The sequence below is a fragment of the Numida meleagris genome, chromosome 1 (assembly GCF_002078875.1).
Source record: "Numida meleagris isolate 19003 breed g44 Domestic line chromosome 1, NumMel1.0, whole genome shotgun sequence".
NCBI lineage: Eukaryota > Metazoa > Chordata > Aves > Galliformes > Numididae > Numida > Numida meleagris.
In genome coordinates, this window is record NC_034409.1 from 157,658,838 (window position 1) to 157,730,926 (window position 72,089).

General features: G+C 35.6%; 1 long non-coding RNA gene across 1 annotated transcript; it reads right to left on the minus strand.

The window, feature by feature from the left end:
• On the minus strand, nt 26,670-39,963 carry LOC110395958. Its single transcript, XR_002436717.1, has 5 exons — nt 39,805-39,963; nt 37,403-37,554; nt 36,727-36,857; nt 30,334-30,386; nt 26,670-26,933 (listed from the first exon to the last, which is right to left on the minus strand). It is a non-coding gene; the product is annotated as an uncharacterized LOC110395958 (long non-coding RNA).

The window sequence follows — 72,089 nt, forward strand, 5'->3', positions numbered from 1 at the left end:
CAGTATAAAAACTTGCAGATCACGAGACCTCGTTCCCTTTTTCCGCCGTCTCTCGTCTTGGCAGCACCTCGCTCTCCAGCCGTCTTATCGTCGGTAGTAGAGTAAGGCCTACCTTGATTTTGGGACATTCTCTCTCTCTGTATTGCATTTATCAGCTTAAATTGTAATTATATTGTATTATAGTGTGTTGTTTTGCATTCCGATATTTTATTTAGTAAATTAGTTTGTTTCTCCTCAGATTGTTGCCGCTGTTCTTTGCTCTCAGGGCCATCTCCCTACCCTTTTCCCCTTTCCCCTTTTCCCGGGATGTGGGCCCTTGGGTCCCCCGTCCCCTTTGTCACAGAATCGGGCCTAACACCCGTAAACCGTTGACAATAGCAGAGGAGATCTTGACTTTTGATTTTAAGAAGCTGCACTGGAATTCTATCTGACATTGCACTTGCAAGTTGCTACAAGCTTAATGTGTTGTAATCCTGCTGTGAAAAAATCAGACTGGGAGGTTTTTTTATTTAAGTGCAAAATAGAATGTGTAGTCTACACTGAAAGACTTCAGAACTGAGCAGTTATAATTAGAGTAATGCAATGGATGAATGACTGGGTATGTACAACTTCAGCTGATGTAGAAAAACATATTGTGCTGACATGCTCTCCATTCAGAAACTGATGGGTTTTTTTTGTTTGTTTTTTATGCAGTAGAAAATTCTTTGTGCATGAAAATTGATCCATGAAGAAAATTGTCACTATATACTGTACTGTACATGTATGGAAAACATGAACAGGCTACAATTTAAGTATCTGTGTATCAGTATTTTATTAGAATAGTTTTGATGACTATATGAGGAGAAGGTGACAAATTGTCTATGCCTCAGTGGAGGACTTTGAATCATTTGATATACTTTACAGGTGAGGAGCTGTACCTTTACTTAGGTTTTACTGAGCTTGTTAAATTTCAGAGAATGCTCTGAATCTCGTGGTAGGGAAATCAGTGAATAGAATATGAAAAGAATATATGATATGTGACATATGAATATGTGCATTTGTCAGCGTTTGCAGAGCTCCCAAAGTTCATATGTTTTAATCTTCTTCTGTATCCTAGCCCTAAAATTCTTTGGCAAAAGTTTGCCCTCAAGAAAATAGTTTTCTTACTTAGCTTCATATCCTAGAAAGGATTTTTATATCAAGTGAGTTCCATGACACCTGAAAGACTTGTTCTAAAGGATATTTTAAGGACAAGCATACCAGGAAAACTGAGCGTTTTACAACATATAGCTATATCTTTTCCTTGAAGTGTTTTGAAGTGTTCGTTTTCCAGTTTACTCAACAATTTGAATCCTCATAGCCCTGCTCAGAGCAATAGCCTATTCTATTCTGCATAACCACATTTTCCTTTTGTAAAACTTTATTTTTTGGTTGAAATTGTTTAGAACAGAATCGGGTCTTTTCTGCATGTTTCTGGAATGAGACAACATTTTTCTCCTGTTCGGAGATGGTGATTATTCTGTCAGTGCAAATACAGTATGATATTATTACTGTGTATCTAAATCCATTAATCTAAATACTTCAAATAATTACGTGATGTTGGGGGAACTTGTCGTTAAGTTAAATTCAGGAGTATTTGTCTTCTTTATGAATGTAGTGATTACATCTACAGTCCTATCTTTATGTATCTGTCAGACTTGTAATTTCTGTCTTCATCTGACAATTAAGATTTAAGTAAATTTCTGACACAATACTAATTTAGTTGTAGCTTAAAGACATTTGTTTATTTTTCCTAGTTCATTTTTTCCTTCTTTCTATTTCTTTAAACTCAAAGGAATGAAACAGGAACTGAGTGCTTTGTATGAATTTTGTTTGAGTTAAACTGCTTTGCTGAACACTTCATCCTTAGGCAGTGTTTGTAACAATGATCAAAGGAATAGAAATTGCTCATTTTTGTTGAAGCAGTTTCGTTTCAAGAAAATACTTAAATGTTCAATATTGAACTGATTGGAACCCAAGCGCCACTTTTTCCAGGGAGTAGAGTTGAGAGTCACTTATATTCTTACTCTCTGATCCCTTCTCATAGGATCGTATGATAACTCAGGTTGAAAGGGACCTCAGTAGATCTCTAGGCCAACCTATGAAATAAGGGGCAGCAATGGGTCAGGTCAGGCTGCTGAGGGGTTTTTCCAGTTGGGTTTTGGAAAACTCCACTAACTCTCTAGAAAAACTACTCCACTGTTCGACTACTTTCCTTATTGTGAAAAAGTTTTCTTTATAGCAAATCAGATCCTCTTTTATTTTTACTTATATCTCTTGCATTTCATATTGTACTTGTATGATGTATTAGTATGTGCATGTTTAGAACTATTTTCTTTTGATTTCATAGGTTATGCTTTGAGCACTATCAGACATCAAATTATCAGACCTGAAAGGTAGTACCAGTCTCTTGATCATGGCACATAAGTAAGGAATTTCTTATGCTGGCCCTGTCACAAATTAAGCTACGGCCTTTTTATGATTGCAGCCATACACATGCATCTCAAAGTGCCTCTATGCTAGTCACTCTTAATGGCATTCCCTAGACATCACTTCACCTTTCTGTCTCCCTCTCATTTTTCAAGGTAGTGCTAGAGACTCTTCTTTTTCTTTATTTAAATAAACCCTTGTTTTACGTTCTCAGGCCATGCAGTTCTTATCCTATGCTCTTCCCTTCTTTAGGAGTTTAAAGTACAAGAGAAAATTTATTTAAGCTTTTTCATTCACAGTGGAATATGCAGACTAGAAAACATAGATTATGAATTGCCCTGGAAATTAAAATACATTCCTGGTTTTCACACTTCCTCTAAACTTTGTGTGTCAAATGTGAACAGATTTTACTAAAGTTCTCCACTTTCACAGATGTGGTCGTGCTGCTGCTTACTTGAGAGTTTTTCTGTTTGTTTCCTTGTTGGATCGTTAGCAGAATGGTTTGAGTATTTTTTGTTTGCTCATCTGTGTTTTTTTTTTCTTCTTTTTTCAAAATCTATTCCTCTTATATGTTTTCTCATAAAAGTGCTTGCAATTTACTGGGTCTTCTAATTGAAGTGAAGGACACTTGTTTCCACTTAAAAATAACTTTCAGTGAATCTGTCCCGTACTGTTATTAGAAGAACTATCATTTAGTTATTAGCACTCCAGAATAAATCTGTAGTTTGTACCTTATTTACACAAACTGAAGACTATTGTATCCATGTTTGGTGACCTTGAAGCTGCATTGTGTCTAGTGCCCTTTTTATAACCTTAATTACCAGGGAATACAGAGCTTTAAAGAAATACTAACATTTCACTTTAACATCCACAATAATCTATTATAAAGCCAGCTAAGCCAGTCCCCAAATACAGAGAAATGTTATTACATGCTCAGCTAGCTGTCAAGGGGCCATGAGTCAGTAGCTTTCAGTTATCAAAAGTAACAAGGTTGTTCTGAATTTTCTTCCAACAAAGCCAGCCAGCTTATGAAGGGATTAAGCTCTCTTTGATTAAAACAACCAGAACACATCTTTCCCTTCTAATTAGCATTCCCTTTCGCTTGGTTTAGGCTGGTGGTTTGACACTCATACTAGCCAATGCAAGAAAAGACTTGCATTTTTGGCCTAGCCTGGAGTATGATAGCAATAAAATATTAGTGTGCACCAGCTAAAATGTGAACGATCTTACAGATCACATTTGAAGGCCTAAGAAAATGTCAATAGATACAATGTAATAATATATGAATACTGTGTGTGACTGAAGATTCTGTGAGCCTTTAGGCACAGTATATCGCCCCAAGGCTATAATCTTTTACCTTCTATCCTAGAAAACAAAAAAAGGTATTATGTCAGCTTTATTGCTATTTGTCTGAGCCCTTCTTTTCTTTTGGCTCAAAGCTTGCTTTCTGAGGTATGTTTTGTGATAAGACTCTGACTTACCAAGGAGGCAAATGGTGGGTGTCGCCGTGTGGCAATCAACATCACCGTGTGAACAATCGAAAGCATTTCCTTCAGGGCTGTTTGCCCCAGGAAGAGAGTGCTCAGGAGTGTTTACTGGCGGAAGATCTGGCCTGTGACCAAGTAGCGCCAGCTTGGTATGGGAGACTGGGGGATGATACCATAGTATCTTGTGAAAAACAGGATGCAGGTGGGCACCTTCCTGCTCCCTCTTATCTGCTGGCAAGGCCCAGAAGTTGGGAACAAAGGAGTTTTCTGCTGAGATCCCAAAGCCGGAAGCTGCCACTCCAGGGAGAGCTGACTCAACCAATTTGGACTTATAAATAAGTTCGTACTGCTGTTGGAGGTGGTCATCAACCAAAGCGGTCGTCAGCCAAAGCGGTCATCAACCGAAGCGGTTGGCAACCGAACAACAAGGCCTGATGACCCATCACCCAAGAAGATCAACGTCTGCGCTACAAACAACGCTGGACCCCTGGTGGTGACTCTCTCTCTTGCTTTCTACAAAGACTCCTTGCTTTTTTATCTCTTTTCTATCACCCACCTTCCCTTCCCCATCTCCCTAAGCTACTAGGATTTGTAATAAACTGCTCGGGCTAACATTTGACCCGTTGTGTCTTAATCTCGCCGTCTGGTATACATATATTAAAAGAACCCCTTCTCCCTCCTGTAAATTGGAGCGAGACAATATTTTAGAAGTTTACATTTTAATTTCTATCTTAAGTTGAGGCAGACTGCAGTAGTGGAAAAATGAGTGGAAAAAATATGTCCAAAAAATGGCGTTCTGATATCAAGGCAGGTTGGTGTGGAAATATCCTTGCCATGTTGAAAAGAATGAGAAAAAATAATTTTATTGGAACACAAGTAATGGCGTCTTGACTGTGGACTGCCTGTCCTCACCTTTCCCTGATCCTCCCTCCTTCTACCTTGAAATCTCAGTGTTGATTGGCATTTGATGAAGATCAAAGAAAGAAATCATAGAGTCAATTGAGTTGAAAGGTACCTTTAAAGATCATCTTCCACTTCCCCTGCCAAGCCTCATCCAATCTCAAGTTTAACGTTTCTCATGACTGGACATCCACAACTTATCTGATCAACATGTTCTAGTGTATTACCACCCTCAATAATGAAAATGTCTTCCTTATGTCCAGTCTGAATCTACACTTTTTCAGTTTAAAATCACTGGGCTTTGTTCTGTCACAAAATGAATTTGTAAAGAGTCTCTATCTTTCTTCTAGGCCATTTTACATACTGGAAGGCTGCAATAACATCTCCTTAGAGCCTTCTATTTTATTCCACCATCTGATCATTTTTATGGCCCTCATCTGGCCCTGCTGTAGCAGGTCCATATCTTCCTTGTGCAGGGAGCCCCAGAGCTGAACTCGGTAGTCTAGGTGTAGTATCACAAGAGTGGAGTAGGAGGGGAGAATCACCTCCCTTGATATGCTGGCCTCTCTTCTTTGATGCAGTTCAGATTACAATTGGCTTTCTGGGTTTCAAGAGCACATTCCTGACTCATGCCATGCTTTTCATTTACCATGACTCCTAAGTACTTCCCTGCAGGACTGCTCTCAATCCATTTATCCCTCTGTTTGAACTGATATTTGGGATTGCCCTGACCCAGGTGCAGTACCTTGTGCTTGGCCTTGATGAATTTCATGAGGTTCAAATGGGACCACTCTTCAAGCCTATCCAAGTCCCTCTGGATGGTTTTTCTTCCCTCTAGCATGTTAACTGCACCACTCAGCCTGGTGTCATTTGCTAGCTTGTTAAGCATGTAGTCAATTCCACTGTCTGTACCATTAATGAGGACACTAAGTAGTATTAGTCCCTTCAGAGACACCACTTGTTACTGACCAATGTCCTTCAGAAGTCACTTTGATTAGTTATACAAAACTCTGAGTGTTATACCGAATAACTACCACAGTAAATGTTTGCCTGAGATTTGCAAGTTACCTGCTTTCTCTGGTACATTTAATTGTTATAGATTTTAAATAAGCCACCCTGTCTCCTGCTCAAATGTAGCATCTGAGAGTATCCTCTTAAACTCCCTCATTTCCTGTCTTTTTCTCCTTTCTTCTCTCCTTGGTGCTGTACATCACGTACAAAAAATCAATTTTGTTTAGCACAAACAATGGTGGCAGTCTTGCAAAGCTGTCTAATATATTTAATGAACAACTGTTCATCTTCTACTCTCCACTTACCCAGAATTACTCCACACTCAGTTTTACCCTGCAATCTGCTTGTGTAATCACTCCCAAGCTCAGTTCAATCAAAATTGTATTATGCTTCCTTTAAAAAAGAATAAAATGTCTGAAACATTTGTCTTTTTTAAGATCAATTGAAATTAGAGATCTTAAAGATAATACTCTGTCTTCTGTCACCTCTTCTCTGTACTGGAGTGGAAGATTAAACTGGCAAATATAGCCCATATATTTTTTAGGTATTTAGACCTTCATTTTCAGTTCCTGCTGGGATTTGTGGCTTTCTAAAAAGATCAAAGGAATCTTATTTACCACTCCTATCGAATTTTACAGACCAGCATTGTTTTCTAAGAGCAGCAGAACTGATTATTTGATGTCTCATGGCAGTATTAGATTTAAGAAAGAATGCTAGGGATTACATAGAGTAACTTGGGTTTTGTCCATTGGCTTTTTATTTTAATTGTTTTGTTTCTTATTGGATTATTCAGCTGCCATCAGGCAGGAAGAAGTATAAACTACTGTAAAAACTCAATAGCTGAAACTGCTCCTCCCATAGCTCTTACCCTTTGACACAGTCTGTGTTTTTATTTGATCCAATCCATTCTGCCTGACAGAAACGTTCAAAGGGTGCTGTTGCTGTTGGGTTTTCATGCCTCTGCATGGGCCTAAGCCATTATAACAGCTAAATTGTGTATGCTTAAAAAGGTTGCTTTCTAAGAGAAGACTAGTATTTTGAAAAAGAAAAGTTCCATTTGGAGAATATTTTTTAGTGATAGAAAAAAAATATTTGCATTTGAGAATGTATAAACTTCAGAGAAGTGGTTAATGTAGTTTTTTTAATTTAAGAATTGCTGTGTTTATGAATGAAAGAATTTTGTTTCAGATCGCTGTCAAAAATAAGATTCTGTATAATGATATATTAAGTAGCAACACAATGATTATTTCTTCTTAACTAATATTTTCAGAAGATAGTCAGCGTGCCTTGGTTTGGGCATAGTAATTTAAGTCACCTGCCTCACTGCAGTCTCTTTATAACTTGATTTCCTGACTCTTGTTTTCTGTTTTGTTGTTGTTGTTTTGTTGGCTTTTTTTTTTTTGTCCTTTTTCAATGTATCTGATGGAAAAATCATTTGAAACTCACTTCATAATGTGTGATATAAATTTTCAGAGGGAATTTTTCTTGAAGGATAAGGTATAATTAAAGCATTTTTTTTCTATTTTTTTTAATAGCAATTACTGAGACACTTAATGGCCCATGAAATAACATTTTTATATCATGATTGTCTAATATCTGAATAACATAGAGTTAAGGTAGTTTAATGGAACTTGTAAAATAGCCATCTTCCCTCAAGAATGTGAGTATAGATACAAAGTGAATAAGATGTAACATTAAAGATAATAATAGATGACAGTTTGGAAACTGGAAGAAGAAGCAAACAAAAAAAATTATCATGGAAAATTCCAGTATGTGAGGAGAGGTTTTAAAGACAGGATGTCAGTGTGTTTTACGCAGTTTCTTAGAAGTTTGAATTTCTTTCATACATCGGGATTATACACAGAGAAATAACATGAAAAATGATTGTTTCCTCTTTTATGTGGGCCCTGAACATCTAATGAGGAATTTATTGCATGAAAAGGACGAGGACATTTCTTGTTTATTGATGTGACTACTTAACACTTCAATTCATAAATCTGCAAAATTCAGTTTAAAAGAAGTTAGAGAACTACCTAGCAAAAAAATTACTAGGGAACAATTAAATCACTAGAATACATTAATTCTGTAACCTTACTCTGCTCTAACATGTAGATGCTGAGGTAATGCACACACACGCATATTTGTGTGCGTGTATGCAAGTCATCTGCACTCACACATATACATAGGTCACTCCAAAAATAATGCCTCCTCTTTATTTTTATGGAAATTACAACAGATACAAAGAGCACAGTAACATTATTTGATAGAATAAATTCTCAGTTATAAAATACCATTTTTCAAAACAGTCACTACCATTAGCTATGCATTTTTTGCCAGTGATGAACAAGAGCCTGCATGCTGTGGTTGTAAAAATCTGCACCAGTGGAGGTGACCCAGTGTTTCACAGCTGCTATGGCAGTATTGTTGCTAGGAAAATATTGCCTAGCAGTCCACTTTTCATTGATTCAAACAGATTGAAGTCAGGAAGAGTCAAATCCAGACTATATGGTAGATCAGTCCAGTCAAGACTGGCAATGTGCTCCATGGTCTTCAAAATTGAATAGGGCCTCATGTTATTGTGTTGCAAGAGAAAGGTTGTCTTCTTTGGCCTGACTCTGGAAGTTCAATCCCTCAGCTTAGTCAGTATCATGACATAGCAGTTAGAGTTGATGGTTGGTCTGGATTCCAGAAAATCCAGAAGAATCATCCCTTTCCTATCTCAAAGGATAGTGTACATCATTTTACCCATGGAGGGCTGTGTCTTGAAGTTTTTCTTTGATGGAGAATTCACATGTGCCCACTTCATGGACTGGCCTTTTGATTCCAGTTCATAGTGGTGACATCATATATAGTTACTAGCAATGATGCAAGCAAGGAAACTGTCACCATCAGCCTTGTATTGGTTCAATAGGTGCTGATAAACTTGCATTCAGTGTTCTTTCTATTCCTGTGCGAGAATTTCTGGGACTCACCTGGCACAAACTTTGTGATATTCCAACATTGCCATCACTGTTTTCAGTTTCCTCCATAGAACTGGTTGACTCTGTTGAAGTAGAATGGGAACAAACACTTTATCAATTCTGCTTGCTTGCGTTAGCTCTCAGGAATGTCTGAGTTTTGTACTCAAAGCATTATTTGACCTACTTAGCTATGCTAACAACTGAACAGTCAAATACATCAGCATTTTAAATAACAGCGTAGTTGACTTTTCTCCGGTCCATACATACATCTGCTGTACAATGAAAGAAATGGGCAAGATTTCTTTAAAAAAAAAAAATTATCTTCCATCCATCTGGCAATGCTTTTCATGGTTCTGAACGATTCTACTCTTCACAACCAAAAAAAAGAAAAAAAGTTTTTACTTCTGCACGGGTAGTGCTGTTTTGCTTTTCTTGAGTAGACCTATCTGACCAGTAAAGATATCAGCTAAGTGAGGTAGCTTCAGTTTGCATATTTCTTCAATGAAATAATACGATTGTGAAATATTTACATCCTAATTCTATCAGTCCTGCTTTCTTCTCTATTAAAAGCATTAATTTGTCTTTTGTGACTATGGGAAGAGAATAACTGTTTTTATTGTTTCAGTCATTTGTGAAGCTCTAAGAAAATTCTAATGTTAAGAAAGAATTATATTTATCTGCTGGTAAACAATGCATCAGATGAAGTCCACATTGGCTCCCTTAAGTTATTCCAGCACAGCAGTATTGGGAGGATGTGAAGCGGGGCCATTGATAGTCAGTGACTCTATTCTTTACCATATCATGAACAATTAGTGTTATCAAGTATAGCTCTGGTATTTTCAAGAAGCATTTTCATTCTTCAGTTGTCGGAAGTATAATTAATAAACATAGAGCCTCTCTTATTCCTGGCAGCTTTTCAGCATCAGAAGGCTAATTCCTTCCTCAGCTAAGTGTCAAATACATGTCTCATTTAGTATTATTTATTTATCTTCGTACACCAAATATATTATAAAATTGAAGCAATAACATTTAAAGAGACTGTCCCCAAAAATTCCTGAAATCTGTAGCTGCTTCAACTTTCCAGTATTTCATATTTCTGAGGTACTTTAACAGTAAAAGAGAAACCGATATTTTTGAAGCAGTAAAATTAATTTTTGAAGCAGTAAAATTAACTGAAAACATTTGTTTTATGTGGTTGTGAATTCCAAATTTTACATGCATCTTAATAATTTCATTCTTTCATAAACTGAGAAATTTACTTATGTTCTTTTTGTTCTTCAGTGAAATATTATAAATTTTAAATATTTTGGGATTATATCTCTCCAAAGAACTTCACTTTGAAAGTAACCTGAATGTACTAAACATTCATTAAATGACTGGGTAGGAGACACAAGACATAAATGTTAATTGTAGGAGAAAAAAAAAAGAAAAAGGCTTTTTACTTCTGGGTACAGATAGGTAAATTCCCTTCATTGTGACACTGATATTCACTATAATATCGACATTCATTGTGGGGCATTGACTCAAAAAATAACGTAGTAAAGGAAGCACTGAAAAAACAAGGGAGTAAAGATGCACATTCTTTACAGCTGTAGAAATCAGATTATTTGGAAATTGGATTTAGGGAAACCTCGATATACTCTAGACATGGGGTTCATTCTCTGAGTGAAGTTATGGCAAAACAGTCTCAAAGAAGGAAGCTTCTAGTTATCCGGTAACTTTTCTGCTATGACCTTTCACCTCTGATTAGGAGTGAGTTCGTAAGCCAAGCAGCTCACTACGCTGAATCTATTTTGACCATGACAGTAATTGGTGACTGATCTCCCTGTCCTTATCTCAACCCATTAGTTTTTTTATTGTATTTTCTCCACCTGTACTGAGGAGGAAGAGAGTGAGAGCGACATGGTGGTTCTTAGATGCCTACCTCTGTTGAACTACCCCATCAATAAAGAAAAATGTGGCTTCTTTGCAAACTTAGAGGGAAAATGCTGTTCACTTAAAACTGAATTTAGGAAGCCAGTATCTCTCTCTGGGAGTCATTAAAAACATCTTGCCTTTTTTCACTAATTTCAAAAACTTTCACACTTAGTTTAGAAGACAAATTCACTGGGAATCTAAAGTTTAGGTAAGGGGGATACGAAGTAATGCTGCACAGAAGTTTAGTGGTAAAAAGTGACACACTTTGGTGTAGCATCACTGGTCAGGAGAGAAAGACATGGGAGTTATTCAGTAATTCTTTCTTAGAAAACTTTCCTTCTTTGCACTTAGAGACTAGTAATGTACTGAGAGAATAATGACTCTTTCAAAAATGTTTATGCTTTTGTACATCTTATACACAGTCATTCTTGTCATCTATCTTGTTGTCTTAGATCCTATTCTAAATCTGGTTAAATTTTACCCTCAATTTACAGATTTAATTGTTTTACACATAAATTTTTGTACTGATTTTATCCTTTAACTACAAGTTATATTTGTTTTGTAATTATATATATATAACGTCTCCTCTTACCTCTGCACACAGTTTTACTTTTACAATCTATGTAGATCTGAACACTCAAATGCAATGATAGTGGGAAAATTTATTAATATGAAATTTCCAGTCCCGTTCTCATTTACAAGGCCAGCCTCAGATCTTCTCAGGTTGGCTGCTGGACTCAAAGATTGATATATTTTTAGTTCAGTAGGCCAGAATCTCTGCCTTGATTGTCTGACAGGATGACACAGAATTTAGTAAATGTGTTCCCAGAACCACTTAACTCCTTTACACACAGGGCCAGTGTTACAAAAAGGCTTCCTATTTATTTATTTATTTATTTTGTAATTCAAATTTCTGTTGCATTGCATTTTGGAAAAAAGATCCTCAGCCTGAAAAAGCTGTGTAAAAATCGTTATGCATTAAAATAGACCTATGGAAGACATTTTGGAAAGGCAGCTGAAACCAGACAAGATGAGATAAGAAACCTCAGATGGTCATACATGTCTATATTCTGTACTGAATTTCTGCCCAAGATAATTTTAGCTTGCTGGTGATGCGTACTTGAAGCTCAGAAAGCCAGCGGGGCTGCATGAAAACAAACATGATTATCAGGTCAAGGGAAATTATTCTCCCTCTCTACTCCACTCTCATGAGCCCTGGAGTACTGCATTCAGCTGCGTGAGTAGGACATGGACCTATTGCAGTGATTCCAGAGGAGAGCCATGAAGATGATCAGAGGGCTGAAGCACTGCTGCTATGAAGACAGGCTGAGAGAGCTGAACTTGCTCAGCTTGGAAGAGGCTCCAGGGAGACCTCATTGTGGCCATTTAAGTATCTCCAGTACTTAAAAGGAGTTTATACAAAAGACGGAGAGCAACTTTTCACATGTTCTGTAAGTGATAAGACAAGGGGGAATGTTTTTCAACTAACAGGAGACTTACGTTAGATGCTAGGGGAAATTTTTTATTCAGAGTGTGCTGAGGTACTGGAACAGGTTGACTAGAGAAATGGTGGATGTGCCCTGCCTGGAGGTGTTCAAGTTCAGGTTGGATGGTAGTTGTCAACTCTGCCCACAAGAGTTAGGGTGGAATTAGATGGTCTTTCAAGCTTCTTCTAACCCAAGCCATTCTATGATTCTGTGATTTATTATGTCTGTAAGTGATCTCACGTCCTTGTGCCAAATGCACTAGAGACATAGCATTTTCTTTGTGTATCTACTGTGCAATCCCAAAAGGTTTGGGAAACTGAATGAATTACACCATTTATCTTTAAATTTAACAGAAGGTTCTCTAAATCTACACGAAAAAAGATGTTTTTAGTTATGAATAGAGTACTATCCAGTATGAAAGTTTGGTTAAACCCAAACCTAGTCAAAATAATAACTCTTTCTCAAGTATTAATGAATGAGAGAAACTTAATGGAAGAACTGCTGTGACTACTATGTTTAATGATTTAGAATAACTGTCAAGGTCTCAAAATGTTTTTGTGGGTGATTATTACTGACCATGAAGTTCAGAAAAAATGCACTGAATGCAAAGGAATAGATGACAATACACAGAGGTCTTCTGCTTAGAGAAAATAAATGAAATTTGAACAAATGCCTCTACTAGCCTGAAAAGAGATGGACTGTGTTTGCAAAATTGAATAGTTCTTTATTTGTTGTACATAAATATTCTATTGGTGATTTCTCTATCTGGAATTCGTGTTGAAATATTGTATTCTGAGCGAGTGTTAGAGAATACACCTTGACAGTGAAATGTGAGCTTGTAAATGTCAGCAGTTCTATTTAAAACTATTCCTTATTCTCCTAAGCTATGTTCATGCTTTGAACACTGATAGATAATGTTACTATTCATAATAAAATACTCAATATCACTTCACTACTCTTCCTGCCCTAATAATTACTTGCTCCACAGATCAAATATCAAATTGTAATGACATAGTTACAGCAATGTGAATGTTAAGGTATTCCGGCTCTAGTTCAAATAGGAAAGTAAATTTCAAAGTCAGCAGGGACAATAGCTGCCCAGTGTTTTCTTCTAATTTAAACTGTGGAAACTCCATTGTAAAAACCTCAGTGGATGCTATCTACCATAGTGCAAAATGGAAGAGAGATTCAAAATTCCAACCCAAGATTAATTTTAACAATATGGGTTAATGTTACATGCTATAGTTCTGGCTAAAACTCCGAGGCATCAATCGCTCCTATATGCACACATCTTGATGTTGGACTTCCCTATGTATCTGAAAAATATTCAGCTACAGCTCCACATTACTGAACACACAATCATAGAACCATAGAATGTCTTACTGCTCTTACAGCTCCTTACAGAGGACAAGCTTAGACTGAGTCAAAATAAGATCTCCAGCAGTATTTGCCTTCATTAATTCAACAGAAAGGACTGTTGTTCTTCCACTTGGGGTCCTGTACCAAAAAAAAAACCAAACCAAAACAAAAAAAATCAATGTATAAGGATCTAGTGTGCTTCCTTCAAGATGACTTACAACTTTAGGAAGAACAGAATCAAACGGAACAGAATAGAATAGAATTGCTCATTCGGAAGAAACCTACGAAGATCATCAAGCACAACTGCCTGACCAGTTTTTTTGTTTTTTTTTTTTATTGTGGAGCCCAGAAATGCACGGAATATTCAGGATGAGGCTGCACCACTGGGAGATGTGCCAGGTAAATCACCTTTCCTTACTGGCTATGATGTGCTTAATCAAAAATGAGGTTTGTCCTCTTGACTGCTAGGACACACTGCTAACTCCTGCTGATCCTATGGCTGACCAGTACCCCCAGATCCCTTCCTGCAGAGCTGCTCTTTAGCCACTCATCTCACAATCTGTATCTGTGTTTGCATTACTCTGTCCCACATACAGAATCCAGCATTTACTTTTCTTGAGTTTCAGGCCACTGCAGATTTTTCAGTGCCCCAGTGTATCTAGATCCCTCTGCAAGGCCTCTCCTAACAGAAAGGCAACAGCAGTTTCGTATCATCAGTAAATTCGCTAAGAATGCATTCTACACCTGCATCCAGATCACTGATGAAAATGTTGACCAGAACAAGCCCTAGTATTAATTGAGCCCTGGGAACACTGCTAGTGGCTGGCTTCCAGCCAGATGTAGCCCCATTTACTACAGTGTTTTGAGCTCTAGCATTCAACAAATTCATCATGAGCATAGCATATGCCTACTCAACTCACAGTTGAACAATTTGTCCAGAACAATACTGTGAAGGACAATATTCAGTGATTTACTGAAACTCGGAAAGATTACATCTACTTCATCTAACAAGTCTGTGATCTTATTGTAGAGGAATATAAAAATACTAGGTCAGAGTTCTCCTACTTACAGAATAGCTGGTCTATGCCATCAGCCTGAGTGAGTGGTTGATAGTAGACACCCACAGTGATATCTACTTTACTGTCTATCCTCTTAATCCTCATCCAGAGGCTCTCTACCACATCATCCTTAATGTGGCTGTATAGTCTAATCCCTCTCCTACATACAGTGCAACATCTCCACCTCCCTTGCCTTGCCTATCCTTCCTGAACAGCTCATAGCCCTGTATCCCAGCACCCCAGACTCATTCCACCAACTCTCACTAATACATGATACCATAACTTTGGGAAAGGACTGAAAGAGCTGAAGTTCCCAGTTCATTTGATTTGTTCCTCATAGTGTGTGCATTGGTATGCAAGAATTTCATTTGTGTTTCTCAAATCTAAGTGCTCCTCGGTGTAGTGTAGATGCTCCCATAAGGTTTGCTGCTGTCAAACAGTGCTGCATCATCTCTTGGGTTGACCTCAGCATTCCTAACAGTATTCCTTGGATGTCTGAGGAAAACCCTATCTGTGCTTCTCAATCCTTTAGTCACCTTCCCAGAGCCTGAAACCTATTTTGATAGATCTCAGGCTTCTTCTTGTGGCATTGTTTGTGCCTACATGGAACAGCAGGAGTGGATAATAATCTGAAAGCTGTACTAAGTTTAAAAGGTTCCCATTGACATCACTAACCATAGCCCTGAGGAGGCAGCAAACTTTATAGAGTGAGTCTTTATGGTAAGGGTGACAGAGCACTGGAGCAGGTTATGGAGTCTCCTTCTACGGAGATATTCAGGAAGAAACCTGTCTGGACACCTACCTTTGTGACCTATTGTAGGCTACTTTCTTTCGCAGGAGATTGCACTCGATGATTTTTTGAGGTCTCTTCCAATCCCTGCAATTCTGTGATGCTGTGAGTCTGGTCTGCAGATGAGAGCCTCTGCTCCCTTCAAGAGGGAGTCAATTACAACTCACAACTGTTTCTTCACAGCACTGGTCTTGAAGCTGCGCTTTTATTCTGTGATGAAAGCTGAGTAAGCAGACATGGGTTCCTCTTACAGATCCATGTAGTAACTTTCTTCCTCTCCTCAGCGTCCCTTAAGTTGCTACCTTCATCCTCATGAGATCTAATACCAGGACTGCCTCATTAGTGGCCATACTAGACTGATTTGTGCATATCAGAAAGAGTAGAGCACAGCTCCATGGATCTGTCACCTTCTTGGACTCCTAGATGCTTCAATGATTCTATCCCAATGAGTAGTAACCAATATACAGTTTACTATATATAATTAACTTCTTGAACTCGTGAGGATGATAACGTGATAAACCAAGAGGAATCAAAAGGCCTATTTTAGGTAATCTAACTATCATAATCAAGGGAGAGTATTACTGCTGTGAATGGAATGTAAAAGATGACTATACAACTATTCTCCTTTTCTCTCTGTAACATTTCTATGAGAAGAGGAGAAAGAAGAATTTGATCAATTGTATTCCAGCAGAATGGCTTACGGGAATGAGGTGACAAACTTTGAAAAGCTGTGTGCATGACTGGATTTACATTATGAGACTCAGGAATTATAGAGTAACTCAATAATTTCAATCATGAGGGACTTGAAGGTCATCTGGTTTAAATTCCTTCTTACCTAGATTTGAATTTCAAATTAGAGCATGTTGCTCAACATCTTGTTGAGTTCTGAATATCTTCAAGAATGGAGATTTCTCTGACTTTCTCAGTAACCTGTTCCAGATGCCTGGATGTTTTTGATGCCTCTTGTATTTTTTTTTTCCTGATATATAACTCTTTGCAGATTTGTCCACTGCTTCTTGTCATTTTGCTGTATACCTCTGAAGACAGATTCTGTTTTCTCTGTAACTGGTTTTCAATCATCGAAGACATTAGTTGGATCCTCCATTAGCCATTTCTTCTTCTCCTCATATGTCATATGCTTAACAACCCTAGTTGTCTTAGCGTCTCCTTGTTCAATTCACTACTCTAGATGTATTGTCAGAAGTGCCAAACAGGGAAAAATGATCACTTCTTTGATGTACTGGCAAATGTCTTACTAAAGCATTCCAGTTTGTTCTTGACCTTTTTTACTACAACACACTGTTTCCTCATGTCCAACTTATTGTCTGTCACGACCTGTAAAGCTGTTTTCTAGGGATGTGGTGCCCAGCCTATACTCACGCATTCACATTCTTTATCAAAGGACTTAGCACTTACCTTTTATAGTATCATAGAATCTTTCAATTTGGAAGGACAATAGGAAACCATTTTTTTCACTCATGTTAACATGCTTAGAAATGATAAAAGCTCCAAGACTTTCGTGTCATTCCAAACAGTGATGTCAGTGAGGTTTACAAGATCATAAATCTGCCATCTGCTGAATATACAAGTGTTGCAGCCTTATAATTTTGCTAAAAATGATCCCAAATATTTTTACAAGAATAGATAAAATAGGTGGATTGAGTATGCTAGAAGAAGAACAAAAATATTATTTTTACAGATAAATACTGCTAAAAGTTAAAAACTTGAATATATGTTCCTTCAGGTGGATCACTGCTGGAAATCAGGGAACATTTTATAAGAACTTATAAAATATCTGGTTCTTAATTTATACATTACATTATTGAGTTTAGAAATAGACTGTACCTAGACCACTTCATTTATAGACAACATGCATAAAATATCAGTAATCTTCTATCACGAATGTTGCTTAGGAATTAAACCTAAGAATTTCACTGGTCTTTTGATGATTAAAGTCTGAGGAGTTTTACATATTGAAGGCCAGCTATGGTAAGACGAGCACTCACATAAAGCCTTGTTGGCATTTAAAAGAACACACATGTACAAATACATATATAATTCCAGCCTAAAGTTAAATGTAGATATCTATGAGAAATATCGCTTTAAGAAAGCAATATATATTGGTGATCCACCGATTAGATGAGAGTTCTTTATATAAATGTATCTGAAGTTTTCGAGCAGGCTGTCTCCCTAGTATATTGGATCAATAGTTAATATTTCAGGAGTTAGCAAAAGGACAGTTAGTTTGGAAGTTAAAATTGTAAACATTATAAATAATCTGTTTTTCAGAGATTTTCATAAACTGTTTAATTTTGAGCCTCAGTATCTCCTATAAATTCGGAATATCCTAGATAATTTACTGCCATCAAGAAATATTAATACTGTGCATTTATATCACCTATCTATGGAACCTGAAAGAAGAAAAAAATACTTAGCAGTACTGAATATATTGAAACATGTATTACCTGAAGTCAATAGGATGTTCTTTAGTGTGCTGGAAAAAGAGTGAGGTGGTTTATCAAACCTTTCTAATTTACAGAAGTCCTCTCTATCTTGTACACAAGCATATAAAGGTCTCTATGAGAATCACGATTTATTCCTGATTAATTTCAATGGATAATTCTCTTCATATTTAGAAATGGTAAGATTGACTGACTTTAACTCAAAAATAGGTCTTTCAGTATCTATACTTTCAGCATGTCAATGATGTCCTGCAACAATAACCACGTCTTTCTAAACTCCTGTTTAACACAGGACACTGTGACAGATTTGTCCAATAATATAGGACCTTTTATGTGTAATCTAGGAAAATGTCATGTTGTGCTTTCAAACTCAGAGTAATAATCTGATCTCTGGGTTCAGGGACTGCATTTTCAAACCTATATTTTCGTGTGAGCTGCTGACAAGCTGAAATATGAAAAATATGAGAAAGTCTATCAGTAAAAAGTGAATCCAAAATATATAAGTAAGCTTAAACTGAGTAACTGATTGATCGAAACTGCTCAGTTATCCCATATTTTATAATGGCCTGAGTAAAGTTGGCTAACCCAATTTTTTCAGACTTACCAAAACATACAGATGATCTGTGCAATCATATAGATTTTATGATCCAAGAAAAGTAGAAATTCTATAGGGAGAAAATAATAAAGAGAGAAGCACCAAAAGAAATACCAGTTTCACACAGATAATAGGAATCAGCTTGTGGTAAGTACTTTTAGCTCAGATATCTTCATATTCTCAGAACTATCTCTTTATAGTGAACATTTTATTAGGCTTCATATAGTAATAGATGCTGTTTTCCCATTAGACCAGAAACTCAACCTAATGAAAGAACAGGGTTCATTTTTACTCCTGTGATATTACTGACTTAAGGATATTATAGCATTTTGCTTCAGTTCACTATGCAGTGTAAAGTCACTGGCTAAGCACCAGATCAAAGAATTACAGTACTCTTCAAAGTGCTGGGGGTTATAGCTTGACTTCCAGAGGTATGAAAGGAAAAGAAAGGGAAAGACTAAGAAGTGTCTGATGGAATGAGTTGGTTAAGGTTGTGGCATAGTAGCAACATCTATTAATACACTGAAAAAAGCAACCAACCAACACACTCTGTAACTTCCTGTAGTAGTAGCAGTAGTAGTAGTTTTTTCTTGTTTGTTTGTTTCATTTCTACAGAAAAAAAATAATACTAACCAAAGATTGATGCAAGTATTTTACACAACAGTGGATTCTTAACTTCAGGAAAAAAAAAAGAAAAAACATTTTATTTATTTATTTATTTATTGTTCACTTCAAGCCAGTTTCATTTTATTAATTTTCACAGTTACAATGCAAAATCATATGGATTTCAAGACACTGGTCAATTGCTAGAAGGCTAGAATAAATGACCTCGTAATTATGATTTCAGTACTAACAGTAGTCTTTCTTCTCCAAAGTCTTTCAAATTCTTTAATCTATAATAATCTGTTGCTAGACAGTGCCTACTCAAGGACAGTGAATCAGCTGGCAACTTGTAGCTTTTTCATAGTCTGATGAAAACTTCTCTTTCTCTGTAGTTTTACTATAGTGCTTTAGCTATACCAGCAACTTGGAGTCTGAATATTCTGGCACTGTTTGCCCAGATGGGTGTCTCTTGAAACATTGTGTTCAGGCGAAAGAAGAAAAGCATGCTATCTTGTAGGTATATTGAGACAGGAACTTAGTAACTTCAACTGAAATATAAAACAGTTTGTATGAATTACTAGTAAAAGAGATATGTAATTGAGTTGTTTTCCACAGGGAAAAAAAATCACGTGAGGATTTGAACAAATGAAATTGCTCTGAAATTGTGGTGATACTGTATACACCTGTAATTCTTATGTGTTGCAGGATTATTAAAATAATGATAAAAATTAAATATATGTAAAAAGTTTCCAACTCACCTGAAAAGAGAAGAATAAATCTCTCACTTTATTTATCTAATTATTTATTTATTTTACCTCAGGATATCCAGTCTCTGGATCAATTTAGATAAATGTTTTGGTTTAGATTTTTTTTTTCTTATGCAGATACAGGGAAGCACTTTTCAATACAGTTCATTTTTTTACAAGTCAACCTGCTTATTGAGACTTCCCCGCTTTCAACAGATTTCTGACACACAAGCACAGCACTATTACTTAATTTTGGTTTCAGGCAATGATCTAGTACTTCAACATGAAAGGAGGCATGAAAGGAGGCATTTTCTTCTTATGCTAGGCAATCCATCCCAGTTCTTTATTTCCATTTAAGACGTAGTTCATTTAAATGCAAGGATGGTATATAACAACCACAGAATGCATGCTACTAATCTGTATCACTTCCAGTTATTTCTCGTAATAACAAAATGGAATAAGTGCCACCGGAAGAGTAATTTATGGCATCTCTGAAAAAAAAAAAAAAAAAGGACTAAATCATAGTGTTTCTTTTTGGAGTCCTAATGACATTTTCAGTCTCATCTTACAGTAGAATCAGGTCATTCTAGAACAAATTTATCTGGAACATTCAAATACAGTCAGGGAAGATTGTTTTGGGTGTAACTCTTTATTAGAGGCAGGGGCTGCAAGTATGGACTCTGTTAAGAGAAGACAGGCGTTTCTAGTGGGAAACTGAGGCTGCATTTACACCAGCAAAGTAAAGATGGCTAGTAAAGTTTCCTGGCACTGATGTTAACTCACACTATGTATTTTATAGCTTGCAAATTCTCTGCTGGGCATGGCCCCAAAGAAATTACAACTCCAAAACTGTGATCAGGAAGTGCCAGGGGCTAATGCTAGCTGGACTGTGCCAAAACCCTGCTCAGAAGTGATATGTGAGCACAGAGAATTGTTTTCCAGTGCTTGAGACTGTTCCTAAACATAATTGAATTTACTTGCATAGACACAATCTGAAGATATGGGCAGTGTAAAGCTTACTGTAGTGGTACTGGAGGACTGTAGAGGGCCTAGGAAAACAAACTGAATTGTGCCTGCATATTACCTCATGCAGTATTAGATGTAGTGAACCAAAACAATGGCAAATGCTGTGTAAACAAATATCAACGTTACCAATAGGTGATCCATTCCTTATTTTATTTAGAACCAGAGAAAAGACTGCAATATTGTGGGAGAAAAAAAATCTAACAAAAAGAACAACACCAACTGTCAAGCAATGGTAAGAATAAGCAGAAGGAATGATGTAAACACCTCAGTAGTCAGTGGAAGTTTAAAATGAGCTATTTATACTTCTCGGTGAAACAGGTTAACTCTCAGGTTAGTATTAGTAATATGACTTTCATTAGTTTTAACAAAAATATCTTCTAACAAGTGGTTAACTGAGTTTGTCAAAAACAACAGAACAAGATCAGACCTCATCCTTGAATAATAAAGAATAAGTTAGAGAAACCATTACAAATTAAAGGATTTCATATTGTCTGGGACTGATGACTTTCAGCTCATGTTACTTAGACTACTTCATGTAATCTTTGAACTATTAGCAATTTTTTTGAGAAGTATTTCTGTAAATACATGAAGATGTATCAAAAGGCTGGAGGCAAGCTGCTTTGGTCTCCTCTTCAAAAAAATTAAAGTAGGAAACTATAGAACCGTCACCTTAACTTTGACATCCAGAACAAATACTGAAAGAAATATTTGGAGACACCTATAAGAAAACAAGGGATGTATTACAGCCAATATGGATTTATTCAGAATCAATCTGTTTCTATTTATAAAATGATAGAGGATTTATAAACAGAGGAACAAGAAAGGTTTAATATATCTTCTTTTAAGTAAAGTCTTAATCAAACTGGTCAAGGCCATGAAAAATGCAAGCATAATAAGGGGACATGTAACCAGAAGGTAAAACTTAGAAGATATATAGAATAATCTCTTATTTGTACAGTGCTGCTGAAATTTCAGTAGTGATACTACTTAAAATTTTGGGCACTCTATTTCCAGAAATATTCAGACAATTCTTGGGAATGGCAAGGAAATAGTTAAGAGATGAATTAGGTTTCAATATTTAATCTATAGGATAAAATGAGTAAATTAGTAGGTACAGTTTAAAAAGACAAAATTAAGTCTGAGGAGTGAATATAGGAACAACTCCCCTATGCATAAAAAGCATTTGTAAGAGAGAACACCATATTTTTCCACCATTTATTCCAAGCCATGTAGACCAAGAAGTAATGAAGTTTAACTGCATAAAGGAAAGAAAATGAGATAGTAGTAAAAAAACTTAAAAGCTAAAGCCTGGGATCTACTAGTGCAGTGATTTAGGAACCTTAATCATTAAAACTCCTTAACTGGAGGGTAGACAAAGATATGTCAGTAATGACTACATCTACTTTTTGGACTAGCATTTCTTTCTAAAATTATCATTTTATGAAGTACAGTGACCTTTCACAAAATGGCCTTTCTGCTTATACTTCCATGAATATGCATAGGAAGCTTAAACCTGACTTTGTGGTCCTCAATTTCTTTTTTTGTCTGCAATGTTTTTTATCCCATTTCTCTCACCTCTCGGCATGCTGTGATGTTCTTTAATAAAAATAAAATATTCTGAGGACCAATCTGAACCTTTGTTTGCTTTTTTTAACTTCCTTTATGTTCTGATGATTTACTTCTATATGTAGAACTTGTCTACAAAAAATCTTATAATCATCTTGACTTTACAGAGTGTATTAAAAACCTGATCAAATGTAATGCTGAATAACTAGTGAAAGTTCACTGCAATAAGTTTTCTGAAAATATTAGGAGAAAAAATGGTGGAATAGAACAGTTTGAATTAGCTGTTGTGAAGTGACACAGAATATTCAACTTGTGGATTGCTTTTGAACACTTAATTTTTATTTCAAAAATGCCTATTTTTCAATTATTTTATTTAAGTATTAGGAATATAGTTTCTAAATGATTGTTCTTTTGCATTGTAAATTCACATTTCTCATTAGCTGTATGGCCTTCCCCTAAGAAGGAAAATAGAAAATGACAAATCCAGTGGCTGTAGCTCCCAGTCTTCAAATAATAATTTTCTTTTCCATTACTTCTTCCCTCTCTTTATTGAATTTTATGTTGCAGATGGCCAACTGCACAAGGCTACAACAGTTAGTGCCAGAAAAAAAAGGATAATACTAGTTGCTGTGCAGAACTGCAACTTCTGAGGAGCTAAAAAGTAGCTGTAATGCTAAACAACAACCAAAGTTTGGAGTGCCACTGTGCACACAGAAATGAGGATGGAGTGGCGAGTGAGGAGAAAAATCTTCATAGGCCTCCAGGCAATCAGTTCTCATGACTGTCAATTGAAGAACTGCAAATATCCAGGCAAACTCTGTCTTACTGAGATTGATAAAATAGATTTTTAGTAGTTCTGTGAAAGATTAATAACCTATCATTTCTTAGCTCGTCAAAACATCTCTCATGTTTCTCAACTAGTTCCTGTTTTGTCATGGATAAATGGCTTTTTCTCTAACATAAGAATATATATATTAATGAATCTGTATGACTACATGAATTAGCAACAGAGTACCTCATATTGACTATTCCTTCATGAGAAGAAGAATTTAGAATACCTTTAGTGAAAAAAAAATTTGAAGTAGAAATATTTAGCAGATGGTTTCAACCAAACCCAAGAGCTTTTCACTTTTCTTTGTAAGATACTAAAACATAATGACCAGTGCTTTACCTGTGGTCTCCATGACTCAGTTCACCTAGGATGGGTGAACTGAATGGATAGCATTGAATTTTGATGCTACTGCATTTTCTGACAGATAAATTTGTTGGTTTGGTTTTTTTTCCAGGATGTTTTTTTTTTTTTAGAAGCACATTCTGATGTTTTTGTTGGTCTTGGTTTGTTTGTTTGTTTTAAAGTTGTTTCCAATTCTTTATTTTTATTGTTTTTCTTTAAAGGCTCATTTTTTTTTATTATTCATACACTCCTACTATATATATGATCTGTATGTCCCCACTCATAAGCTCCTGATTGCAAGACATCCTTTGCTACGACTGTTGAAATTAGTTGTATAACTTTCTTGATGTGAATTCTCATGCAAAATGCAGAATGGGACTCTCTACTGAACTGGTCAACTTCTTTTTTTTTCCCCTGTCTCCTGTCTTTACAGTTCTTTAGTCTCTGGACCTAGTATAGTTTCTCTGCCTGCACTTTTCATAGCTATAGAACATTAAGTGCCAGAGAATAAAAGCTAGGGGAAATAAAAATAAATTAATAAGCTTTCTGTCCTACTTCATTTTCTGGTCATTCTACTAACTCTTACAAAAGAAGAATCTTGCGGTTTGAGCCTAAGTTTCGCAAAGGAAAAAAATGAGTTAACCTTTAAATATTGTCAATAGTTTCTACTTTCTGCTTCCATTAAATATTCTGAAGGAAACCTACTTTACAAATTGCTGATGAAAGTTACACAAGGTAACGTGTCTGTTAGCAAACTAAAGAGATACAAATGCTGAAAGTATTCAATTATTGAAAATACTATGACATCTTCTGCCCAGATGGACTGAGAATACATCAACTTTTTAATGTCATGGATATCACTGTTCTCTCAGAGACACAGCAACAAAAATATCCAGAAGGAAGTGGTTAGACAGATCTGAATCAGCAATGATCGTAACCATGTGCTATTTCATCTAAGTCACCCAAACATCCAAAAATTTTGCAATTATTGCAAAATTTTTGGATGTTTGGGTGACTTAGATTACTGTAGAGATATTTTTAGTTATCCAGTGGAATATTTCAAATTCAGCAGTAGAAAATTGCAGCAGTATACAAATATCTAATTAATGATGTAGTTTACTTAAAATGATGCTCTGAATGCTTGTTTTTTTGGCTTGTATGAGGGGGCAACATACAGACCACTGAATTCTCCTTACAAAATCCCCTCTATTGAGATGCTGCATATCTAAAGAACAGCTCTTCTGCAACAGGGCTACAGAAGTAGTCTACTGAAGGGCAAAAAGATCTGTTAAAATTGTATGAATCTTATTATGATGAATTTGAATTAAAAGTGGCATAATATTCCTTTTTATTATTTTTCTTAACTCAGATAACTCTATTTACTATTTAAAATATATGTATAAGAGATAATTGGAAGCTAATGGCATTGCTCTTAATAGAAAATATATTTTCAAAACCCTAGGTAGCAAGTAATAACTTAAGAAACCAATACTGCACCACAGTGTAGGAAACCAGTTGTGAAGAAAAACATTCAAGTAAAGTAAAATTCACTCCACAGATCCCATAAAGTAGCACGTCATGTCACAATAGGTGTCATTTTAATTATTCTTAAAATAACATACAACACATACATTTTTGTTTGGTTTAATACTATGACAGGACATACTAAGGGGTATTGGTTATATATATATATGTTGATCTTTCTTATATTACAGGAATCAATGTAAATTTAGACTTCCCTTCAATGTCTACAACATCAACCAATAATTAATAAATGTTTCAGTGGGTGCTACATGTGTAAATACAGCGGGCAGCCTGAACTTATCTAGTAGTACTGGCTGGATATGAAAGGGCTCAGGTGTGTAAACCATTTACTACGTTTTGGTATTGTGCTTAAGCTAGTCTACCCTACAGCATAATTTTTATGTCAGAAATGTTGACCCATTATAATCATTTTAATTTGCTGTTATAGGGAAGATATCACAGGATGACTTGGAGTCAGGATAAAATATTTTGGTTTTCTTTTTTTTTTGTCCTGAGGAAAATACAAGGACAATTATATTTTCAGAATGTCGACAAAAATCAGATTTCATTGCTTAGCTTATGTTATATGTAATAATGTAAATTCAACAGAAGGAAGACTATTCTCACTGTAGTTTCCACTTCAGTTGTTGCCAAATTCTTTAATCTTGAAGAAAAGTATGAAATTTACATGTAAATCTTGAAAATATGAAAACAAAAACCTTTCACTGTTAATAAGTCTTACTTACACTGTACTGAGGAACAGAAGTGAGGTTGAATACATGCTTTATGTTCAGCATATAATCTTGCACAAAGACCATTCCACACGTCTCAGATACCTTATTTTTAAATGCAGATATTTTGTAAAATTCATAATTTTAAGGCTTTTGTATTCCCATTTCTCTATCCTGTTTAAATTGTTCAGACAGAATGGAAGGATTTGAAGTAATTATTACTTCTGATTGTGTTTTATGGATAGGACTCATATAGCTAGGTGCTTACTGTAACCACTCATAATCTTTTGTTTCTGAAAAGGCAATTATAAATTCCCTATCCATGGTAAACCTTTAACTTAATATCAGCAGGGCCTATTCTGCTGTCCTGAAGAGATTTTGGTTGTGAAGTGAAGATGGGTTTTATTAAAAGTGGTTCAACTCCTTGGAAATTATGTAAGTATACTACCAACATCAGTATAATCAGAACACTATCTCCACTTTAAAGCAAAATTTAAATAACTTCAGTTCAGTATGCGTACAGGGAGCGGAAGAGTTACTTGAGCAAATTTCACTACAAACTGTTCTTCAAATGGCACAAAGTGACATTGCTAGTGAATAGAGGGCGCTGACTGTTATCTGTGGTTAATAACATCTCTCACTAGCCCCCATTCAGCTGCCAGTTAACACAAAGGCACGTCTGTATGACTTTTAAAGGGTCTGAATTAATACACCCAGCCAATCAATGATTTCTGCCCCTTCCACAAGGACACTGGTCTGTTACCATTACTAGATGCTGTCAACAGAAAATGACATGGGAGTCGCAAAAGGTAAAATGATGTCAATTTAATCAGAGAACAGACAAAAGGCAAACAATGCTGCCCTGGAAAAGAGTTTAGCAAGGAGACTCAGAGGTTGGCATAAGCCACACTCGACAGGTCCCAGTGAAACTAGCTTGAAATTCAATGATACAAAATCCAGCAATGTGACATAGAAGATGAGAACTGTTGTTTCCATTCAATTAAAATCAGTGAATGCTGCTGGCATAAAATAAATTTGACAAAATATCAAGAGGTTTTGCATTGTAGGTCAAAATATTTTTCTTCTAAACTGAAAGAAAACAGAAGTGGTAGATGAGTTAGTGTAATTTTTGTCAAAATTACATGAAATAAATAATAATGATAATAAAGGCTTCCTGCAATTTCCTGTTCATTGTGAAGTTAAACAAAACTCTACTGATTGAGATGATTTCATCATAAAAATGAAGCAATTTAAACTGTTTACATGTCTATGAAAATGATATGTAATGAGTTTATGATTTTTCTTTTTGAAATTTGTGCCGTAATGTGTATATAATTTCCCTAGAAAATTATTTTCAAGGATTTGTAGACAAATAATATGATATAAGGTCATGCATGAGCAGAAAATTGAATAAATGAGCTACTTTCGGACTACGTAAGATTTTACAACCATTCTAGTTACACACATCTGCAAGGTGGGCCTGTAAGGACACCCTATACTGTCAGGATACTGCATCCTGACTCATGTCAATACAAAATACGCATCTTCTTCCTCTCTGATCTTTGTCGGAAAGAAACCTTGTGTTGACTCAGAGAGGCATCCATATAATCTTTTCTGATCTGCCTGATTTAGGAGAATGAGTCGCAAATGTTCTGCAAGATACAATTTTATAAACATTTAGAACTCCTATGTTTCTAGATGGCACAAATCCAAGGAGCTATTTGATGTTCCAAGTTCTGAATCAATTAGAGACACTGCATGTTTCAGTCCAAAAACTACTCAAGAAATGAAAAAGAAGCTCATTGCCAGCTTAGTTTTAAAATATTAAATGGGATAATTTGGCCTTCCATGTGTATACATGAAAACCAACTGCGATGAACTATAAATACAATTTTTAGGAATGAGAAGACTCCACAGATCCCTCCATTAATCTTGTAACCTATAAAGGTTACACGAGATTAGTAAGAAATCTTTATTTTTATTGTAAATATGCATTTTAAAATTAAGGTTGCAGGCTGTTCCAGTTTCTTTAAAAATGTGGTCAGGTGATCCAGCTATTTATCAATTATCAATAGTATAAGAAAGCTTATATTGATGAAGTCTTAGGCTAATCTCTCTGTTCAACTTTCCTGTTGTGTTTTACTGACTACTTATTGGTTTATAGCAAGATCTTTTGCGTATTTGCAAAGTTTTACAAATGTGTAACTCCTTGACCTGCACTATATGACTAGAACTGCACTGCAGTTAAGTATACCAGAGACCTTTCTGGTCATCTGCATATCATTTCTGCATGTAAACCACTTCAAAAATAAATGAAAGTAACTCTAATCAAAATGGCTTTGTAAGATGTAAAGTGACGAGGGCAGGTATCAGCCTGGTGACAGCTCTTCTGTATTATAGCATCCTATTGCGAAAAGCAGCTGGACTGTAATTTATGAATGAGGATTCGTTAAAAAAACATCAGTATAATCTTGCATAGATGATTAGTCTTGTGGAGAGCCACCTAAAATTGGATCCAGTCTAAGGCAGATTTCTTCTAAAATTATGTGGTTACTCTTTTATGTGAGTGAGTAATTTGTCATAATTTGATAGTCACCTTTGATAGTGACATGAGTTGATGGATGATACAACTGTCTAAACTTACTATGTTCTTCAGGACAGATCTCCTTGACTTTGTCTATCCTAACAACAAGTTCCTGAAATATATGGACTTACCATAAACTCAACATCTAGGCATCTTATGAAAAAAAAAAAAAAATTGATATCGAAGAAGAATAACAAACCCTGTATTGAAATATTTTATTATTTTATCTCCCACAATAGTGGGAGAAGACAGTGGGAGGAGATATAACACATTTCTTTAGTAGGATACGTGACTTCCAGTGTATCTGACTTTTTACTGGCCTGTATCAAGTAATTATTTTTAATTAGATAACATATTTGATTCCTGAATTACTCAATAACATTTTGAAATGAATAAACACGTACAACAATAGCAGTAGGTGCTGAATAAGTTTGTCAACTTTTAGGGTGCAACTCAGTCATGTAACTCATGTTATGACACACTTTCTATGAGATGAGATGGAAATTAATTGTTTTTCTAAAGGACTGCATTAGTCATGTGTATTCTACACTTGTAGCTCTTCCCAAATAAATGTAATGAAATCGTCTACACAACTTGCACACATAATATTTTTTTTTGTGGCTAAGAAATGAAACAAAACAAAATAGAACGTTCAGATCCCCGTGGCAAAAGCACATTGCTTGTAGTTTCAGTACAATAAAAATATTGGTGCTAGAGTCACAGGAAATAAGGAAAGAATTAAAAAAGGAATATTTTTTTTTAAAAATCTTTAGAATGTGTTTTTTGTTGTTTTGTTTGTTTTATTGTAATACTTGAGCCCAGATGTATCCACTATAGACACCGATCTGATTTCATCATGAATCTGGGTTAAAGATGTTTCCTAAATAGCATTTTTTCCTCTATTTATACAGAAGTTTAAAATACATCAAGTCAAGTACATCCTGAAAATTTCTGTTTCTCTTCTTGAATTCTTTAGGGAGTCTAGATATTTAGATCATACGGGTATCTACACAACAGAAGTGTAAAGTTATTAAGGTTAATCCCATGTTCTGCATATGTTTGAAGAGAGATATTACATTTGCTTTTAATGCAAATGTCAGCAAAATCTTGCATAAGAATCTGCAATATTCTTATAAAAACTCTGTTTTACTTCTAGCATATTTAATAGGGTTCTTTACACTATATTATTTTTATTTTATTAGCACCATGTTGAAATCTGTAGGAGTTGTAATTTGTTGTATTTTCAGAGATCATTAACTACCTTAATCATCAATATATCTTGGATATTCAGCATTTTAATAGAAAGTAGTCTAGTTTCTGATCTTACGCTTTCATAGTACTTTCTGGATTCAAAGATTTTTTGACCAGAAAAATGTATTAAAATGTCAGAAATATAAAAGACATTTCAAAGCAAGCCATACAATAGATGACATATCTTGCCTATTTTCAGATGAAAAATTGCCTATAATTGATGTAGACAGTGTTTTACAGTTTGAATGGATTTGTTTCCTAGCATCACTGAAAGCTCAAACGGAATGAGAATAACATACAGGAGCACTTAAGGAACACAACATCAAACATGAAAATACAGGGGGACTGAACTATCATACAATTCTATGCAATTCTCAACACACTTTTAATCTCTTCTCCATTTCAAACATTACGTAGAATTTCTAAAGTTCAACAGCATTCTTTTTCATATCTATACAACGTCATGAGACATTTTTGCCTTTTTCTGCCTTTGCAGTTTAAACTATGTCAGATAACTTTATAGACAGAATCACCACTCAAATCTACAAATTTACAAATCTGCAAACCTACAGAAATTATAGTTTCTACATGCCAAACAACGAGATATTTTTCTTCTCAGGATATTGTCCTATTCTGACATTTACTTTTACATACCTTTATGAACTCTTGTACAATAGTTCCACAGGGAAGGTGAAAGTCTGAAAAAGCTGTAGTAAAAGAGGAGGAGAATCATACAGGGTCTTATAAATTAAGAACTTGCCTGCTTTAGGAATGTGTCTCAAAAACTCTGCAAGCCTGAAAATGTAGCAACGCAAGGAGATACAAAAGGATCAACCTGAAGTGTGTATGAGGAGTCTTCATAGCAACAAGGGAGAAACCGTTCTTTAACTTGCACATGCGGAGGACAACGGTAGTGTTTTCAAGAGAGAACAATATTGTTATGGACACCATAACCACTTCTGAGGGGATATAAGAGTATCCGTGTGTGAAAAGAGGGCCTTAGCTGAACCCTGAGAGACACAATGGTAAAATGAAAAGCGTGGATGGAAGAATAGAGCTATTTAAGACACATATTAAGATGTATATTTACTTTAAATTTTGTATTAGTCTGCTTTTGTCATATTGGGATTTCATTTTTATTTATTTATTTATTTATTTGTTATTTGTGCCTAAAAGGAGGCAAAGAAGTTTGAAATAGGCAGTAATGTGTTCAAAGCAAAAGGAAAAAATCTGTCACGGTGCTTTCAGATGTGTACTGGAATATTTGTGTTGATCTGGGAGGTTAACTGTTTTGAACAGATTGCCTATATAAACTCTGTTTCTACTGTTGTCCCCAAAGGAGTGAATTATTTTTATTTTAATTGATGCAACACATACACCTTTATTCTAGCTCTCTGATAGATGAGTATTGCTGCACAGAGCCAAGGCTGTTTCAGTTTCTCTTACTGCCCTGCCAGTGAGGGTTCTAGGGCACAAGAAGCTGGGAGGGGACAGAACCAAGGCAGCTGATTTAAATTTGCCAGAGGAATATCCTATACTATATAATGTCAATGAGTGGTGAGTGGTGAGTAACTACATTGTATATCACTTATTTTGTAAAAAATATATGCATATTATTATTGTTACTATTATTTTTTCCTTTTCTGTCTTAGTAAATAGTTTTTATCTCAAGCTATGAGTTCTGCTTTATTTTTTTATTTTTTTAATTGAGGCATAAAGTGCAAATTATGCATATCAAAAAAACTTTTCCAGCAAGGAAATTATTCCATGTTATTCAGAGTACAAACACAGTGCTAGTGGTTCCTTTAAGAGACTTGACTTTCTAGATTTAAATGTCAAACACCTGTACTTGTACAAGTGCATTCATAACATACAACATACATCAATCAGATTTTATGCCTTTCATATTGTGGAAACTTTTTTGTAAAGACTTTGGTGATGCCTTCTGGAAAACTATGAAAGTTCTTTTTCAAATAATTCTGCAATTAATATATATTCATTTTTCCTGTCTCACTGTAAGATGCATCATTGAAGATAACAGCTATTGTATCTCTGTTATGAAACTTTCCCTCAAGAAGTAATAATCCATTATTTGTTCCCAACAACTTTTCTGAGTCACAAGGCACACTACTTTATTCCTTTTATTATTTAAGAGCAGAAGGGGAACATTAATGGCAGAATTTCCATTTTGGTCACTCTAGTTGTGAATGCCTTTTTTTAGTCTAAATGCAATGTATCCAGCCTAAGACATCTCTAGAGGAATAGAACAGTGACTTTTTTTTCCCTATCATTCCTCTTCCTCCAAAATATATGTTTGTAATTTTGAAAAAGATAGGAATGAAATGTTATAAAGTAAACCAAGTTCATCATTCTGCAGTATAGCTAATCAAGCAACACATTCTGTATATGTTTGGGTGAAACATTGGGTATGGCAAAGCTCCCTCTTATTCTTAAGATTTCACTCTTTGTGATGTGTAGTATTTTCATTTTAACCTGGTCATTATAATTCTCATAGATAACAGCTGGTAAAAGGAAACGGTGAAAGCTTGTGGAAGTGTGATCAAAAAGAACTCTAAATAAAAATTAAGTAACTCTTGTGTCAAATTACTACCCATATATTTTTTTGAGAGAATGGAGTGTGCAAGAAAGACAAGACAATGAAATGTTGTATAGATAGCCAATTCAAAATGAAAGAAATTTAATGTTTTCTTTTCCTGTTTAAATAAAAATCCTAGGAGAACATTCAAAGGAAAATGCATTCTGTATGTTGCCTGTGTCTTTTTCTCCAAGCATCCTTTACTGGATATCAGAAGGAAAATTTTGTTTAGACTGCTGTTTATAGATACACTATGGATGTTTTTATTTTCTTACCTGGCTTTGTTCAGAAAGGAGAATAGTTGATTATATGAAAGACTTCACACAAAATCACATATATCTTACATATTGTAAAATATAAACTAAATATTGAGGTAACCTAAATATCAACTTTTTTTTGCTCTATCCCTCACTTCTGTCCATTCTCTTTGAAAGAAAAGAGAAGAAAAAGGAACCAGCAATTGTTTCACGATGAAGTACAGTTTTGCACTTAACACAGAAATGTATTTTTTATGTATGAAATATATCATGTAGTCTCCAAAGTTACACCATCACTACCAGTAGTTTTGAGTATGAACAGTATTTTCTTAGAAAAATCTGCTTCTTAGTAATATGAGTTAACCTGAAAATTGGTTTGTAAAAAATAGTGCTTTCTATCAGACTTAGTTGGTCATTATTTAATTAAGAAAAATTATCCAGACCCACTACTTGGCAAAAAAATCAGTGAAAAATTCTACATAGCCATTCTGTTAAGATTTTTTTTTTCCTGATATTACGCATAAATGCAAATTTAATGTCAGTGGCCTGAAGAATTGGCTAGTTTTTCACAAAAAGGCATTTCATTTCAAGAACAGTACTTCTTCAAGAAGATTTTTACTGATTTTAAAACTGTTACTATTCACACCACATCCCACACTCTTCCTTTCTTCATGTACTTTCCCTTATTCTACTTATTTCTGCGTATAAGAGAATTCTGTGTAGCACATTTTTTTATTGTCCTTGAAGCATAGGAGCTAGTATTATTTTCTCTCAAATTCTAATTTAATTCCCCCTGATGCTCATTATAGAGGACCTGGAAGGCTAGAACCTTTATCCTGTTTATTTCAAAGGTTCCAGAATTTCAGTTTCTTCCTGCTTTTGCATACATAGTTGAAAACAAGAAAACTCTGCTTTAGTCAGCAGTTTAAAGATAGCTGATTAGGTTTTACAAAACAACAAAATCAGCAATGTCAATTTGTGAGCTAAGTTAAAGTTTCCTCAGACAAAAGCATCAACGTTGGCTGAGCAGAACAGAAGTAATAAGCATATAGTTATCATTCTTATTATCTGCGTGTTATTCCAACCTGTTACCTGAAGCGGATTATTAATAGCAGAAAATTGACAAAAATGAGCAAAGATATAGGAAAGCTATAACCCTTTAGAATTTTGGTACAACTGTTCACCTGACAATGATTTCTTGGTTAAGCTTATTTTAAGTAATGCAATGGAAGACATAAATATTTTCGCATAAGTTTCCTGACCGTGGATTTTCATACTTTTGTACTTAGAAATGAGACTTTTCTATCTGCAGCAATCAAAATTACGCGTTTCTACATTTGTTAGCCTTTCTCATTGGTTTCCTGTATTGATTCAGCACTTTTGATACCATAGAGGAACTTTCAAGAGTCCATGATTCCTCTTCTCTTTCACATTCATGAATGCAGGTATATTTGTTAGATCTTTAGCAAACTGAGGATTCGGTAATTTTGAAAAAAAAAAATGTTCAGGCTTTTCAACAACTGTTATCATCAGCAATGCGGATGCTACTCACTATCAAATCAAAAATGTCATTCAAGTGAAAGAGTTTAATGTTATTTCATTAATAATATCTTCATTATATCTATACAAGAGATTACTACTACTTTTCTTCTTGTTTTTCTACAACTGAATCTTTTGAGTTCACTTAGTGTATTTATTCACAATAAGATTCTAACCTTTGATATAACTTGGCTAAAATGAAAGTATCTCTTACTGATACTTATACATGACCATTTTTATCTCTAGCTTTTCTGTATTTACATAAGATGTTGTATAATAGGCTAGAAATCCTGCAATTATCACTAGTGCTGTTTCATGTGATCTAGGTAATGTTAGAACATAGAAAAGTTCAGTTGAAATGGTCTTACAAAGATCATCAAGGCCTGTGATGAGTGGTGTACCCCAGGTGTCTGTCTTGGGACTGATGCTTTTTACCATCTTTATCAATGACATAGACAGTGGGATTGAGTGCACCTTCAGCAAGCTTGTAGATGACACCAAGATGAGTGGTGCAGTTGACACAATAGAAGGAAGAGATACCATCCAAAAAGGGCCTGGACAAGCTTGAGAGTGGGGCCCACATAAACCTAATGAGGTTCAACAAAGTGTTGCACTTAGACTGGGGCAATCCCAGGTACATGTACAGACTGGGAGGATAACTCCTTGAGAACAGCCCTGTGGAGAAGGACTTGGGGGTCATAGTGGACGAAAAGCTTGATACAAGCCAGCAGTGTGCACTTGCAGCCCAGAAAGACAACTGTATTCTGGGCTACATCAAAAGAGGGGTGGTCAGCTAGGTGAGGGAAGCAGTTGTCCCCCTCTACTCTGCCCTTGTGAAGCCTAATCTAGAGTTCTGTGTCCAGGCCTGGGGTCCCCAGCACAAGAAAGATGTAGAGCTGTTGGGTTCAGAGGAGGGCTGCAAAGATCATCAGAGTGCTGAAGTACTTATCTTACGGAGAAAGGCTGAAGGAGTTGGGTTTGTTTAGCCTAGAGAAGAGAAGGCTTCTGGGAGATCTCATTGCACCCTTCCAGTAATTGTGGCGAGCTCATAAGCAGGAAGGAGACTGACTTTGTACGTGGCCTGTAAATGACAGGAGAAGGGGGAATGGTTTTAAACTGAAAGAGGGGAGATTTAGATTAGATTTCAGGGGGAAATTTTTTACTCAGAGGCTGGTGAGCTGCTACAACAGGCTGTAGTTGTAGATGCCCCATTCCTGGAGGTGTTCAAGGCTGGGTTGGAATGGGGCCCTGGGCAACCTGGTTTAGTGGCTGGCAACCCTGCCCATGGCAGGGGTGTTGGAAATACATCATCTTTAAGGTTCCTTTCAGACCAAGCCCGCTGATGATTCTATGTTTCTATGATTGTGCATTTCAGGGCTAATAAATGTTAAAGCATATTATTAATGGCATTATCTAAATATCTGTTGAACACTGACAGGCATGGGACATCAACCATCTCTCCAGGAAGTCTGTTCCAGAGTTTGACCACCTTCACAGTAAAGAATTTGTTTCTAATGTCAAGTCTGAACCTCCCTTGATGCAGCTTTATGCTGTTCCTGCGCATTCTCTCCTCAGATACCAGAGAGCAGCGCCCAGCATCTCCCATTTCACTTACCCTTTTCAGGAAGTTTCAGAAAGCAATGAGGCCACCTTTTGATCTTTTATTCTCCAGCTGGACAACTCAAGTGTCCTCAGCCTCTCCTCATAAGACATGTCTTCTAGCCCTTTTACTAGCTTTGTTGCCCTTCTCTGGATGTGTTTAAGTACCTTAATATTCTTTTTATATTTTGAATATCAGAAATGCACACCATAATCAAGGTGAGGCTGTACTAATGCAAAATATAGTGGGAGAATCACCTCCTTTGACCAGTTAGCTATGCTGTGTTTAATGCAACCCAAAATTTTTCCCACTTAACTGCTAGACTGAAGGATCAGTTAAATTAAAGACAAAGGAGTCTGCTTCAGTAGTGAGAAATCTGGTAAAGATACTGGCATTCCTTTAACTTATAACAGATACTACTGAGTCTTATCTCCAACAAGGAAGTGGAGAAAATCAATAGCTTCCAAAGTATAAATATGCAAATTTATATGCATGTATGTCAGATGCAAAATATGTTTTCACTTATAAGCCTTATCATATAACACAAGTTAAATAAGTACCTCAGGAAAAAGAGCAGGCAATAAAAAAGTGAATATTGAAAATAAAAGTAATAAACTAAGCCCGTATGTGCATTCATTTGTGTATATTTTCATGATAGACTCATCAAAGTTGTTGTACAGGCAGGTTCTTTACACAGAGAGTGAAAATAAGGTAATACAAATTTCTTTTCATAATCAGTTTTTGTTTTCTCATTCTTCTGTTCTGTATTCATTGTCTATACAATGCCAGGAAAGATCAGAGCATAGGAAAGACCTTCTCTGATATCCAGCAGAAATACTGACTGGTTTTCCCAGGAATATTGCCACACAACCCAGTTATGAGATTTCATCTTCTAGTACATATCAACTTTTCTCACCAGTTCGCTATGTTCTCTATTCTTATAGTCAACTCTTTGCTTGCATTAAACAATACCTAAGCTCTATGAAAGATCCAATGTCCATAGGATTCTAAACACAGCCCTCAAAGTAAGGAAACTCTCTCATTAGGCATGTTACCTGTTCTCTGGTAGAGGTTGTTAGCATCTTTAGCCTAGTCATGTAGAACTGTGATAATTGAGATCTCTCAGCCTGATTACAGATGGCATAATTCTTCTGCAGTTTCTTAGCCAGCAGAAATTAATACAGACCTATCGTACAAAAAGATGAATTAAACCAAAATGTACAGAAGGAGCTCTCAGTATTTTTTTTTAATTTTATTGGAAGTTTTACTCATCTACTCACTTCTTACTGCTTATTAATAACTGTTGCTAGAGATATCTTTCATCTTTCTTCTAACGTTTTTTCACCTTCTCATGGAAGTGAAAATTTTCATGAAAAATACTACTTATGACAAAACTTTCTAGACTTCAAGGTGAAAATATTAATTATAGAACATCACTCCACAGAACAATCATAGGCTTAGTGGTTCAGTTAATCATCTCAAGAGTGAACAAAATTGAAGTATCTACACTTAAGATATTTTGCACAGTAATTGTCTTTGGCTCCTCTTAAACCCAAGCAAATATACTACATGCCTCAATGTCTTAAAAGGAATTGTTTACTTTTTGATGCATTTCAGTTTTGTAATGGTGGAAAATGAAAATAGATTTCCACCTATTGACTTCAAATATGAATGAGAATTATGATTTACCAGACAATTTTAATATATCTGATAAAAAAAAGCATTGCTTACTTCCCACAGCTCCAAGTTCCGACTGCTCAAAAACATACCCATTCATCTTTATCCAGCTACAGCTCAAGTGCTATTGTTTTGGATTGGAAATCTAGTGCAGTCCATAGTTGTTTTCCGATGTAAGTATTCACGAAGCTTCCTTTTCTTTGAATCTAAATGAAAAGTGATATTCACAACATTTTTATAGTACAATGGAAAACCAGAAATAAGAGTTCTTGACAGAAGCACGTGAAATATCATATTCTGTCTAAACACAACTAAAGCATAAATCCCATTGTTCAGCTGACAGTTATATTTTATCCTGCACACAAAGAATTCTCTTGAGTGTAATTCTGTTGTTCTCCTCACTCTTCTTACACATATATTTTACAGATGAAGCACTTCTAATATCATACAGTCTCTTTCTGGAATAGTTCCATAACGATGCTATAAAAGTATTTTAATCAAATTTAAACATGTCAGGTCAAGTTTCTTACTCAATATTTTAAGAAAAAAAAACAACCCATAACACTAAAGTAGATTTATTGAAACTGGAGTTTATTCAAATAAAAATTCAGTGATGCTGTAATGAGCTGATTGACATGGACATTCCCAAATTTTTCTACTGAACCTTGTTATCACCAAATTGTACACCCTGCAAACATTGATGAGGTTGTACTAATAATATTCTTTTGAAATGACATGACCATAGTTTCCTCATTTTACAGGTTGCAATACAAAAGTCAAATAGTTAGCAAACACCTTATTTCTGATCACTTGTGAAATTGTTGCAGAGACAGAAGTAGATCATGGGTTGAAAGAAAGTACACCACAAATACAAGCTCAAAGACCAAGCTTTCATGTCTCACTAGAGGTGGAGTATAAGCCAGTGAAATCTGCCTAACTCCAGCTATCTAGTTGCAAAGTATTAACAGATATGATTTCAGATACATCCCAGTACTCATTCTATTGCATGAATTACATCCTAAAAATATCTGAAAATGTCTTATGGATGTGTGCAGACATGTAAATTTATTTATGCTCTAATATGTCCATGCTGGAGTGATGTGATTCTTCTAGAGCAAAGTTTGTTCACAGCAACCAGCTTAGAGCATATGTAAAGTAAGGCTGCATCATTCTAGATAAACGTGTGTATGTGTATACACACACAAAAAAATCTAATTATTGCAAAATATATGAAAAGAATGTCGTTGCTTTTTAAAATAAAGTAATAGCAAAAGGAAGATTAGAACTGTAGAATCATAGAGTCATAGAATTATTAAAGCTGGAAAAGACCTTTAAGATCATCTAGTCCAATAGTCCACCTACCACCAATATTGCCCACTAAACTGTTTTGCTAAGTAACACATCTACATGTTTCTTGAACACCTCAAGGCATGGTGACTCCACCACATCCCTGGTGAAAATGATGGGCTTCATTGCTGAATGAGGTGGGTGTCCTGGTAACTGAGGACACTAAGAAGGTGGAATTACTGAATAACTTTTTTGTTTCCATCTTTATTGCTAAGACTGCATCTCAGGAGTACCAGACCTTGGAGATAAGAGAGAGAGTCTGGGGAAAGGAAGACTTCCCCTTGGTCAAGGAGGATCTGATCAGAGATCATCTAGGCAAAATCAGTGCACACAAATCCATGGAGCCTGATAGGATGAATCAATGAGTGATGAGGAAGAAGTGATTGTCCAGCTACTCTATCATCTTTGAAAGGTCATGGAGAATGGGAGAGGTACCGGATGACTGGAGGAAAGCCAGTGTCATTCCAGTCTTCAAAAAGGGCAAGAAGGAGAAGCTGGAAAACTACAGGCCAGTCATCCTTACCTCCATCGCTGCGAAGGTGGTGGGACAACTTATTCTGGATCTCATCTCCAACTAAGTGGAAGGGTATCAGGAGCAGTTACCATGGATTCATCAAAGGGAAGTCATACTTGACCAATACAGTAGTGATCTAGGATGCCATGACTGGCTGGGTAGATGAAGGGAGAGCATGGGGTATTGTCTGCTTTGACTTCGTCAAAGCTTTTAAGACTATCTCCCATAGCATCCTCATAGTTAAGTTCAGAAATTATGGATTAGGTGAGTGGACAGTGAGGTGGATTGAGAACTGGCTGACTGGCAGAGCTCAGAGTGTTGTGATCATCAGTACAGAGTCTAGCTGCAAGCTTGTAGCTAGCAGTGCTCCACAGGAGTCAGTACTGGGTCTGGTCTTGCTCAACATCTTCATCAGTGACCTAGATGAAGGGATAAAATGCACCCTCAGCAAGTTTGCTGATGATACAAAGGTGGAAGGAGTAGCTGACACATCAGAAGGCTGTGCTGTCATTCAGTGAGATCTGGAGAGGCTGGATAGAGTTAGACACAGAAAAACCTTATGAGGTTCAACAAGGATAAATGCAGAGTGACACACCTGAGGAGAAATAACCGTATAGGCTAGGGGATGTTCTGCTGGAAAAGAGCTCTGCAGAGTTAACAGTGTGCTCTTGTGGCCAAGATACCTAGTGGTATCCTGGGGCGCACTAAAAGAGGGTGACGAGCAGGTCAAGGGAGATGATTCTCTCCCTTTGCTCTGCCCTGGTGAGGTCACAGACTGGAAGACAGGAAGTTCCATAAGAACATGACAGTGACAGAGCACTGGAACAGTCTGCCCAGAGAGGCTGTGGAGTCTCCTTCTCTGGGTGTTTCCCTGTGTAACCTACTATGGGGAACTTGCTTTAGCAGGGGGACTAGACTAGATCAAGTGTGTTCAATCTATTGACTTGCCTGGGCTGCATCGGGTGAAGAGCTGTCTAGGGCAGCATCTATGAAGGTTGCTCCAAAAGCAATGTCTCCGATTTATATCCATGGAAACCACAACAAAGAGCACAATAACACTATTTGATAGAGCAAATTCTCAGCTTCAAAACATTGTTTTTCAACACAGTTACCACCATTAGCTATGCATTTTCACCAGCGATGAACAAGAACCTGCACTAGCAGAGGTGACCCTTTGTTGCTGTTGCCACTGCTGAAATGCATCACTCATCAGCTCACTGTGCTAGCATCAGCTGTTTGGCCTTCATCAATGCAAACAACAATGAATGTCAATGGGTGCAATTTTTTCTGCATGGAGAAATTAAATAATACATATTTGCTTCATACGCACTGCCACGTGAGAGGCCTTGTCAGACTGCCACTCCGATCCCATCTGACGCATGGCAACAAAGCGTAATGAAATACTGGTGGGAAGGTTCAATCTCTACTACTCTGTCACCAACACCTGCCTCTAAAATTGTGGACCTACACAATAAAATAAGAGGCATTAATTTCAGAGCAGCCCTTTAATTTTGCTTTGCTTCAAATTTTCAAAGGCATTGTGGGTAAGTCATTTAGTTTTGTTAGTACTGCTACCTAAAGAAAACTAGAGATAAATCTTTGGACGTAAGGATAAGTTAGGGATGAACTTGTATCCAAGTTGCTTAGACATAGATTGTTCTGTAGGAGATTCATGTCGGAAGGAGAACTTAACCAAATTTCAAAACCAAACTTTAATACTGGATTCTTGATCATTCGTTCACACTGCTTAACTAAAATGTTCCATAACACTCTTTTAAGTAGCACTACAGACCAAGGTATACTAAGTGCATATCCTTATATGTGAATACATACAAACATTAGAAGAATATAGAAAATATATTAAAAAAATATGATTAACCAGGACTTCCCATTCTCATCAAAACACATATTTCTGGAATTATTTCTGAAGACTATGTCTCACCTTCTGGAGATTTCTATCTGTTTTATAAACTTGATGAGGTGATTTTAATTATACATGTTTGTTACCTATAATTAGATGACAAAATTTAGGTCAATGAGTAAAACAAGAGGTATGAATCATCATCCATATACACTGCATCTGTACAGCTAAAATGAACCTTGTCTTTATCTACATTTTCATTTTAATAAATTTCTTTAAGATCTATATTATAAGTTATTTATCCTTGTTTTGTGAAAATTAACACTCCTCAATGTCATGTTTTGGCTTTGATTAGTTATTTTGTGCCCTAGCTTGGAATAGTGTGCTTTGTCTTTCATTTAGCTTAAGGAATTTTAGCAACTCAGAAGGTTTATTTATTTGTAAAACATAGTACATGCTATGGTTTTATATAAATGACTGCTAGCAATAATGGTATAACTTTTTTATGGCTAATATTTACCAACGGTAAAACAAACTTGGTTCCTTAGTGAAGCTTGAGTAACAGGATTTTGTATAAAGCACAAGAACAAAATGAGAGCATACATAAATATCAGAGCTTATTAATAGACATTTCAGATATTTTGAATTTTATTGAGAATAATTCAAAACAGTAATACATATGTTTTTATTGCCAAATCCTGCTGTGTGAATAGGCTCAGGATTCCCAGGAAATTAGGTAGTTTATCTTTATTGTTAGTATAGCACTAGAGCTTCAGAAAGAGCTGTTGTCCTTGGTTGTCCCTCCAGTTTTGAAAGTTCACTGATGTGAAAACACGTGATCAAACTGAGGGTGTACAAGGGCACAAAGACTTGTTACAAAAAGAAACATATAAAGAAATTGGTATCAGAAACATGATAGTCCTTGAGGACAGTAGAGAGATCATAACAGAAATAGTGTTGTTCTTAACAATATTTGTTTCCTGTGCCTTAGGCAGAATAATTTTGCTGCTGATGTACTCAATGACAGAGACAATATGATCTTTTTGAGATTTTTCACTTGTAGATGAGACTTCTAGTTAACAGGTTTGGTTGTTTTTTTTTTTTGTTTTTTGTTTTTTTTTTAATCCAAATTACTCAAATATAGCAAATACATTATGGTGATAATTAATAAACTGCCTTTCAGCTTTCATGGCACAACATTTTAAGCTAAATATTCATCTGCTATCTTGGTTTTAGTTACTGGTGCTTTTAATTATTTAATTATTTCTTTAAATATTTTTGAGGCTGTCTATAATACAAACTCATCTGACTCAACCAAGCAGACAAAGGTCAGGGCTCAGTGTGTTGCTTCCAGTACAAGAAATAACTGATGAATTTGGATCAGGTGTTTCTGATGTAATTTTCCGTGGTTATTTATGAAAGATATATGAAGCTGCAGATCTCCCTCCCTCCTCAGCTAATACTACCTGTCTTCTGTGCTTATCTATCACTATTTCTCTGCTTTGTCTCTCTGCTGGCACTTCTACTCACGCTTTCACAGATACCCTTAGAAATTCTGTGATATCTTATCCCATAGAGGTTATATTCTTGAGCAGCTTTTCATGTACTTTGGTTGACTACAGACTTTTGCCTATTGCCAATATCTGAGTTTCAGAAAACATTATTGTTTCTATTGCATTAAATGAAGAACACTGATAACAATAACTAGTCTCAACAGTATTTTCTTTATGTCAAACAAAGCTTTCTGTAGCTGAGTTACTAAGTATAACTGAGCTTACTAATAGGTGACTGGGGCAAGTAATAATGGTTATATAAAACAGGCTCAGATAATTAATCATTATCAAAATTCTGGGAAGAAATATGGCCTGTTTCATTTAGATTTTTTCCAAAAATGACCATGGCATAATACACAGGAAAGTGCCTTTGAGTTACTGTTCACTGTAAGAATTTGTAAATGTGACTACCCTCTATGAGGGCCAAACTAGAGTAGAGCAAATTTTTGTTATATGATCTGGCCCTTGTCCCTTGTCAGGAAAAAAAAAAAAAAAAAAAAAAAGATCTCTGTTCTATTTAGACATAAAAGTGTGAAAAGTGTGAATGTGTGGCTATTATAAATAGCTTGTTTAGGACTAGAAATGATAGCCTGTATCTTACAGATATAGAGCTGTCCACATCTTTTTCATTGAGTTGGCTACAGACAGTAAAGACTCACCTCTGTCCATCCAGTCTTCTTTTCCACCCCACATGCAGATGAATGTAAGAAGAAAGAAGATAAGTGTCTATTCATACTTTCAGGCTACGATGTAGGAAACTGGCTTGAATAAGAGAATTGAGTGGCTATGTTTGAAATGTCTTTCAAAATGAAATCTGTCATCCTGTCAACTGCATTTTGATTCTTTCCACTACTAAAATTTATCCCTTTTGGATCTGTGGGACAATCCAGTACAAACATTTCATGTGGATGATTCCCCTTATCACAGTCCTTTTTAAAACCCTGTCTATGCTGTGAGCACTAAGATTAATTAACCAGTTGCTGTATATTTTGATAAATTTAAAGTGTGTAATCTAAGTTTGACCAGCTCTCGGTAGGATCTTCCTTATATGGCATAAATATTGTCAGTGTACATGACAGAATTTTAGGCAGTCTCAGGCTGAGCTATCAATAGAAAATTGTGAATACCTCCTGCTAAGCTGCATACAAACTGTAAAGGCAATTGGGATCAGTTTCTCATTTGCATCTTTTCTGATCGTCATCAATTATTTTGGCAGTGCTGATGTATCTAGTCCTTCATTTCTTCCTAGCCTACCTAGCATTCCATATGGTCCCATTACTTATTTTTCACATTTTGTTTTTACTTGGTGACATCAATAACCTAATCAGACAAAACTGATTATATTTAATTGAAAAGTCATTGTGGCATATGTTGAACATGAGTTTTTGTAACTATAATAGATAAGGGACCATCTATAATGAGAAATTACGTACCTCACTCACATGTAGACGTTTCAGACAGATAGTGCGAAGTTCAGCTGATCAAACTAAGGCCTAAAGTAGGATGCTGATGAACAGGTCTTTCTTCATCTACAGGAAATGTCATGCAGGCAGGCCCTGTCTCTGCCAGGGGAATTAAACCACCCTGACATTTAAGCTCAAATGGAATTTGACTAGAGATATGAAAGAAAAAAAAAGATGAGCTTCTACTAGTACGTAAGTGACAAAAGAAAGACTAGGGAAAACATGGACCCACTGCGGAATGAAACAGGAGACTGTTCAGCCTGGAGGAGAGGAGGCTCGGGGGATTTTAGCAGTGTCTGCAAATAACTGATGAGGGGGTGCAAAGAAGACAAAACCAAGCTCTTTTCAGGTATGCCCAGTAACAGGACAAGATGTAGTGGTCACAAATGAAAACACAAGAAGCTCTGTATGGACATCATTAAGTACTTCTTCACTGTGAGATTTATTGAACACTGGCACAAGTTGCTGATCTTCAAAAGCAATCTGCACATTGTCCTGAACTCTAGGTGTCCCTGCCTGAGCAGGGGGGTAGGATCAGATGATCAGTAGAGGTCCCTGATGACCTTTACCATGCTGTGTTTCTGTGACATCTGATGAAAAGGTGGCACAGAAAGCTGTAAACAGTCTAGGAGAGTCCTGGAGTTTGTTCAGTGCAATTCCTTAGTCTAGATGATATAAAGCATAATCACTCTACTTCAATTTTGAGAGACCCAATCTGGAGTACTGCATCCAGCTCTGGGGTTCTGAGCACAATAAAGACAGGTAGCTGTTAGAGTTAGCCCAGAGTATGGCCATAAATATAATCAGAGGCCTGGAACCTGTGAAGAGAGGAGAAGAGAGCTGAGGCTGGTTAGGCTAGAGAAGGCTCTGAGGAGACCTTACAGTATCCTTTCAGTACTTAAAGAAGACCTACAGGAAAGATGAGGAGAAATTCTTTATGAAAATATGCACTGAAAGGTCAAGGAGTAATGTTTTTAAACTAAAAGTTTTAAAGAGTTAGATATTAGGAAAAATATCTTCACTATGAGGATGATAAAGCTTTGAAACTGGTTGCCCAGAGAAGGTTTTGATGTCCCCTCCCTGGAAATGTTCAAGGACTGCTTGGATGGGGCTTTGGGTAACCTGATCTGTAAGAGGATGCGCCTGCCTTGGGCAGGGAGGATGGGACTAGAGGATCTTTAAGGTCCTTTCCAAACTAAATCATTCTATGATTTTGTGCTTCTATGATTCTATGATCTTCTGCCATTTGAGATTCTATTAATGTAGTTCTTATGTTCCATAAACATAAATTATCATGTTTTCAGTTGGTAACGTTTAGTGTCTTTCAGCTCCATGAAAATGTCATAAGCATCTTTGGGAACTTTAGGGAATCCACTCTCTACAACTTCTCAAAGAGGGGAAGCTGAGAGGAAGGTGCCAGTCTGTTCTCCAGCTGCACCAGGGGACATTCAGATTGGATAGCTGCAAGCAAATCTGTGCCGTGAGAGTGTTCAAACACTAGAACAAGCTTTCTGGAGAGGAGGTTGATGCTCCATGCCTGTCATTGTTTAAGAAGCATTTGGACAAAATTTGTTTTATTTTTTAATAAATGTTTGCCTCCAAACTTATTTTTTCTTTCTTTATTATTACTGCTAGTTCATGGATACTATTATTGTTGTCTTCATATCTTTTCTGGCTAAACAAACAGCATGAGGATCAAGACAGTGTAAATAAGCAGACACCTGCAAAAATTTGAAAAGACATGCATATGTTAATTATCGGACAAAGATATAAATATATTAAATGTATTTCCCATAAATTGTCTTTAGAGTCTAATCAAGCTGTAAAGGAGCCTATACTGCCTAGAGAGAAGTTTTAACATAGAAAAATTAAGAGAAGGACAACAAGGTACATGTGAACTGGAATACATTTGTAACTAACACAAATTTGTCACCCACGAGGATGCTAAGTTCTGCACCTTAATACTAGATAAACTTGCCTGGTTTTGTGCATGCTGCTACAAATACAGTGAGTGAAGGCTTTGTTACTCTGTGTCAAATAAAGCAAGTAGAAGAAGGACGGAGACAAGAGATAAGAAATATTTTTTTCTTAGGGTAGTTGCACTCCTCAGTGGTTCTACTGAGTGATGGAAGTTTCAAGTAAGGATCAATGACACTGAAAACTGGTTTATAATTGAGTCTGACAGCTAATATGATCTCAGAATTGCTCTGCTGCAATCTACTCTGTCTTTATTGGTTAGCAAACATTATCCCAATAACAGCTAAGCCAAATAAAGGCAGAACAGATGTTCCTCATAACCAACAACTAATTTATGACCACAGATTTATAAATATAGAAAAAACACTGAATGACGGTTCAAAGTGCATCTCATTAATAGTTAAAAGAGTAAAATATTCGTTATACTATTATATGGCTTAATCAAAGGAACTAATACAGACAAGCCAAAATCTTTATTGATGTTTCTGGGGAAATGAGATTACAGTGATAGGGCCAGGTAAAGATTAAACTAAAAAGGTGGAGGAAATCCTGACAGAATCCATTCAGATAGAATATCAGTTCTCTGATGAAGAAAGATACATTAAATTGAACAGTTACAGTATATGAAGAGTTATAAAATAAATGAATATGCAATGAGAAAAATATACATGTAATTTCGACATAAGTTGATCATAAACAAGGTAACAAAATTATCAAGCTAGACATGAAAAATGGAGAGAAAATATAGTTTTGTTGCTATGAATGAATGATATTCTTTCAGATAGATTAAAAGTATATCCTGAGAAACTTTAAGACAAATTTCACTAGATCAAATTTCTAACCAGCATCATAGTACTAAATCAGTTGAATAGTGGATGCCTTGGCAACAATATTTTATTTTTCTACATAATATTAGTGTGAGCACAAGTTGTTTAGATACAGACAGATCTTGCTATTCCTTTGACTGACGCACTGTGACTGAGCATATGAATACTGTTGTTCTGTTTAAATTACAGTAATGTAGATTCACTTGAGCCCCTTCCATAGTTATATATATACTGATTTGAATTACAGGAGTGCAAAAACCCATGTATAAATAATTATTTCATCTAAGGTGATGAAGAATAGTATCTTAAATAATTTATTTCAATAGTCCTCTGATAATTTCTTATGCCTGTGGGTGTAGTGATGGTGAGAAAATCACCTTTGTTTTTGTACTGCTTTATCTTACATTAATTTTATATAGCATAAGAAATTCTAGTGCTCGTATAGGAATCCTTGTTTCTATTGCAGTATGCAAGCAATTTTACATTAAGAAGTGAAACTGATGATTGTTTCTACCATTTTTATGTTCTTCCTTGAAAAAAAAAAGTTTGTAAGAATCTTAGTGCAGATGTTGTCAAATACATCCATTTATCAAGACTTAAGTGGAATGATTTTAGCGTTCATAATGTACAGAAATACCTTAATGTGAAAAAGATGACACTGTAAAAGTTGCATTAGTCTTCAGTGGAACGTATTCATCCACTTTATTGTATATATCACCTCTCCCCTATGAAATGTAGTTCTGCTTCAATGACCTGCTGACATAAATGAAAATTTTACAGTTCTGGAGTGATGAGAAGTTCTGCTGAAAAAGCCCGTGAATAACAATTCTCATATCATCAACGAACATTCTCCAGCACTTAATAGAGATCTAGTTAAATCTTTCTCTGGGAGTTCTGAGTTTCATAACTCACAATGCAGAGAGATGGCACATTTATTTAATTCTTAAATAGTAATGTCACAGTGTTGCTGTAGCTGAAGCTCTGAAAGCATTTCCATGATAAATATCTTTTTTTTTTTTTTAAAAAAGATTTTGGGAAAAAGAATAGTCTTTTGTTTTACAATTTGGCTTAAAGAACCACAGAGTATGCATCTTATTTAGTGGTTAAATATGAAACGTAATATGCAAATTATCTATTAATTCGATCTACAGGAATAGGGAAAAGAATCATTGCCTCTGTAAAAAATAATTTCCATGCTTACTTGTGTATATGACAACATTTTCAGTGTGCAGGTATTGAAATAGTTATTGTCTCAAAATCTGGTGATGCCCACAGGCAGGCAATTTTAAGAAATATGAAGATACACAATGTACAACACTGCATTCTGCTGTAATATTGATATAATAATTAAAAGTAAAGAATTTGCTGAAAAATTACATATCACTTTAATGGCTCTTAAGGAGCTTTAAGACAACTGGATATGCATGGAAATGTTGAAAATTGAAAACTGAAGTGTAATGCTGATGTTTCCAAATTAGGACTCACACCAAAACAGGTAATTACTAATTAGTTGGCTGATCTTGCTCAACTCCCTATCAAACAAAATGTCTTCTCAAAATCTTGTAATGAAACCATTAAATATCAGTTGTCAAAACAGATTAAGAATGTCATACCACGGGGTAACACTCAGACTAATGTAAATTTTGAGCATGGTTGCAGGCTCAAATTCAAATATATGGAATCATAGAATCACAGAATGGTTTAGGTTGGAAGGGACCTTTAAGATCATCTACTTCCACCCGCATCTGCCATCTGTCTCGGTAGATCAGGTTACTCAGAGTCCATCCAACCTGGTTTCGAATGCCTCCAGGGAGAGTGCATCCACAGTCCCTCTGGGCAACATGTTCCAGTGTCTCACCACTACCATAGCAGATGCCTGTTATGTCCCTGTCTTGAGACTGCTGATCTTCAAAATCTTAATCAGTGACATAGACAAGGGCATCAAGTGCACCCTCAGCAATTTTGCTGATGACACCAAGCTGAGTGGTGCAGTTGACACACAATAAAAAGAAGGGATACTATCCAAAGAAACCTGGACAGGCTTGGAATTGTGGCCTCCTAGTACTTGAGGGGAGCTTATAAACAGGAGGGAGACCAAATTTTATCCACTCTGGTAGTGATAGGTCAAGAGTAAATGGCTTTAAACTAAAAGAGGGGAGAATTAGTTAAGTTGTTAGGTGGAAATTATTCACTCAGTGGGTGGTGAGGCACCAGAACTAGCAACCCAGAGAAGCTGTGAATGCCCCATCCCTGGAGGTGTTCAAGGCCAGGTTGGATGGGGCCCTGAGCAGCCTGACCTAGTGCTTGGCAACTCTGGGTTGATCTTTAAGATTCTTTCCAACATAAGCCAGTCTATGATTCTATATAATTATCATTCCTTGTAATAATAATAAAAATAATAATAATAAAGTAAAATGCACAGGATTTTTTTTTTTGGTAAGGAAAACTTTTTAGATCAAAATGTCAATATTTATGTGGAGGGAATATATATTTACTTTTCTGCAATGTAAAGGGTATTTAGGTGTATGCAATATATTTAAACATTTTTGCCATTAAAAAAAAAAAAAGAAAAAAATTACAGTAAGAAAAATGCATAACTTATTTACCAGAAATATTAGTATAAAAGACATGTGAAGATGATATAGCACTGACTGTCAAAAATTTGGTCAGATTTTCACAGTTGCTTTAAAGGACGTGTAAGTACATTATTAGTTCTGAAATTTTGAATTGTACAAGGATGTTTAAATAAGAAACTGGAAGATCAACATTTTATTTCCAGGTGTACAGTAAATTGGTGATCTTACTGTACTGTGTTGATTTCTATTCCAATGTTTTTTCTCAGAGAGTTAATACTGAACGCCCCTTTTAAAATTTCTTTCAGTGACCAGAAAAATATATTTCAAAGAACTCTAAGGAAAATAGATATTTTATTTAAGTTTTCTGTTCTTTCCTAGGATTAACCAAAAATGATTTGTTACCGGAATTTTTACATTTTTATTGTTTTATTTTTTATGAATTAGTAAGACAAGTCGTTTCTGACTTTTCTGTAACTGGAAATTTCAAAAACTGTTCATGGAAATTTCAGTGAAAAGTAGCTGCAAAGATATTTTAAAATACTTTGTAATGTTTAGCTCACTAAGGCCTGTTGAAGATTCCAAATCATCATAACATGAATCCAGATACATCCGTTTATTGTTTAGTTTACCAACATCAGGTTTATGCTTCCTATTTTTTTCTGAACATATTGTTTATTTTAGTAATGTTTGTAATGCTGGGAGACCTGTAGCTGTGTGTTTAGCCAGAAAAAGGAATCAAAATGTTGTCCTGGATTATGATCCTTACTACAATGGCACTGGCTGTCCTAAGGCACCAGAACTTGAAGGAAGCACTACTTGAATTCTTTTCAGTTACGATAAGTGAAGATCAAGTGTAAATCAGGATCTGGCTTTACAAATCTGGAGTTATAAAGAGATTAGCAGCCAACTCTTTTAAAATGTGGCAGTTTTAACAGTTTCTGCTGTACAAGGTGCAATGTACTGCTCAAAACCACATAAGTGTACCTTAGGAAATGTCATTCTATTAGGAAAATAGTCACATTTTTTTCCTTTACAACACTACACACACTTACAGGCTTTTAAGATAGAAAGAGAAACAAAACATAATTCCTTAAGACCATTCTGAATTCTTTTCACTAAGATGGCAGATTAGTTCAAAACCACAGTTACCTTGAAAATAAATGACTGCAGTGAAAGGAGAATTAATTAATTCAGATAAACTAAATAAACTCTATGAACTGACTAATGTAGCAGAAATTACTGGGTGCTGATACTGCTGTTTCAATTATTAAGTCCACATTAATTAATTTCAAAGCTACCATTTTCAAAGTCCACAGCTTGACCAATATTCATAGTGAAGAACACGCCAAGAGAGAAATTTTGCTTAGTAACAGTTTTTCGAAGGCTGGAACTGAGACTTCAGGCACCTAGATGTGGAGAATGTTAAAAGAAAATGATGGTTTCAGTAAACAATGTAGAATCCAAATAATTGTGTGGTGTACATGCTTGACCACAAACTGAGAAACAGAGTTTGTTTCTGACAACTTATTTCTTTCTCAGACAATGCTAGGCTTTTGGTTAATTGTTAACATGGTTTTGAATATAAAGGGAACTTAATTTCTCCTTGAGAACTGCAGTAAAATCAGTGATCATGGCTCCCTCAATTTGCACAGCTATTAGATACAGTGAGATTCAGCAATAACTCACTGAGAGGAGATCTGAACCTTAATGAATTTGAGATCTCCATGCTCTGTACTTTATATTCCTCAACACATCTACATTTTTGTAACAGAAGATTATTTTTTTAATTACTATTTTATTTTTGAAACCTTGAATCATTCATGGATTATATCCAAAATAATGGATGAATATGTCAATTTTCTCAATGGTTAGATTTTCTAGTCAGTTCATTGTAACCACTGAAGCAGTGACTTATGGCCTCATAAGGAATGAGAAAGAATGTCTATTAATGTTATGTGTTATGCTACAGGTAATAGTTATTCCAGTGTTGATTAGTCTTGTACACCAGGACTTAAAAAGCACAAGATCTATTTATGCCATACTTTGGTCCCTAACACCTATCATATGTGAAGAACTGTTTCACATATTGCAACAATTGAAGTACCTCTTCTGTATTTATTTTGGGTCATCAGGGATTTTACTCTCCATACAGTACTCGAAAAAGACTGAAAGGAAGATATTATATATTCAAGACTATCTGCTGTAGTGATCAATTCTGTAAATTACTAAAAAAGACACAGCTTGCCAATTTATATCTGCTGCATCAAAACAGATAATAGTAACATCAGTACAAAGACTAAAAAATATATTCTTGTAAGGATTTTGTTCCCTCATCATTTTGATTTGTTCTTCAAATGAAAGCACCTTTAGCAGAAATTTCTCCTGACTAGCTGAAAGATATAGAACAGAGAACAAGCTGAGTAAAATGCTTTAACTACCATCTTTAGCATGCCTTCATCATACATCCTTTTATAAACATCTTAATAAAACTTGATTTTTCTTGTTTTCACTTGAAACAAATTTTCATGTTTTGAGAAATCTACATGCAATTTCAAGGATCAAGAAAGAATATCTTAAAAAAAAATGCAGACAAAATAGTTGTAACCCTTATGAACAACTTTGTGTTGCGTACTTGACATTTGAGGACAGAACAAGCTTCTGCAGAGATTTTTAAAAATTATCCTTTCTGCATAAAGTTGCTTTTACAGGCTATTCCTTCTGAGACTACAAAATCTACTACAAAAATTCTTTGTAAGCCAAATCCCTGTTCAGTTAAAAAATAAAAAAGTCAAATATCAGAAAATATATTCTTTAATATATTCTTTAATTTTGGTTCTATATTGAAAAGTTTCTCACAAAAAAAACCAAATAAATACACAGCATCTTTAATAGACTTAGACTTACTTACCCAATAAGTATTTATTTTTTTTAAAGCACTTTATCTCATCTTGAAATAAATATGTTACCTACTCTGCAGTGTCTGCTGGTGATTAGCTTTGGCAGTTTTCTGTTGAGCATGCTGCCAACTGGGATCCCTCTTCATACAGTTTTAAATTTTCAGTATATTGTACAGGGAGCACAGATGTGTTATCCCAATGGAGGTATTCCCCTCTGGGAGTGAGGCACTGAGAAGCTGAGTTTTATAGTACCTAAGTCATTTGGCAGGTCTAGCATTGAAATCATTAAAACTGAACACTTGAGAAATTAATATTAGCAGTAACACTACAAGGGCCTCACACAAAATCAGCATTGTTGTTACAGCCTATCTACAGTGCACTTAGTTTCAGCTCAGAAAGAATTTTAAATATCATGTTATTCTAGTTCTCTAAATGCAGAGGTTTTACAAGGGGAATGTAGGCATGTGCTTAATTGTAACACTGAGGGCAAACAGGCCTGTGGGTTACTGCTGGTGATGCAAGAAGCTGCTTAAAACCCTACATATTGTCTGGCATTTCTCAAATGAGGCTTTGTGGTGGTGCGTTGACCAGTTGGCTGCCAGGCACCCACACAACTGTTCTCTCACTTCCCCTGCTCTGGGGCTAGGAGAGAAGGTACAATGAAAAGTTCAAAGGTCTAATAAAGACAGGGAGATCACTAGCAACAACAACAACAAAAACAAAATACAAAAAACAAAAACCTAATAGAGTAGGATAATGAGAATAAATAAGCAAACTAAAACAACTCTGCCCTTGAACTTTCTTTCCATGCTTAGCATCACTCCTTCATTCCTGACACCTCTGTCTCCTCCCCATTCAAGCATCACAAGAGATTGAAGAATGGGGTTATGGTCAGTTTAAAACAGTTTTTCTCTCCTGCTTCTCAATATTCACACTTTTCCCTGCTCCGGTGTGGGACCTCTCCATGGGTTGTAGAACATATCGTCCTGTATGGTCCTCCCAGTCTTCCTGGGGAATCTCTGCCCTAGCACCTGCAGCACCTCTTTCCCTTTTCCTCCACTGACTGTGTTGTCTGCAGGGCTGTTCCTCACATTTTCCCCTCACTCCTTACACTTCTAACATTTTGCCCTTTCTTAAATATACTTGCACTGAGGTGCCACCATCTTGGCTACTGGGCCAACCCTGCCCTGAGATATGCATGTTAGAGCCAAATGGAACCAGCTGTGCCCAACACGGGGCAGCCCTGGTCTCACCTCACAGAGAGGCCCTGCACCACAGACACGCTCTACAGTGATGCTCCCAAATTTTTAACAGCAGCACAGTCTACGCGAGTGCCAGGAAAAGAATCAGTCATTTAACATATTTTACTCAATTAATCTGCTTTTCCCACTTTAATGACTATTTTTTTAAGAATGAATATCAGGCTTTTCTCTCCTCCTAACATCTATGTGTTTGCTGTCCTCTGTGTAATTAGAAGAAGATTTTGCTCTGGTATACCTTACAGTTATTCAAATCTTTAAAGTTACAGCATGTTAAAATATTAAAATGTAGGGTTAAAATTAAGTTAGCTCTTTTCACCATATTAAATATCATTCATGAAAAGGATTTATTTTAGAAAGCTGCTGTCCACCCAGAACAAATCAACATTGCTACTAAAAAAGCTCTATATTTTTTCTTAGTTCGAGGCAATAATTTAGTTTGATGATAAAAATGTTATTTCTATAATAATAAGAAAAGTAAAATATAATCAATTTTGAAAAGCAAAAAAAAAAAAAAAAAGTGAAAATTGTCCTTTGGGAAGTTTTCCATTGCATACTTTGAAAACTTTTTTAAAAAGCTATATTTTTGATGGCAGAAATTTGTTTTATGCCAAATATACATATAAAAGAAATCCAATTTCTTTCATTTTCTTCCAAGCTTTAGACCCAGCAATCTTTTCTATCCTTGTAAATCTAGCTCTTGAAATGTAGATGATACCCTATGGTTTTAATAAACATCCGTCATATAAAAAGCTTGGAGGCACATTAATCCAGAGGAGTGATGTAATATGCATCTGACTCTAAGAAATGCTTCCTGGACTTCCTCAGGACCATATGGATAAAGCTATCATCCGCATTTCCAAGGGTGCAGCATGCGTTCTAACTTGTAGAGCTCTAGCTTATATAAAGGTATTATACACAGCTTTTTAGCTACACCATTTTTGCTACTCGCCTTTTAGTATTAGTCCAATGGAAACAAGACCTTTTCTTTTCTTTTTTCCCCCCTTTTTTAAGGTTTACTTTCCTGTGTATTATAATCTACATTTAACTACATCTACATCCAGGAATAGCTTCTTATTCTAGGTACTGGCACATAGAAACTTGAAATTTCCCAGATGGAAATTCTGAACAGCTGAGTTTCTGCTGCTTGCTTCCTGGTACAAGAAAAGGCATTTGTAGATCAAGCAAGGAGCAGATGGAGAACAATTGGAGTATATAATTATTCAGCCTGGGCTCTTTTTAAATGAGTAGGCTGAAGTCTTCTATTTGGCTGGGAAGACAGAGGGACAGAATAGCAAATGGTAGATAAATCTTCCAATAATTATTTAAAATAGACCTAGGAAAATATGTGAAATTAGTTCATCAGTTACCAAGGTCTCTTTTTCTGAGATTCAGAATTTTTTCAAAATCTGGCAAATCACTCTCAGTGTGCTTTTGAAGTCTGAGATGAATACACAGCCTACCCAAACACTTCTGTATTAATAAACTACATTGATTTCATTATGTTACCTGAGGACTCCATCTGGTGACTTTTCTTTACTCTGCCAGATTTTGAAAAGCTACAGCCTTGCTGTGATCTATTGCCAAAATATAAAATCCACCATAGCAAAGTATTAACACATTGTGATTTTTGCTCTTTAAAAGTGAATAATTGAATTCTGTGACTTTTCGAAACTGCCCTCGTAGGAGTATTAACATTTTGTAAGCTGACGGCTAATGGGAAGAATAGATGCCAAAATCATTATCTAGAGACTTATGGTTATTTTCACTAACTATCCAAGATTAAATGGACATATGAAGGAAAATAGATAGGACATCAAAACAAGAATAATAAGATATTGTGAGAAAAGCAAGCCAATCAGAAGAATTTAAGTATCAATAAAATGTAAAATCAGAAGCAAACAGAGGACAGTAAAATATGTCAGAAGACAAAAGGAAAGAATTGTACCTTGTTTCCATGCCTAAATTACATTCTGAAACTGCATATTCAAATCAGAAATGACAAAAATATTTTTCCTTCAAAAGGCTGCAACAAAAGAAGAATGATAAGGCAAAGATTCATGTCAGCAATTGTGTCTATTAAAAAAAATAAAAATTAGAATTAAAGCTACATGCAGTAAAATTTATTTTTAACCAGAAAATTGATATTGAAACCAAAAACTAATATAATGAAGAAAATTTTAATACTTACTAAAGTAGTTATTGTGCTAAAATCTAGAAAAAAGCAGAAGTAATGCTAGCAATTCAAACTGTAAAAAGCTAGTAACAAGATGATCTTAGCAGATCAGGAGAAAAATTTTGAAATGTTACATGCTTTCTCCTATTTCTTGTTTTCTGTCTTCTACTTCATTTCATATTTCAAAAGTTCATTCTTTCCCAGGAATCTATGAGCAGAAAAACCTTACTTTTTTTTGTTTAATTATATTATTTGCATGGCTAAAGACTCCTGCTGGTCTTAGTTAGAATTAAGATTTTAAAAGCCTCTATGCAAAATAAGCAACTATAGAATGTAAGCATATATTACCTGTTCACCTGTTGGCTAAAATAATTTTGATAAATAAAGTGCATTGGTTTTCAAAGTCATTCAGGAGATTTAAAGCAAGCTAAATCTTATGCATGCATTCCAGATCAACTCATGTTGTAACTCAGTACAGAAGCAGTATGAATAAGCAACATTAGATAACTGAACAACACCTACATTTGAGTCTAATATACTTACAAATTACTTTTTTCAGTATAACATGAATCAAGCTGACAAAATTCTTAAAATCTTACTATTTGAGCACATCTCCATGTTTAGGGCTGAAAATGTATTTTTTACCTAGTGTTTTAAATATGTCTTCAAATGTAAATCTCTTATTGTTGGGTTGGGATTTAGATACACTTGTTCTATGAGCACAATGAATTCAATTTTATTTTGTTTATTTGTGAAATTGACTACATTGTAGAGAACCCATTTTACACATTGAAATATAAAAGTTTAACTCAACAAATACACAAGAATACACATACAAATAGGAAGTCATGGAAAGGCAGAAAAATTGCACCGTAGATTATTTATACTTTCTTTCTATAAAAAGTAACAAGTATTAATTTGCTTCAGCCAACTGACATAGGAACATAGACACACAGAACACTGCACTCAGGCATACTGGCATATAAACAACTGCACATAGAGACATGCATTAGAAATAGCTTGGAACAAAAACAACAGATGTTAATGCTCTACCTCTTCAAGTCCAAATGCTGGTGCCTTTGAAATAGCCTTGAAGAAATTACTATATCTGCTACATGTTTAATATAGCCTTTAATACTGTCAGCATGACTGGAATTTTTATCCCATGTGCATTAACTGTAATTACCGGTATGACAGAATTGCACTACCGTTCTATTAATTGGACTTTAATAAATTAAATACACTGTATAGAAAGTAGAATATAAACAGTGGAAATGTATCCTTTTCAGAATATTTAGAGCAGGGGAGAGAAGCACATAAATAAACATTCAAAGTTAATCTTAAACAGTTGTCTCGAAGTTTATAACTGAAAATGAGATTTTTAATCAGGTTATTGAAATTTTATCGGACATAAATCACAACAGATAAAAGACTCCTATCGTTCCTAGCCAGCATCTTTCATAATCTACATAGATGCAGTATATGCTATGTTATTCCAATTATGTTAAAAGAAGGATGCAATCCTTTCAGTCTGACAAAAAGAACATACTTTGCTAATTTTAATCACTTCGGGGACATGGATATCCTTGCACATAGCAATAACTGCGCTGTGCCCAAGATTTAGAGTAGAGCTGTTACATGACAGTCAGGTTTATAGAAAAAGAAAATGTGATTAATGACTCATAATTCTAGTCAATAATTGTTATTTAAACATTCTTCTGTTTAAAAAAATATTCCATAAAAGAAGCAGTATGGAGTGGCTGCAGTAACCTCATAGCATCCATATTAGTTCACATTTTTACACTTATACTGTGGCCATACCTGTTACTGATAATACCACAATACAATTTTAATAAAAGCTATGTTGTCTGTGAATGTTGTTTTGAGAAGAAAAAGAAGTGTACCTTATGACTTTGTGAATACTGATTCCTTGGCAGTGAAACTCATGAGTCTACATTGTTTGCTGTGGAGATTAAAGAGAAGTGTTTGGGTACGGTTGCTCAACTGTACTTCTGTGTTTAATTCAGTGACATTGCAATCATACTCTACATCAACTCTAGTAATAACCTGAAATTGGGAAAGGAAGAGCACTGGAATGAGAATGAAAATGGATAAGTAACACTGCCATATTTTCTCTTGTTGCTACAGTGATAGCTGGAGGAGACAACGTCCTGATGACTATGCAGTATGTTAAAACTGAGAAAAGACAAGCATAATCAGATGATGCATTGCACTAGGTAAAGAGGAACAGAGGTAACCTTAACAGCCACTAAATTTGATCTTTTATTTACACTAGATTTTGGAACATGTGATGTTCTCTTTTAAGAATATGTAAATGGACAATTTAAAAGCTTCAGGACAAGGAAAATGTTGCTTTGCTTGAAGATATTGAAGATGACTTTACAGATACACTAGTTATGAAGGGAAAAAAGGGAGGTCAGTACAAATTTGCACTCTGGGGGTTACCTCATCAGATGATAGATCTATCTGGACTTAATTCCCATTCCTGTACTATAACCTACGTATAGGCTTTCTTTGATTCTTGTTCTGCAAATTTTGTTTTCTACTGATTTACTTGCTTTCTATACCATATTTCTTTAGTTTACTTTTGCTATTCTTTGTATTGCTGTTGAGAGGACCACTTCAGTAGTCTAATGATGTCATGCTGGAGCTTCAGTATGTGTAGCCTGGATGTTGGAATAAAGAATATGCCTATCAAATTGCATATGATACCAAGCTTGTAAAAGAGTGTAAATGTCTTGTAGAACAGGAATAGAATTCCAAATATTCTTGACGAATTGGAGATAGATTTAAAATAATAAGATGCAATTCAATAGGGACAATTGCAAGATACTCATGCAGAAATAGCAAATTGTACACACAAAAATTAGGGAACACTTGTCTAAGTTAAAGTTCTGCAGATTTCCAAGTTAAAGAGGTTCCCAAGGTAAGCATGAGTTCACAATATCACAGTACAGTTAATTAAAAAAAAAAAAAAGAAAAAACTGAATGTTATACTAAAAATATTTCTTGTGGCATATAAGATACATACAGTTATTCTTTAACTAAATTCAGTATTCACAAATAGACTTGCACATAATATCACTTTCATTTTGTTTTTATGTCAAGCTTGATAACGGCTAAGTATCAATTGGTAAGAATGCCAAGCAAAGCAGAAATACTGATTGAAGGTCTTGAGACTATGGCCTGCAAATAAAGATAAAATAAAGAGAAAAATAAGGATGTTATAATAGGTTTAAAGAGCATATAGGACTATTTCAAAGATAGTGATAATATCCTCTCTTTATCAGAAAACAAGTAATTTAATAACAAAAAAAATTAACTAATATAAAAGTTATTAGAAAATATTATCTGAAGACAAAGTTAAGAAATTGGAAAGTCTGCCAAAGGTACTTGGTAATCTTTTGTTATTGAATGCAAGTCATGTAATAGAAATATCTGTCAAGAGTGTCCTAAATGTTGGGATGAGAGAAAGGGTTTATTTTCTAAACCTTTCAGACTTAAGATACCAGAAGAAATCTGAACTGATTTAAGATGAGAACATTTAATTCTTCCTTCTCTTTTTCTACATATTTTCATCTTTTCAATTTCTGATATTTCTGAGATCCTTCTTGTTATTTTACATTACCATTGGACAATAATTAAGAATAGTACTAAGACTATATAAATTGATTTTATAATCTTATTCTTCCTTTCTTCCTTTTTTTGTATCTCCCTACATATCTCCCCTTATACATTTTTTTTCTCATATTTCATTATGTGGTTGGGTGTTTTTTGATTTTTTTTTTCAGTTCTTTCCATAACAGTTTAGTTTTCTAAGAGAATCATATTACATATCAGAGTTTATTCTGATGGATTTCAGTGCTAAAACTCTATGAACATACTTCACTTCTTACATCAGCCTCCTGATATTTTCTGCTTCCTCTGTACTTCCTTCTTCTTACAGAGAAATAAATTTTTCAAAATAGTCCAAAACTTATTATGAATAGCCTATAGCTAATATTCACATTCACATTATTCTTATTCACATATTCTATTCACCTTCCTATTGTTACCTTTTATATCATCTTCTTATGTTGTAACCACTGTGCATAGTGAGATCTGTATGTACTATGCAATTAAATTGTATGGTGAATTCACATATCGCTGGAGCAAATTTACATTTTCTAGAATTGCATATTGCTGAGAAAGCAAAATGGAGATACAAATAAAGCATCATGTGATGAACTAGGTTGCAAAAATATTTATAACAGAACCAGAACTACTAAATCCTATTTCTCTCCCTTGTTTTTTGGTGAAAACAAATCAACGAAAATCAGCCCACTTGCCCTTATCCCTAGTATAAATAGTAAGCACATCCTATACACCCTGAATATGTTTAAAAACTTTTTGGATGTGGTGCTCAGGGACATGATTTAGTGCTGGGTTGTTAGAGTTAGGGTATTATGGTTAGGTTGCGATTGGACTTGATGATCTTGAAGATCTTTTCCAACCTGAGCAATTCTATGATTCTATAAGCAAATACCTGCAGTACCTAGAAAAAGAATATTTTTTTCATTTAAATAGAAAGCATACATTGAAGTTAAAATTTACTCTCCACTCACTGTTTTATTTACATGCTAATCATAATGTTTAAAATTGGATCAGGGAAATCAACAGAAGGAGAAGGGAAAACACCTGCAACATATTGATCTTCTGTGTATTCTGTAAAACACATCAGTCTGATGATACTTTTGGGAAGGCTGAATATATGCTCCATATATTTAGATACCAGTTGATATGTTAATTTGTATAATGTACCAGTAGGTAGGATATTTGTGAGTAATATTTGTGACAGTAGATTTAATGAATTTCCACATGAGAAAAGATGTACAGAAAAGTAGCAACAAATCTGTTATATATAAAGCATTTTTAAATCTGTTTGTTCTCTAATAAAGTTCCTGAGTGTATAAATTCTAGTGGTAGAGAACAATATTACAGAAGAATTTTGGTGATGTGTCTGTGGAGAAGTGCGTATTTTCATGCATATGTGCAGCAATCTTATTGGTAATGAAGCAAAAGTAATCAGGTAAATGCATAATGGTTCACTAATTATTGTCCATTAAAGTAGAGAAGAAGGAAAAATAAGAAGTCAAACACTTCTGCTACTAAATCTGTCTGATTATCTTAAAAAAAAGCCACACATGAATTGACTGAAAGATTGAAGATCGTGTGATCCAACACCCTGCTCAAACAGGTATACCTAGAGCATGTTGTGCAGGACCATGTACAGGCAGTTTTTGAAGATCTCCAATGAAGGAGATTCCACAACCTTGCTTGGCCAGAGCTCAGTAGCCTTCAAACTAAGAATAATGTGTTACTCGATATTCAGGTGGAACATCTTGTGCTCCAGTTTGTGTCCATTTGCTTCTTGTCTTGACACTAGGCACAGCTTAAAAGAGCCTGACTCCATCTTCTTTGCAGCTTCCCTTCAGGTATTTATATACACTGATATATACTTAATGCATTTATATGCCCTTGAGTAGCTTCTTCTCTAGGCTGAACAGTCCCAGCTCTTTCCTTAAAGCCAAGATGCTCCAGTAGAAGTTTTGCGTATAGAAGTATTAAAGGACTGAAATATATCCATCTTGCTTATGCACATAATCTGGTTTTGTATTTTTGGATCTGTGAAATATCCAAAATCTCTCTTGTAAAATGATAAGCAAAATAATTACTTAACAAAATTGGATTATAAAATAACAGGCACCAGTGCAGCTCTTTGTATAAATACAGCAACAGCTGTAAACAATACTGAAATTAATTTGATACTGTCTAAACTGTTGAAATGAAATTTAGTAGTAGTAAAGAATTTTCAAGGTTCCTAAGTAAGTCTCAAAAAGTAACCAATAAATTGTGGAGTTCTTGCTACTGAAGGAACACAATATTTAATAAAATTGCTAGTTATCTGATTTTGGTTATTTTGGTGCAATGAAGTCTCTTAACTTCTGCATGTCTGCAGACTAAAGAAGCTCATGAGACTGACTATCCAAACTGAAGGCTAGATCATTATTTTGGATTAAAAAATATGTTAACAAAACACTGGGAATTTATTTTCTTACAGATGTCCTGGGCAGACCAAGTGAGGAAAAGCTTTTTTACCTCTGTTAAGTTTGATTTACACCTCTTGTTCTCTTGTTCCTTGCACTGACATCAAAATTTCTGGTAACCAAATTTCTAGATCTCAGTCAGGTTTAGGTTCTGAGTCATTTAACTGTATCTTGATACTTCATGACACAGATGTGTACCTATGTGACCTGGAAACTTTTGAGGCTAAGCAGTGAACTACCAAAGGAATTTAGGCAAAGTAACTGACAGCGACTGAGGATTTTCAATGTCTGTTAAAGAGTGAGGTAGCACACATTACTTACCATTATACCTCAATCATGTACAGTATTTGTTTTTTTTGTTTCTTTGCTTTGTTGGGGGGGAAGTCTAGGCTAGATACACAAGTTCATTCCAGTGAATCCTATATAAGAACAGATGCATGAACTGGATGAAGGGAGGAGCACATGATTCCTTTGCCAGCATTAGTAACAATCATATCTTGTTCAATTTGCTTTTTGTATATCTCATTCTCATCAGTTTAATTTTTCCCTAGTAAGGCAGATTTAAAACAGCATCATAGGTCTGTTGAGTTACAGCGTACAATATAAAGCATAAAGCCACCATTTGAATCTAACTGCGAGTCTGAAGCCTTGACAGGTAGCCATATTTAAATTGAATTTACTGGCACCAGTAGTTTGCCTCAAGTATTTATTCTGATTAATGTGTTTGTGAATTCCTTCATGCTCTATGATTGTACTTTTACTGCTTTTGAAAATTTAATTTTAGAAAATAACTGATAATATAAATAAAAACTGGATATGATATTTTAGAATTGTCATTTAATTAATTTAGTATATCAAAATTGTCAACATCATCATGATAAATCAAAATCTTACCTTATTCTAACTGTACTTTTCTGGATTGTCAAGTTATTAAGTACAGGTCCTAATTAATTTGCCAGTAAAGTTTTATAAATCAATCAGAATTCATAAATATGAATGACAGTGTAACCAAAATGTAATTCTGAAGTTACAGAAAAGTTAGAATGACTTAATAATAAAAAATAATATGTATTTCCCCAGGCTTGCTATTTATTTGCAGTTTTTTTCTATTCTTTCATGACAATTTACACAAAGATACCTACCTATGAGATACCATGTTCTCTGTTAATTTAAACAATTAACTGAAATCTAAGAAGTACACAACAGACAACAAGAACACAATAACATTATTTGATTGAGCAAATTCTCAGCTACAAAACGCTGTTTTTAAACATAGTCACCACCATAAGTTATGCATTTTCACAACTAATGAACAAGAGCCTGCATGGTGCACTAATATAAACCTGCATGGCTGTCTGGAACATGGCTTGTTTTTCATATCACTGTCACCACTGCCGAAATGCACCACCCACCACCCCATGGTGCTCACATCCGCTGCTTGGTTTCCAGAAACTCTCAGAAAGCGTCAGTGAATGTCAGTGGGAGCCATTTTTTCTGCATGGAGGAATATACACTTCCTGGTCAGTCTCCAATTTGTCAGACTGCCCCTCTGCTGCCATCTGCTGCACAGCAACAAAATTTAACAGAATATTGGGGGGAAGTTTCAGTCTCTACTGCCCATAGCACCAATACCCACCTCTGATGTCATGAACAAATATAATAAAATAGGTGGCATTACTTTCGGAGCAGCTCTCATACATTGCTCTCAATGAAACTATTTTTATCCTTCACGCTTTTTAGCCTCTGCACCCTCTGGCATAGATACCAGTAGATATAATTACCCATGTGGTCTAGTGATTATTAGCTCAAGACAATAATTACCTTGTATCTTTCTGATAAGTACTGAGATCAGTGCACTTTATATATTACCTATCATTATCAGATTGAGCCCAAAAGGCAAGAGAGGTGAACAAGCATGTAACTGATGGATTATGATTGAGTTGAAAAGTTATGCTCTTTTGTATTTTACAAAAAAAAAAAAAAAAAAAAAAAAAGGGCATGCCATGATACCATTCATTGCAAGTATTTCCGTAACAAGATAGCAACACTGAGGAGTTTTTTAATGTTTGGCTTTTGGATTTTAGTTCATGTGTGCATGTGTCATTTAATTCACAGAGTAGAATCATAGAATCATAGATTGAAAGAGACCTTAAAGATCATCTAATTCCAAACCCTCTGCTGAAAGCAGAGACACCTTCCACTAAACCTCAGTTAAATGATTTTTGTTGACCTGATTGTGGAAATTTACTCAAGGAAAAGTGAGATTGTCATCTTTAGGAATGGAAAATTAAGGACAGAGCCTTGTTTTGGTGAGCATAAACCACAAATGCATATCAACAGTTATTCTATGAATGATACCTTGCTCTTTCTGCTAATTATAAAACAAGCATCTAAAGATGAGATTGTCTCAACCTTTATGACTAATGTATTTGAATGCTTGTATTCCTTCTGTGCTGCTCCAGGACTCTGACCTCAATGTGTATTTAGTCATTTTTACAAGGATCTGATGAAACTTCGGTCTTTGTCAACCCAGAAATAAACTGGTTCTTGACATTGGGGTTTTCTCATTGATTAAATTGTCATGGTGTATTCACAGCCTAAACGCTGCCTTCTGGTCACTGTCCTTTTCTTGTGTGGAAAATGACCTTTGTGAATTAATTGCATGCCCTAGATGTGTCAAAATGAGAAGGAAGCAGCAGTCCAAAGCAATAACATTCTAAGAACTATTTCTCCCTTGATTCTCCTGTGAACTGTGTGGAAAAAAAAAGTGCAAAAAGTATATATTATCTTTTAGCCAAGGTAAATTTGAAAGGTAATTTAAGCTGTATCTAGAAAATTCTATTTGTACTTGTGTTCTGCTTGAGAGTATTTTAATGATTGCCATACATTAATTGTAAATATAAGTACATGCTGAGTGATTTATAGGATCTATTTTGAGTCTGGACACTGCAACAGTAGGTCTGCCTTTCTGCTACCTTTATGTTACTATTGTCGGGCTTTCAAAGATTTTTAGATAACTTATAATTTTATAAGAAATCTTTATTTTATGCAAATATGGAAACATATTGCACTGAATGGGAATTTATGCCATGTAGAGCATTCTGGCTGCGCTCCAGTGTACTCCAATGTACTGTAGGACATACATGGGATATCACTGAAGTGATAATACAGTTCTTCCCCTACCTTGCTGAATTGTCCAAACTCCTAAGTAACTAATAATTCTCTGAAAATAGATAATCCGATGCAATTCAAGTTTTCCTTGCAAGTTTGGTAACAGCAGAAGTTATTATCAAAAACAAAGCAGATGGGGTATACTGGAAGGCTTGCGTGAATGCCTAATTTCTCTCAACTCAAGTACTAGTCTCATGTATTTCTAGCTCTCTGAAATCCCACCTGTTTGGATACAGATTGTCCAAGTGCCTTGGAGCAGTGGCAAACTTACATAGTACAGCTGGTAGGGTACGGGAATGCCACAGCTTCATGTGTAATGTAGGCTGCATGGTTGTCTGGTCAGTCCATTACTTGGCCAACTACCTCTGCCCAAAAATGGACATGGTTGCAGTTCCTCAGTGGAGCTGGGCGGGATCAGATTACTGGCCTAAAAATTACAGAAAATACGCATTCTGTCTTGTTTAAAACAAGTTTTTCTTTAAACATTAGTAATCTTATGAATCCACCTTTTAATTTATTCATTCTAATTCTTAATGAAAAATGTTAAATATGCTGGAATTTTTACAAGATGAAAATTCCAGATTAAAATGAGATTTTTGAAGGAATTAATTTCAAAAGAGAAAAACTAGGAACAACCAAAAAAAAAAGAAAGAAAGAAAAAAAAGAAAACCTAGGTGAAAGTAAAAGATATTTTATTTAGAAACAGAATTATAGAAATCACAAATACTGCTATAAACATGGAGAAAAAATTAAAGTTGTAACCTAGCCCCAACTGAGAACAGTCTCGTTGTAACCGTGTAATACCTATGTCTTCTCCAGAAGAAACGAACATTCTTCAAAGTCGTGCCAGAAGAGAATTTTCTATGCAGCTGTGAACCAGAAATATATTAACTAGATATGAGCTACATTTCCTGTAGACTCTTTATATCTCTTCTTGTCTCATATGTCTCTTCTTGTCTTATAACCAAGCAATATATGAGATCAATTACCTCAGCTTAATGTTGCATGGCTGTATTGGTGGTTCTGCAGTTGTTTTGTGCTTTCCTGCAGCTTTATTCTTTCTGTCATTCAATGGATAGGAAATTGCTGTGGATAAATAATCTCAAGATCCTGTTCAAAGAATTTCATATGCAACAGCACAAATAGAATTTTAAGCCCTAATATGAAGATACATCGAAAAAGGTGGAGTTTTTCTGGTGTTTCTTTTTTTTTTTTTTTTTTATGTGTGGTTTTTTTGTTGTTGTTGTTTAGAACATATGCTTTACTTCTCATATTTTTACTCTATATTTATATCAATATGATATTGACACTAATTTGCATATGCAAACATACAGCTACAGAAGGAACTGATAAGTTCTGTTTCAGTTGCCTAAGAACAGTTTATTCATATGCATAAGATGGCTCTGCTAGCATATACCGCAGGTATGTACACACACCAATCATGTGGATCAAACACCCCAAGGTAATTTTTATCATTCTTTCCTAAAACTTACGTCAGCCTGACTATTTGATTCTCAGGGAATATGGTAGGCCACAGAACATCTTACAAATTTACATCAATGGAAATCCAATACAAAAAGCAACCCTTTAGCTCATTCTCGAAAAGTGGTGGTCAGTGACTCAATGAACGGATGTAGATTTGTGTCACATGGTGTCCCTAAGGGGTCAGTAGTGGGACTGATGCTGTTTAATATCTTTATCAATGACATCAACAGTGAGATTGAGTGCACCCTCAGCAAGTCTGCGGATGACACTAAGCTGTGTGGTGTGGTCAACACACCTGAGGGTTGATGATGGGATGCCATCCAGAGAGACCAGGACAGGTTCAAGTAGTGTGCCCAGGAGAACCCCATGAGGTTCAAAAAAGCCAAGTGTAAAGTCTTGCCTCTGGGTTGCAGCAATCTCCACTATCAATACAAGCTGGAAGAAGAACAGATAAAGTACAACCCTGCTGAAGAGGACTTGGGGATACTGGTGGATGGTAAACTGGACATGAGCCAGCAACATGCTCTCACAGCCCAGAAAGCCAACTGTATTCTGGGCTTCATCAAAGGAAGCATGGCCAGAAGGTCAAGAGGGGTGATCCTGCCCCTCTCCTCTGTGCTGATAAGATCTCATCTGGAGTATAGCTTCCAGATGTAGAGTCCTCAGTACGGGAGAGATATGGATCTGTTGAAGTGTGTCCAGAGGAGGCTACAAAATGATCCAAGGGATGGAACGTCTCCCCTGCAAGGACAGGCTTACAGAGCTGGGGCTGTTCAGCCTGAAGAAGAGAAGGTTCAGGGGAGACCTGATAATGGCCTTTCAGTATCTAAAGGGAGTCTATAAGAAAGAGGGAAATAGACTCCTTATCATGGTCTATGGTGACAGGACAAGGGGAAATGGTTTCAAGCTAAAAGAGAAGAGATTTAGGCTGGATATAAGGAAAAAGTTTTCTACAGTAAGAGTAGAGAAGCACTGGAACAGATTGCCCAGAGTTGGACTATGTGACCTTTAAATGTTTCTTTCAATTCAAATGATCTTATTATTCTATGAGCCTTAAAATTTACTAGTATGCACCATAAAACAGCTGAATGACAAAGGATATTACACTGTGTTCTTATTTTGCTGATCTTCTGATCATTGGTTAAATTTGTAAATAAAATTACTTCTCCTAAGTAAAAGTTTAGTGGAAAAAAAAAAAAAGAAAATAGGCAAAATAAAATTAAGATGTTGATCCATTGACCTTTTAGTCCATGGTCACGAAGAAAAATATTTACTCAATCAGGTAAAAATAACAAGGACATATATATGCTCTTTTGTTAGTGTGAACTCAGTTTTCTCATTTATCACCCTCTTTGGTCTGTCCCTTCTGACGAGTGTACCTGTATCTTCTTGCTATTTTTCACATCCCTTGTCAAGTTTAGTTCCACCTTAGCCTTGGCTTTCTTGATCTCATTTCTGCATGTCTGGATGGCTTCCCTTTATTCTTCCCAAGCCACAAGTCCCTTCTTCTACTGTTTGTACGTGTCCTTCTTATCCCTCAGTTTGACCAGTGGATACTTGCTCAGCTATGCTGATCTCCTGCCTCCTCTGCTTGATTTCTTATGCTGGGGGACTGAGAGCTCTTGTTTACTCAGAAAGGCATCCTTAAAGAGCTGCCAGCTCTCCTCCACTCCTTTGTCTCTAAGGGCAGCCTCCAAGGGGATCTCATCCAGCAATACCCTAAATAGCCTGAAGTTTGCTCTCCCAAAGTTCAGGGTCTTGACTCACCTCTTTGCCAGGCCCATCTTCCTCATGAACATAAACTCAACCAGGATGTGGTCGCTACAGCTCAGTGTGCCTCCAATCTTAAACTCTTTAACAAGCTCCTCTGCATTGGTGTGCACAAGGTCCACTAATGTTTCTCTTCCGCTCAGTTTGTCTAATACCTGGACAAGGAAGTCATGCTCAGCGCAGTCCAGGGGTCTCCGGAATTGCATGCAGCTCACCATGTTTCTTTCCCAGCAGACATTGGGGTGATTGAAATCCTCCATCAAGGTGAGAGCTTGTGAGCATAGTGGTTCTAGTAGTTGAAGCAAGAAGACCTCATTCACAGGCTCCCCCTAATTAGGTGACCTGTAGTAGAGCCTGACCACAGATGTTCTTTATTGGTCCAGTCCCCAGTTTTCACCCACAAAATCTCAGTCTGATCATGGTTCTAAAATATGGAATACTTCACAAATTTGCATTTATGAGGTTTTGATCTGCGTGAAAGGAAGGAGTTATCCTGTTAAAAGTTGAACGCATTCATGCAGGTAGAGCTTCTTACAGATCTTTGACATGATACGTTTTTCTAATCCTGAAACACATGATGTTTCCAGTCCTGACTAGTGGCTGATACATTTGTCCTTCTAACCTGCAACAGATACTCTGAGGGAGAAATGCCCTCCTTCTGCAGTGACTTTAGTGTCTGTAGGGTTGTTTTTCTCTGCATTGTCTCACTTTGCTCACAGGTGATGTATAGAGTTTTTTTACATTTTCTTAAATGTCCTCTCACAAAATTGCCTCCAGCCATTGGTCATTGGCTCAGCTTGGAGAAAGTGGTGGGTCTGTTTTGTAGCTGGCTGGAAACTGCTCTGTTCAACATGAAGGCAGCTCCTGGAATTATAAGAATTTATATGTGAAAATTAAATTAATTCTTATCTTATTATGCTTTTTGTAATTAATTTTATTCACAGCTGTAGAAAACATGCTATTTGTCAAGCTCTTGGTTGTTGTCTGCATATTATCACCGACACATTTTTAAATGAAATAGTACTCTATTTCATAAAAAAAAAAAAAAGATCTGTTAGTATTATTTTGTATGAGCTGTATGGACTATGGTTATAACACAAGTCATCTAAGATTTTCTTAGTAGTAAATAATTTCAAATGACTTATGTTCCAGCATTATCTCTATATTTGTGACTTACCTAGTTATAAAAAATGAAAAGTTGCTAAACTATGTAGCTCAACCCTTAGAAAATTGAACAGAACTTTCATACCAGTTGTTTGTTGCTAGAAGTCAACTATGGGGGTCTTAAAAGGCTAAAAGCTTTTCTTACTGATGCTGCATATAGACTATTTACACATAAAACACTTCTTCAAGCATATTTGATGATCGTAGTTCAGAAAAATGTGTGTATTGGATTTCTGTGAGTTGGGGAAGACTGTAAAGTATTTGTGTCGTCATTTGTCACACTGTGATTTGGCAGCTACTTCAGCAGTAATGCTTCAGAAATTATATAGAAGTCATTCATTTGTTTCTCTTCCTGGGCAGCAAATTTAATACATTACAAAGGTTCTAATTCATCTTCATACCTATAAATAAATATTTCACTAAATGTAAATGCTGCATTAATAACAATGTACTTTGTCTGTACTTCACATACAGAGCTGAACAGTTTTGGTGACATCAAGGTACAATTCTCCACAGATTCAATATGTTATTTTGTTTTATAGAGGCTAAAAATACTTTTTTTTGTTTAGAAAGGAGACTTTTTTAGCTTTCTATCTGTATCCTAATTGATACTTATTATTTTATCACTCACTACATACTGCTATTTTCCCTCTTCTCATATCCTTGAATCTTGTAATATGTTAAACATGACACATGCTGGGAAAGGGAAAGGGGAAGGGAAGCAAAGGGAAGGGAAAGGGGAGGAAAGGGAAGGAAAAGGCATTTTCCTAATGGAAAATTGAATATGGTGGATTGCATAGATGGAAAACCATTTTTATTCGTAGTATCAAACTTGGCTTCCAAACAAATTTGTTAGACTACAAGATGATAAATGGCATTAAAACATCTGAGACAATTAATAACAAAAATATTATAATGCAAACCTCAAGAAGTGGGTTTAAAACTTGAGTTATTACTGTGTTTGTGTTCATTTTTAGGCTGTATTTAGCATAGGCAACACAAGTTTCCCATTTCTATTTACTACCAAATAAATAACTAGATTTCCTCATGAAAAGTCTCTTTTGACATATAGGTCTTCTGCTTCACAGTGACTATTGTTCCTGGAGGAAGTCTAGCATAAAGAGTCACGTGGATTTTTCCTCCACAGTGTATGCTGTTCCCTCTGAGCAATGAAAATCTTTCAAATCACCCTCATAATGGGAAAACTTTGAGAGTTGGAGGGACTGTGATTTAATGGCACAGTAAACTTCTGATGACAAGTTTAGTCACAACAAATGTCATAAGTCCCTTCCTTGTGCTGTCTTTGAGCTTTCTTGCTCATGGGGCTATGCTGCATGACTACTCCCACTATACCTTTGTGACACGTGTTCCCTACGCTTATCACCATGCTGACAGTTATCGTTGCTGAAAGTCATGTAGGGCAGTACCTGTGACTAAGAAAGTAGCTGGTAGTCTGGTAAGCAAAGCAAATAAATTGTTCTCTCACTGCACAGGAAAAGCAAAAGTGTTTAGCTGAACTGACAGCTGCAGTTTTCATCCAGCCTTTACTACTTCAAGGGACTCAATAAAGTGCTGGAATGATGTACATCATTTTGCATATCCATTAAAATTGTCTCCATTTTCAATCATGAAGTATTTTTAATAAAATATATTAACAAACTCTGACAAATGTTTAAAAAGTCATATGGATAGAGAAAGCGACTGCTCATAAATGATTGACATGAAGTCCTTTTTAAAATAAGAAAATCAGTAATAACTGAGATTCAAAATGAGAATGCCATTCTATATTAACAATTTCAAAGACAGAAAGGAAATCTGTGGTGGCTTAACAGTGACCCCTCTGGCTTCTAACTATGCCAGTTAGAAGAGGCAAACATCCCTTTATCACTAGTAGGCATTGGAACACAAAGTAAAAAACAACTGATTTAAGGCTCTGCTGGATATTCAACAATGCACATCACAACTGCAAGTATATATAATGTCCTAGAGGCAAGATATTCAGAACAACTTAGTACAACTCGTAAAACATTTGTGTATGGCACATCTGGAAGGCATACTCCTGTAAACTGCAGTGCAGGAGGATATTTATTGATCCTTAATTTGTTTTAGTCACCATAATTACTTGAGTGTTGTATTACCCTATTTCATGTTTGAAGAAAGTGCCATAGCCTGACTCCTATTTTTGCTAAGATCCCTTTACTGTGTCCATAAAAATGGACCTTCAAATGAATGGAGATGTAATTCACTGTAAAGGGCATTAGATCTAAATCCATAAGCATGGAGCAGCAGTGGTGTCATTTTTCTAAAAGGACTAACATACTGAGATATAAAAGAATAGACTAAATTTGTCTGCTCTTTATTGGAGAGGAGAAATCATATTTCAGTAGACTATTTTCTTTCACAGCTGACAAATGATTTGGACTGTCATTATATGACAGCTGAAGAGCAATAAATGGTCCTACCCCATCTACTTTTTCTGGTGATTTATCATTTGGTTCATTCATGACCATCATGGTTTGTGTAGCTTCTGAATTAAAACATTTATATAAATACAGGTTGACATTCAGGATATCTGCTGTAAAGTGATAAAATAT